We start from the raw sequence: 72089 nt of genomic DNA, 5'->3' as shown, positions 1-72089 counted from the left end.
ATCTCTATTTAAATACCTCTAAGACCTAACATTTTAAAAGGAGTGCTTCCTCTAGTTCCTGCTTGATATTTCCTGCTTTCTCTTGGAAGCAGCTTCTGAATCTGGAAACCTAAGAAGTTTCCTTTGACCTGGAGACTTGTGCCCTGGAATTGATCACCAACTCTCATTACCTACCTCTAATTATATTCTCCTATTGAATGGTAACTGTAACCATTGTTTTATGTATGTGCATCATATTTAAAGGAAAATGTATCTTTAGGTTTATTGTATCTAGTTGTTGCATGAAATCCCATTCAAATAACAAGGAAATTTTTTTTTTTTTAATCTTGAAATAGAACCTTTAAAAAAAAAGACATGTTTTTTGATCTTAAAACTAACATACTGTCTCTGTCCTTTCAGCGCTGGATGAGGGTGATATTGCCTTGTTGAAAACTTACGTAAGTTATTTGTATTACTGTAACATTCCTACATGTTAAGTGTAACTCAAAATTGTAATATGGTTACTGTCTTCAGTAAGTGTGGATGTGGATAATAAGGAAAGGAAATTAATTTTTCAGTTTTATGTTTGAAAATGATTTTTGAATATTTTTTCTTGAGTTTTTCTTGATTAAAAACTACATGTTTTTCAAGATGGATGAAAGTAAATTTATAGATGGTTCATGGCAAATCTTGAAAGTAATTTTATTGAATAAATTCTTAGTCTTTTACATCAGAGGTTATGCTATTTTAAAAATTTTGAAAAATGTCCTAAGTCAGATCTCAATGATTTTTATAGACTAAGCTTATCAGAATATGCATTCTCCCTCCACCCAAGAAGAACAGATTTCTTGTCCTATTTGCATTCTAGCAAACATTCCTTATCATTAATTACTTTATTTCTAAGTTAATAATGAAAGGGTTTCCAGATATCATCCTGGAAACTTTTGTGTTGGACAAACTCTTTTAAAAGGTGGTTGTTGGTGTCTGTTATCACCTCTCTTCCCGCTTGTATTTCCCCTGTCCGTGAGGCATCCTTTGTAACAAAGAATAAAAAAAGTGATGGAGTCTTTAATAAAGGGAATGATTATTAAATTCTTAATCCAAAGTAATGTAGGAAGAATGGCATGGTATTAATTGAAAGGAAGACAAGATATTTATAAGGAGGAATCATGCCCGGCTAATGGATAAGAATTTCTTGAAGGGGATTTTATGCCTGTGGATGTAACATAAATTTCCAAAAAAGTCTTTGCCTGAATTCTACATGAAAACATTGAAGGTGCAGTATTGTTGTGGAGATTGAAGAGACTTTATGAGATAGTAAACAAATTCTAGGGAATTAATACTTCTCTCTCTATAGAAAAGTAAAGAGTTGATCTAGGTATCAATTACAAGATTAGTTTTAACTTAGTGCTTTTGTAAATTAATTGAAATTCTTTAAAGTCCTACTCTGATGCTTGTTGTAAGATCACATTGGGTCTTTATAGGCTGTAGCAGGAGAATTTGTTTCTTGGCAGGGTTTACTAAGCTAGAAAGATTTTGTGTATAGACTTGGTAATAGCACATATGCATATTGTGTCTGAGAGCCAGTTTAGGTAAACTTGGTGAGGCTTATCATCAGGTTGATCACAGAATGATAGATCTTTTTGGTTACACCAGCTCTTGAAGATTGTTTTATAATTAAGATATATGTGATCTGGTTTGATGGGTAGAGTATCTTTTGCCACTGACAAAATTATAGATAAAGTATAGATGAACAGGAAAAGAGAATGCATGGTGAAATGCCAAGTGCAGGATTAAGGGTTTATAGGAAATCATGGAAGACTTCTATATATTGATAGACTAACAAGTTTCTAGACTTGTCATTCTGAAGGAACAAAAACAGAAGGGATATCATTTTAGACTATGGAATCATGAGGGAATGGGGAACTGGGAATGGAGGTAAAGTAAAACTTGGTGATGACCACTGAGTCCAGGATGACTAGAACAAGGGAACATTTTGAAGTTTGAAAGAGACAAAGTAATAATTGCTTCACATGTGTGGAATTCTTTCTTAAGTGGTGTGATACAAGCTAAAAATATAGGCTAAAGAAGGTTTAGACAAATAAAAGAAATAGTCTCATAGTGGGAGTATTAAAGAAAATAGCAATATTCTTGGTTTCCAGTGTTGACCTTACAGGTCATCTCAAACTTTTTGGTCTCAGGACCTCTTTAAACTCTTAAAAATTATTGAGAACTTCAAAGAAATTTTTTTGTTTATATGCATTTTAACTATCAGTGTTTATTGCATTAGAAACTAAAACTTAGACATTTTCATAATATTCATTAAAAAATAATAATAATAAACCCATTCCATAGTAACATAAATAACTTTTCCACTGAAGAACAACTTTTCGAAATACAAAAGTTGAGTGTAACTGCTTTACATAATTTTGCAAATTCCCCCCCTCCCCCTGAGGCTGGGGTTAAGTGACTTGCCCAGGGTCACACAGCTAGGAAGTGTTAAGTGTCTGAGATCAGATTTAAACTCTGGTCCTCCTGAATTCAAGGCTGGTGCTCTATCCACTGCGCTACCTAGCTTCCCGTTGGTAATTTTTTTAATGTCCACCTTTGTAGAAGACAATTAATTGGATTCTCATATTTACTTCTGCATTTAATTTTTTTATTATTATTATTTTTGGTTGAAGCATATAAGAAAAAATATGGTTTTTCACAAATAAGTAATTAGAAAAGAGAGTCAAGTAAGGTCTTAGTAGTAGTATAATAGTAGTTTACTTTGTAGATCTCTTTAAAGAGTCTATCAGTTTCAGACCATATTTTGAGATCCATTGGACTAGATGAGCCATGTATATGTAACACATGGCAATGGCAATATTTATGTTCTAACATGAAAACTAAAAATGTTGTTGATTGTTATGTTGGAACTAAACCTTACCCATAGTGATAACACTATTACCTGGGCTCATACTATTCATTATGTGAATTAACTTTACTTTTGGATTGGCTTGCCGTTTGACCATTAGGTCTTCGGTGGTAGAGGGGGTTTGGGAAAAAAGAGGATATGAAAATGTTTATAGATTTATGAATTGGATGCCAATTATCACCATCAAGAATTTATTGCCTTGCTTTATAAATTTTTTACACAAATTACTTCCTATTATATATAATTAGGGCTATATGTTTCTGCTTTGAATGGATTTTGAAATAAATTACACAGATGTTGATTTTTATATTAATAATACAAAGATGAGTGAAAGATCATTTTTTTCTATATGATGTATACCTGCCTAATTTGCATATGTTTATGTGTATCTTTGGTTTTTGATACTATCAGGCACAGTTTTTTGTTTATAACCTTGAGTAAGAGAGAATTTGAGTGCATTTGAAGTTGTAGGAAATAGTATGAAAATGATACAGATATTATATTGTCAGTCTTATAACCTTAGAGGTAATAACAAATAATATGGTCATAGACCTCCCGCATTCCCAGTTAGTTTTTTAGTTATAGTTTATAAGTTTTAGTTTGTATTAATTAGAATTGCTTTTCTCTTTCAGGGCCAGAGCACTTATTCTAGACAGATCAAACAAGTAGAAGATGACATCCAGCAACTTCTTAAGAAAATCAATGAGCTCACTGGTATGTTCCCTCCTTTCCCTTTCTTCTGAATAGTGTGTGAGTAAGCATTTGACCTCAGGATTTGTTTTCATTAAATGTGTATTTTCTGGATTCTGGTTTTTTTTTTTTTTTAACAAATTGAATCTCATTTTATTTAATTTACCATATTTTCCTATGTAACCATTTAGAGTGCTTATGTATTTATAATAGTTACTTTCCTTAAGATAGGTATTTTCCAGATCAAATCCCAGTTTAGTAGACTTTAGTGGATGAATCTTGGTAATATTATAATAGAATATTGTCTAAGTCATGGAAATAATTTTTGTTATACAGAGTTTATCTTATTATGATGCTATTTTATATTATTTGGAATATAATAAATATTAAAATTCCAAATTTAAAATATTGTTTTATACTTGTTTCAGAGCAGGTTAATATAATACTTTTCAATGACTTTAATGTTTCTTTTTTCTAGGTATTAAAGAGTCAGACACAGGTCTGGCTCCCCCAGCGCTTTGGGATTTGGCTGCAGATAAACAGACTCTTCAGAGTGAACAGCCACTACAGGTTGCAAGGTAGTAATTGTATCTGATTAATTTTGTCTAAAGATAAATCTGTTAGACTTCACAAAGTCTTGACACCTAACACATTAGTGCCTGTTAAAAAGTTTTTCATTTAAATTCCTGAAGTGAAGCTTTCTACAAAAATTCTTTGGAGTTGGCACTTAGGAACTGATAACATAAAGGAATTTCTTGGATATGATTTAGCAGTTTTGAGAAATTTTATATAGTGAAACTTAATAGTAAAATAGAATTAAAAAATTGTTTATACAGATACTGTTCTGATTTGTTGGTCAGGTGAATGTGAGTTTGTAGAGTAGCTTTTGTTTTATAAAGTTTGTTTTTATTTTTATTATTCTCTCTAGATGAAAGGAATTGTGGGAATATAGTATATCCTTTATTCATTATTACAAATATTCATAAATAATGATTTTTCCTGTTACAAAGGATAGCAGTGTGACATGAGGAGAGGCAGTGTCAGCTAAGGTAGAGAAGAATATAGACCAGAGAGGGTACGTCTGGATTTTATTTTTAGCTCTAATACTATCTATATAATAGTGGACATACCACTAAGCCTCTCTGATATTAACTTCATCTGTAAATTGAGGATATTAATAACTAATACCTACTTCCAGAGTTGTTATAAGGTCCAAGTGATAGATGTAAAGCACTTGAGATATTTCAGGCTGTTAAGAACTGCTGCCAATAGGATGAGCAACCTTGTGTTTCACATTGTCTATTATGAGATATCTTGAGAAAATGATTCCTTTAATCTTAATTTGCTTTATTTAACTCTACAGTTTAGTTTTCAGTACTATTACTTTGAGCAATAGTCATATCTTTAGGTCTCAATTTACTTTTGTATGGTATATTCGCAGTATAAAACTCACTTGTAGTATGGCATCCTTTTCTTGCTGTAATCATAAGTATTTCTGTGGTAGGTGTACAAAGATAATCAATGCCGATTCAGAGGACCCAAAATACATTATCAATGTGAAGCAGTTTGCCAAATTTGTGGTGGACCTCAGTGATCAGGTAGCACCTACTGACATTGAAGAAGGAATGAGAGTTGGGTAAGATGTCTGCTTACTATATTCTTCTTTCACTAAAGATACTATGATGCAGTGCACATTTTATTTTGATTGAATTTATTCAAGTCATTGTACACCCAAAATTATCTTTGAAATACTATAGTTGAGTCTTCCCCTTCTTTTGCTGCTTCTGTTTCTTTACCATAAAGTTTTTAAACTCCCTCAATCTTCTTAAGGTCCCTATCATTTCTATAAAAAGTATTCTCTCCAAGGTCACCTTGAGGGCAGGGACTGTGCTGTTTTTCATCTTTGCATACCCACAAACATAAGGTAAAATGGTTAATAAATATTTGGTCAACTGGAATCCTTTATTTGTTTCCCATTCCTTTATCTCCAAGCTGATTGGTTACATCTCACTGATTGTTCTAGATATCAGAAAGATATAAGAACAGAGTTTAAGGATAAAGAATTTGTAATTTCATTTTTCCAAGTCACTTAGCTAGTTTGATCTAGCTCATAAAAGAATTTTGGTGCTCTTATGATATAGTAGTTAGATGTGAATGATTTTGGGAAGGCCATTTAATTTTTTTTTTTTTTTTTTTTTTTTGTTTTGTTTTGTTTTGTTTTGTTTTTTAAGTCTCTGCCTTAATTTTCTTTTCTTTTTTTTTTTTTTTTTTCTGAGGCTAGGGTTAAGTGATTTGCCCAGGGTCACACAGCTAGGAAGTGGTAAGTGTCTGAGACCAGATTTGAACTTGGGTCCTCCTGAATTCAGTGCTGGTGCTCTATCCACTACGCCACCCAGCTGCCCCCTGCCTTAATTTTCTTAAAAGATTGTTATAAAAGTGACATTAAATAATAGATGACAAACTCATATTAAAAGTTTTTAAAGTGCTATGCAGAAGTAAAATGATATTAAAATATTAAGAAATAGCAGTTTGTATGGATTGTTCATTAGGTAAATATATATTTTAACATAAAATTTTAGTTATAATTAGTTATAACAAAAGCAGTGTGATGTTAAGGTCAGGGTTCTGACTACCACAATAGACAAATGGAGATTTGATTGACTTGCCTAAGGCAAAATCTATTGATTTATGCTTTTTTTTTCCTTCATCTGTATTTAGTCTACCAAACCATGTTATATCTCATTACAGGCATGTTGGATCTTTTTTCTGAGCCTTCTCTGTTTTAACTAGAAAATGTCTGAATAAGAGTTTTTCTTTTCCTCCCTCAGTGTGGACAGAAATAAGTATCAAATTCATATTCCCCTGCCTCCCAAGATTGATCCAACAGTTACTATGATGCAGGTAAGTTATTATGGGAGAGAAAAGAATTCCAGTTTCTTTGAAGTACAATTACATTCATTATGAAGATTTTTGAAATTTGTAACTGGCGGACTGTTCACACACATATATATATATATATATATATATATATATATATAATATTAAAACAAAACTTCTGTTAAATAGTCTTGCAGAGTAGTCTGAAAAAACTGGTGCCTTGCAAAGTATTGACTAGCTTACATATTTTCCTATTCCTAACAATATTGTAAAATTTAGGTTGTTTGGGAGTTCCAAGGCAGTGTTTCATTATTATTAAAGTCCTTACTTCCTTCAAGTCTTGCTTTTGGGTTATTGGTCTATATTTATTTGGGTCTATATTCAGTTCACAATTAAACAACTGAAATTTTAAAATAGATTGTGTATTTTTCTGTCTTAGGTGGAAGAAAAACCTGATGTCACATACAGTGATGTTGGTGGTTGCAAAGAACAAATTGAGAAACTAAGAGAAGTAGTTGAAACCCCACTGCTTCATGTAAGTGGAATTCTATTAAGCTTTAAATTACTTTGTATGAAGTAATGCTTGAACATATGCATTTTGGGGGCCTCTGTAATTAAGATTTCTTTTTTCATGGTGTAAATAATTTTTAGAAAATAAACATCCTTTTGAAATAGAGAAGAAAAGAAGATAAAATCCAGATGAAAGCAAGGAGAAGGTTTAAAGATTTTGAGAAGCGAGCATATGATGAAAAATTGAAGGAATTGTTTTTGTAAAGATGAGAAACTATGATCTTACCTACCTTTTAATATATTGAATCAGGGATTCATTTATTGTGGAGCAGTACCAGTAACTGGTCTAAAGGAAGCAGTAGTAAATGGGTTTAAATTATCTCAGAACATTAGATGTAGTAAAATAATAAGCTAGAAAATTGAATATTATTTGAAGCTGGGCTGTCTTAATGGTAATTACTTAAAAGAAAATGTACTGATTTTTCTGTTACAATTTTATCAAAATTAGCATGAAATGTAGACAAGTTTTAAAACTTCTTTTACCATGACCTTGTGAACAGTGAGAATAATTTTACTATGTTATATAGATTACATAATATGTGGCAATTCTTTGATTCTGAGGCCAGGAAGTAGATAAAATTTCTCATTTAGATCAAGTACCTAAAATTTAATTTTAAAAATAAGTATATACAAAATTCCCTTTTATACACTAGTATGAACTTTTTCTCTTTTGCAGCCAGAGAGATTTGTTAACCTTGGTATTGAACCCCCCAAAGGCGTGCTTCTTTTTGGTCCCCCAGGCACAGGCAAGACTCTTTGTGCTCGTGCTGTTGCTAACAGGACAGATGCTTGCTTCATCCGAGTTATTGGATCTGAACTTGTACAGAAATATGTTGGAGAGGTAAAGTGAATTAATAATAATGAACAAAGCAACAGCAGATAAGGCATGAGATTTTATAATGCAAAGTATTAAAAAAAGAAAAACTATTTATCTGAGTCATTCTTATAAGCCAAGTGATGAATGTTTGATGATTGTATTGTGGTAGTTAAACAGCTCAGAAACTACACTGCTTTCATTAACTGTACTTTCCAGTAATTTTGAAGCAATGCATGGTCTTTTGCATACAGTTGAAGGATGCTGGTGTTTAGAGCAAACATATCAAAAATGCAATACAAGAAAAAGGGGAAAGGGATTAAGGCTTGGCAATAATTTTATTTATATAAAATGTTAAAAATTCTAGCCTGAGCTCTTTGTTCTTTAACATTGTTTTTTTGAATAGGCTGTGTTGCACTGTTCCATTTGTGAATTCAGGAACATACTGTATATGGGAATTGAGAGTAATGCAAAGGGAAACAGCTTCTATTACTAATCACTAAAAACAACATAGGTAAAAGTACGTAACTGTGAACACCAGGCGGTAGTTAAGTTTGCTTATTGAAATTTTTATGTATAAATTATATTTTTCAAGGGGACTTTTGGCAAGTTTGGGTTTTTCTCTGTTTTTTTTAAAGGGACATTAATCTGACTGTCATACCTGGGGCTTAGCTGAGTTTTGATAAGATATTTTTTGTAGCATTGCAAAAATAAGCACTGTTTTTGTTGGGTTATGCATAAGGTTTTATTAAGCTGACTCTTAATTATGTGTCTCAACTCATTTTTTTCTTATTAGGGGGCTCGAATGGTCCGTGAGCTGTTTGAAATGGCCAGAACCAAAAAGGCTTGCCTTATTTTCTTTGATGAAATTGATGCTATTGGAGGTATGAGTAACATTTAATAAAACTATTTTGGGGTCAGAATTCGCAAGAATTACAAGGTCAAAATATAAAAATCTTTCTGGTATGGAAATTACTATATTTTTACTTGTTTATGAGCTCAGTTATAAGATCATACAGGTGAAAATAACATTTTAAGAGAATTATATAAGTAAAAATACAGTAAATTCTCTATTTTTAGGTAAGCTTCTTGAAATGGCTATAGAGAAGGATATTTTTCTTCTCAGTATCCAAGACTCTTAATACTAGGATTAGGATACCATGCACTGCCCCAATGTTGCTTAATGGTGAGAATAACTTTAACAGTAGGACCTCTGTGTAATAAGAATGTTGGGCACAGTTTTAGTAATGTCTAACTTACTAATTAATTTACATTTGACTTTTTTGTATGTAGTTATATTTCAAAGGACTTGATTTAATTCTAGTATGAATAGCTATATGCTTATGTGATTGGAATACTTTTTTTACTTTTACTTTTTAAAAGTTACACCATTATTTTCTATGGAATTTAGTTTATTACATAAATTAAGAGAGCTTTTGAGAACTTTATTATGATGAGAAAGGGCCACATCTGACTTAAGCTGAGATATGTCCAAAATTCTTAGTTGTTTTATAATAATGTTCTATTATATTAGAAAATTTAAAAGATGCTAAGATTATAGATTTAGATTTAGAAAGGACCTTGAAGACCATTTAGTTCAAAACCTTTCCCTTCCCCCAATTTGTACTAATTATAATAGTAAAGTGGAAGAGTTAGAAGTTTTTCCACTGTATCATGCTGGAGATGAGATGTTCATTAATTTAGGAAAGTAAAACAACATTGGTCCTTAGACTTTGGTATTAGGTAGTAGACTTTATTCAGGACTTCCATGTTATAATGGTATACAGATATATATTCAGATGTTTGACAATAAAAATAATTTGAAAATTAAAATTTTATTTATCAGGCTATTTCAAATGCACCTACTTATAGGAATTTTATATTAAAAAAAGCTTCACATTAAAATAAGATTTACTTTATAAGAGATGTAAGCTGATTATTCTTTAGTGGAAAGAAAGGAGGAAAAATTGACCTAATATTCCTTTAATAAGGTTTTGCTGTATTTGAATATTACGATAATATTCCATGGTGAGTTTGGTAAATTTCTGTACAATTTGTGGGATCCCAGCCCTGTCTTTGAGAAGAAGAAAAGGATAATGGAGCAAAAGTACAGGAATGTGTTACATTTATTTACAAGCTTTGCATTGTATTTACTGTAAAGGATACACTTTCGCAAAATTTTATGCCTTTTTCCAGTATAGTATATACAAAAAGTAAATAATCAGATTTTAAAGAAACCTTTTAAAAAATGCTTTGTAGATTACAACAATGCAGCCTAATAGTTTTTATCCTTTTTAAAAGGTGCTCGTTTTGATGATGGAGCTGGAGGTGACAATGAGGTACAACGAACCATGTTGGAACTTATCAATCAGCTGGATGGATTTGATCCCCGAGGTAATATTAAAGTACTGATGGCCACTAACAGACCTGATACTTTGGACCCAGCATTGATGAGGCCTGGGAGACTGGACAGAAAAATTGAATTTAGCTTACCTGATCTGGAGGTAAGAAATTTATTTTTACTTTAGAAATACTTGTAGCTACCCCACCCCATCCCCTAGTGTTTCTGTGATTTTTTAGCAATATTTATTTCTGTTTTTTTAGGGTCGGACACATATTTTCAAAATTCATGCTCGTTCAATGAGTGTTGAAAGAGATATAAGATTTGAGTTGTTAGCACGGTTGTGTCCCAATAGCACTGGTAAGTGAATAAGTCTTGGTCAGTGTTTGGGTATTCTGTCCATTTTGCATTTATTGAATATTGAATTAAATTGCCTTTTTTTTTTTTTTTAATGTTTGAAAGGTGCTGAAATTAGAAGCGTTTGCACTGAAGCAGGGATGTTTGCAATCAGAGCACGACGAAAAATTGCCACTGAGAAGGATTTCTTGGAAGCTGTGAATAAGGTTATTAAATCATACGCCAAATTCAGTGCTACTCCTCGTTACATGACATACAACTAATCATTGGAAATTTCCAAAGTAAATTGCTTTTTGATTGAAGTAACTTGTTCTTATAAAGAAAAATCTCAGTTATGTGGACCTGTTTAACCATCATAATTAGTATTTAATATACAAATAAACTTTTTCGAAACTTTGTTATTTTTTTTTTTTTCTCTTATTAGACCCTTTGTAGCAAACTAAAAGGGGAATTTTTTTTTTTTTTCATAGACAAATAGTTTTCTGTTTTTTGATACCATAGCCATTTAATGTCTTGGTGTCATCAGTTTATAATAAAAAAACCACTATGGTAGATTTGGTAGCATGTCAAGGTTTTCTCTCAATGCTCTGTGTGTAGTCTTTTTTTCTTTTAACATGAAGGGATTACTTGATATCAAATTTTTTTTTGGCATTTGACACTACTCAATGAAGGACGAATTACCATTTATATTGCTAGACCTGGAATGAATAGAGTGACAAGGAAGAGCAAGAAAAATGACATATAGCCTGGGATAAGATCCCTAACAGAATCACTTCACTTTGATCCATAGTACAAATCTACAAATAAGCTTGCAAGTGAGGTGGGTTAATGGAGTCTCAAAATGCCAGTCCCTGCAATCACACTGGCCAGAGAGATTGTTTCTTGCTCAGAGGTGGAGTCAGCCCTACTCTATTTAAACAGGTGTCTTCCCATATACACCCAAGCCATCCTACTATTCTGTTATTTGGATGGAGACTTTAGAGGTAGTTTTCAGTTCCCTCTTGTTAGAGATGATCACTAACAAGGAATTATTGTTCACTTCTGGTTGGACTTCATGGTCCTTGCAGTTCTTATAGTCTGTGATGCTAAGATATAATTGAAATTCATTTTAGAGAGCTTCCTGGCCCTTTAAATGGATCCTTGATATTTTAAAGCAATTTTTACAACTTGCCTGATGAATAAGAAAAAAGAGATGGGTACATTTTAATTTTCTTATTTAGGACTCCAGTTTGAATTTCAGATCTCTATCAATTTAAATGTGGTCAAATTTCATAGCCTTTTTGGACCTCATTTTTTTCTCTGTGAAATGGGGTAGAGGAATGGGGGTGGAGTTCAGAGTTATATTCTAAAAAGTTCTTTTTAACTCCCAATCTATAAGCTTATGAAGTATGGGGAGAAAAAAAACACCACCACCACAGATATCCAGTAGCCAAATCTATTTTAAATTTATAAGGAAAAACATGGGGGGAGAAAAAGGAAATTTATTTATACATAGTTTTGAAAACTAAAAAGATATCAAATATTGACAATTGAAACACAACCATAGTTTTCATTCTTGGTACTTCACATATAAAATGGATCAGACAAGTCCTGCTTTTCTCTTTCCTACTTCTAGTCCTACCCCCCCCCCCCCCAACCCTCATCCTATACCTTTCTTGAATTGTAAAATAAAGTAAGCCAACAGCAGGTTAAACCGAAAATAAAATCATAGATGACTTGAAATGTGTGGAATAAACAGAATACTTGACTTTGTAATGCTCTGATTTAAGTAAATTTAATTACAATTAAAACATGTTCTTAATATTCTTTTTACTTTTCACATATAGCTAGCTACCTGATATTATGTTCTAATAATAGATGCAAAAATCAGCTTTAAACTCCAGTCTTGGAGAGATATGTTATATAAGGAAGCTTTTGCTTGTAATGGAAAGAACAAAATTGAAACGGATTCTGAACAATTTTTGTCTAAAGTTACAAAGTAGAAATTCAACTTCTCAGATATCAAGGAAGCAACTGATTATTTTAAGAGCTTGGTTGTTTATACCAAGCAATAGTTAATTTAATAAGTAATATTTTATTTTTATTATGATACAGCTGGCCATTGCTAAGATTTAATTAAAGCTGAGTCTTTGGTCAGCTATGTTAATAACTAATTTTTAAAAACTTCCTGTGAGAATATTTGATCTATTTTATGGTACTATTTCTAAGAACATAATACTTTGAAAAGTGGGAACTTCCTGTAAATACTCAAGAATGGATTTTTAAAAATACCAGTATAGATGAATATCTCAAAACAGTACAGATTTATCCCACTGAAAAAGTGATGTATTAAGATCTATCTCTCAAAGTCCATAAAACTAGTGAATGTTACTTCAAAATAAAAAGTTAAATTTTGTTTCAAAAGGTGAGTTACTATTTAGTCCTTCAAATACTACATTTTCTTTAATACTTTAAAATGCAGTAGGGTTATAAAATATTGTTTTGTATATGTTTTCAAAAATTTCTTAAAAGTATAAGGTTCATTGAAAATTAGTGTTATTGCTTAGACAAATGTGGTTTTATGAGCACAGATGATGTCAAGTCATTTGGATAATCATTGTAGATGCTGTTTTAAGAAATGATTGAGGGGCAGCTAGGTGATGCAGTGAATAGAGCACCAGCTCTGAAGTTGGAGGACCTGAGTTCAAAGCTGGCCTCACACTTAACACTTCCCAGCTGTGTGACTCTGGGCAAGTAAGTCACTTAATCCCAATTGCCTCAGCAAAAAAAAAAAAAAAGATTGAGCAGGTAGATTACTTGGAATACTGCTGGCTTTTGAAGGTTTTCACAATTTTATATTTATGTGAGGTATTTAAAAACATTACAATTATATTTTTACTTGTTATATCTTCAAATAGCTTGTAGTACTTTTTTAAAAATCTATTATCAGGTCTTGCTTACATTAGCAAGATTCTAGACACACTGAGGTTAACTATTTCTCCTAAATATATTGTTGAAAGTATATAGATATTAAGAAGGCCTACAGTATTTTTGTATTGGTTATAGCAGACTTAGTCAAATATCATGTAGTCTTTTATGATTTCAGAATTGAAATTGCATTATCACTTTTAAAGAAGGGCAGACACACACATTCCCACCCCTTATTTGGGCAGCCATTTTATCCCATCCCCTCATGGGGGCACACAGAAGTAGATAGAAACCCCTTTCCCCAATCCCCACACAAAGGCACACAACCTACCCTCCCTTCCCTCCCCCTCCACACACAGACAAACCCTCCCACCCCCCATCCCTGGGGCCAAATTTAATTTATTGCATCCTTTAAGTCTTCCTACTCATTTTCAAACACATATACCTGGGAAGACTATTTCCCCCACCAAAAATGTCAGTTATCACATACAGAAACACACTTTTTTTCATTTCTATAGAGGCAGCTATATGAATAAGGAGGTACACATGATGTGGTACTTAAAAAGTCTGCAGGAATAAACAACATATTGGAGGACTTAGATTATTACAATATCCATCCTTGTGTGCTTGAGCTCTAAGAGGCAGCATGAATGATGTGGAGAGTATGAAACTTCCCTAAAAACATGTTTCACCACATACTAATTGTGGTAAACAAGTAAATTTAATAGTTGACATTTATATGTCACTTGAAGGTTTGCAGAGTGCTTTATATATATTACCTCATTTTACCCTTACAACAACCTAGTAAAGGAAGTATTCCAGGTCTTATATCCATTTCTTTTCAGTTGAGGAAATTGAGGTTCAAGAGCTCTTAAATGACTTTCCCAGAGCTGCAGTTTGAGCCTGTATGGATTGTTTCCAGGTTGAGCACATTTCCATGATACCAGTGCTTCAACAAACTTCTTGGGTTCAGTTTCCTCATCCACAAAATGGGGAAAATACACTACCTACCTCACCAAGTTAGAAAGAAAGCACTTTGTAAACTGTAAAGCACAATGTAAATGTGAATTGCTAATTACTGATGGTAACTTTCCTACCAGCTATCTGCAAGATTGTAGAGATTGTAGGAATTCCCCAACTCTTTTGCTGAAAGTCAAACATGCATTCATACACTGACATCATACCCATACTTCTGTATAGATCAGCAATGGTAACCTCAACTTGTTAGGACTTGGGCTGGCTGAATTGGATGACTGCTTTTTTAGTTCTATCTTTACCACAAGGATTCTGCAGATGGTAACAAAAGATTGCAGTGGCAGGGGAGAGGCCCCAAATCAATTAATAAATTGCTTAGAACAGAAATTGGGTTATATTAACCTAAAAATCATCCATGACTTTCTAAATCTGAAGGCAGAATGATATGAAGTATGAAAAGCCTTAGAAGTAGCAATTTGGGGGTCTTGGGGGTAACCAAAGCAATAAAGAAAATAAAGGCCTCTGTATAGTAATATCCCCGAATCCCACTTGCTATAAAAATAGACAAATTTAATATATCCATGGTCCTGCATAAACATTTTACCCAAAAGGGACCTTGATTTTTGGAAATAACATTTGAAGAAAAAAAATTGATATCACTAAAATATATTCCCCTCATACAGGACTTTCTTCAACAGTTTTTACATAATATCAGAATTTTGTTAAAAACAAATAATATGATACAGAAATAAAAAATACAGAAAATGTTAAAATATAAGGGAATCAAATAGATAACCAGTCAACAAATAGCACCTACAATGTGCAAGGTACTGCTTTAAGACCTTTATTGGTACTAAAGCATATGTGGTCCAAACTATATAATGTCTCTGTTTAAAACTTACTAAGTAGTTCTGTTTAAATTGCTGATACTGAAAAAGATTAATACCTTTTGGAAAACAGTTTCTAGAGTAAAGTGAAATGTCTAATAATTGCATGCTCTTTCAGAAGGCAGTCTGTATCAGAAAGCAGATGTATCTGATCTTGTGTGTATGATGATTACTAAGGGAAGGACAAAACAAACAGTGTTTGGGAAATTTGATTAGAGCAGGAAGAAGTAACAATAGTAAAGTGACTGAGAAATGTTTTGATTTGAAATAAGGGGAGAAGATTAAGATTTCACACAGACCAGCAATATCACATTGCTAGGTACTGATCTAGAGAAATAGGGAAGTTAGGAACCAAAAGCAGACATCTGGCATTTCCTGTAAGTTGGGTGGAGAAAGGAAAACACCAGGGAATTAGAAAAGGAAAACTAACTTTTTCCAGGAAAATGTGCTTTCTTTGTTCTAAGAACTGTTGTTACCTTATGCCAACAAGAAAGCAAGTCTCATCATAGTAATAAGAAATAACACGGCAGGGTGGCCTGAAGTAGTACTAACACGGCAGAAAGGAATTTCTTCTTTGAGAATAAAGATTGAGGATGAATTTGAAAGAAGTGTTTAAAACCTGAGATCAAAACCAGGGTTAAGTTAAGCCATGACTGATAACCTATATTGCTGAAAAAGGTATCAAACTGTACTTACCTACTTTACCCTTTAATGTTTATACTTTATTGCATAATGAAGTGTGTTACTTTTGTTTAAAAAAATAATTAAGTAAAAAGGTATGCTTTCCTCTGCCATTCAGTCAAGTCTCTTAGAAAGCTATTTGGTCAGATCAAAAAATCAACCAACATACTTCCACTCACCTGGAAGGGGTTCATCCTCATTAAAAAGAACCTTGTATATACTAACTGTACACAGTAGTAGATGTAAATTTCATGCAAAGCTGCTGAAGAGATTGAATAATTTTTTGAGAAATAATTGAATAGAAAAAAATACAAGTAAGTGACACATCTTGAGATGCTTCATTCACCCTCCAAATCAAGCAGTTCTCAACTAATATAATTTACCTACAAAAGTGAAAATCCTTAATGAGTGGTATTTCAAAATGTCTACCTAGTTTCAGAAGAGATTTTATGATGGTAAGTGTTAAACATCTCCTCTATGTCTCCGGGTCAACGATCGGCTCTGAGTCTTCCTCTGGAGGTTCAGCTAAGGCTTCTTGCTGTGCCAGTGCTTCTCGAACTTTAGCGCCTAAAACTGCATCATGAATGCTATGGAATAATAGCTCTTTTACGCAAGGATTCTCAAAAAATCTGTTTCGAGTGAGGTCATTCACAACTTGGGCTGTAAGAAAAGAAAGGCAAATTAATTCATCTCTTAGGTTTCATTTTCAAATTTATGTCTAAGAAAACCAATGTAAATATATAAGCACATATATTGTATGATGAAAACCAAAATAATTAATGGTCAAAAGATTCCAAATCTATCTATAAAATAGGAAAATGAAATTTTTACTGTAACAGACACATGAAACCATTTTTTCTGTATGGCCATTTTGAAATAATTCCTAAAATTTTACCAGCAGAACAAAGATGAATTAATCTATATTTTTCCCAGTCCAGTTTTCAGAACGTATCTACACATGAGTAAAAAGCTGAGTTTTAACTTTTCAATGGTTAATTTTCAAACCTGGTATTAAAGGTTTCTTTTTGGTAAATGACTTATATTAAAACTTCAAAAGGCTAGGAAATTTTTTCAAAACACATTTTTCAAAGGAACAAACAAAATGCTTAAATTTCTTCCCAGATTTTTGTCTACTTACCACTGCATGCAGCTAAATATACATAAATACCAACATCTCCATATTCTTTTAGGATCTGTAATAATATTAAAATAAATTTAGTTTCTACTTATATGGTTCTTTGACAGTTAATCAACAGGTAATAAACATCATACTATCAGGCATTGATACAAAGAAAATGAAACTTTGAAGTCTTTGCCTTCAAGGGACTTTGACATTTGATTAAGGAGGACAACAGGTACACATATGAGTTCTTTGCCTATGTATATACACAAATCATGTGCCAAGTAAATTCAAGGTAATTTTTTGGGGGAAGTCTCTAGCAGTTGAGGGAGAGAAGTTAGGAAAAGTCCTCATGCAGTAAATGATACCTTGAAGGAAACAGGATTCTGAAAGGTAAGGAAAGTATTTTATTACATTACTGGCAGGGAAGATAACTGGTACAAAGGGACAGTGATGGGAATGTATTGTGTGAAGGATAGCAAGAAGGCCAGTCTGACTGGACTGTGCTGTATTTGAAGGGGAATAATGTATAATAAGGCTAGAAAAATAGATTAGAGGAGCCATGTTGTGAAGAATTTGAATGGCAGACAAATATTTGATTCTAAAGGTAATAGGGAGTTAATCGAATTTACAGCAATGGCATAGTCAAACCTGGATGTTAGGATGATTGCTTTGGTAATTGTATGAAGGAAATTTTGGACTGGGAAAGACTTGAGGCAGGGAAATCAGTTGGGAGGATATTAAAATTGTCCAGGCAAATGGTGATGAGGGTCTGCAGCAGGATGGTGAAAAGAAAAAAAATTGGATATGAGAGGTGTGGAAGTAGAATTAATAAAACTTGGCAACCATTTGGCTAAATGATGTGAGGGAGGTAGAAGAATCAAGGTAAGACTTGAAGGGATGGTTGAAAGCATGGTATAATCAACAAAAGCAAAGAAATTTGGCAGAAGTGTGGGCTTTGGGGCAAAGCTAATAAAGTTTTGTTTTGGGCATGGTGAATTTGAGACACTTATGGATTATCTAATTGAAAGTGTATAAATAAGCAGCTGGTACTTGAGATTGGAGTTCAAAAGATACCTGGATATGAGAATCAACTGCTAGAGAAAATAATTAGAATCACGGGTGTCAATGAAATCACAAGGGAAAATGTGTAGAGGAAAAAAAGGAAGGGGGCCCAGGAAGAGGCCCTGGACTAAACATAGTTTGAGGACACAATATGATGATAATATAAAGAAGGAGGCTGCAGAATGACCAGAAAAGTAAGCAAACCAGTTGAGTAAGGTGAACAAAAGAGGGAGAAAACAGTATAGAATATTAACAAAAAAGGAACAAACATTGGAAAATGTAATGATTTATCTGGTGATAAAAACAAACATTGCCGTCTTATTGAGAAGGGGGAGAGGGGAAGGGAGGAGAGATACTTACCCCTGATACAGATTTTACTCCAACTGAATCAATAAAGTTGACTTGTGAGAAATCCAAAATCATAGTGTGAACATTAGGCCCTGGGGGCAAAAATCTTTCCAGTTCTGGTGGAAATGTTTTTTGCACCAGTGAATCAATTGTCACTGGTTTGGCATTTTCCTCAATCTGTTCTTCTTGTTTTGCATCTTCTTCCCCACCTGTTTCTGCATCCTCATCCTAGAATTTGAACAGATCAGTATTCTATAACGAGTTTTATTTTGTGAATGTACATGATAACTTAGGTTTTTCATTCTGGGTATGATTTATAATAGAAAATGTTTATATGCTACCTATGTCCCCCATGCAAATGTCAGCTCTCTGTAATGCTGAAAGTCTTATACAATATATTTGAATTCTTATTACTAGCTTTCTTTTGTTGGAACAATACTCTCTAACCTTGTTATATTATCTAATATAATTTTTAAATACTTTGTATATGTGAAATATTGTGCTAGTCATTGAGGGCAAATAATGTCCCTGCTTTCATAGATTTTAGAGTATTGTGACAGATGCATAAATACCTGTAATATAAAAATCATACCCAAGTGCATCAGAGAAGAGCAAACCCCATAATGAGTGAGGTCCTATATGAAGGAAAGTTCTTAGATATTTCCTTGAAAGGTGACCCCTGACACATGTTAATGGATAAGAATTTAAAGAACAGGCTGGTATAAAAAGTTTCTTCTCAACTATTCTTACATGCTTTTTGTTAAATTAAAAAAATTTTCCCAAATACTTCTTGTTATTCCTCATTTAACTACTTTTATCAAATATCTTCACTATAAGATAGCATCAGTTCTTTCTCGTTCCTTGTTTAGAAGTTGTATGTTGTGTCACGTAGTAAAAGAAACATTTCAAGATTGAAAAGGCAGAAAATAATATATTGACTACTCACAACTTTTACAACTGAAGACTGGGGTTTGCCTTTGGTTCCTAATTCCTTGGCATGCTTCTTCAGGACTTTTCTCCTTGCTGCCATTATAAGTGCTGGGTTAACTCCCGTCTTTAAGGAAATGTAACATTAAATGTATATGCAAATCAGCTTTCTGGCCACCAAAGGCCCACCCCATTCACCATTTTGACATTCCTCAAAAGGAAGTTCATATAAATTGTTGTTGTTGTTCAGCCATTTCACTCATGTCTAACTCTTTAGGACCCTATTTGGGGTTTCTTTAGCAAAGATATTGGAGTGGTTTGCTATTTCCTTTTCCACTTCATTTTGTAAATGAGGAAACTGAGGCAAATGAGATTGTGACTTGTCCACAGTCACATAGCTAGTAAATATTTGAGGCTGGATTTGAAATCACATATTCCTGACTCCAGGTCTATGCAACTTGCCTTTGGAGAGTGGAGATTATGTTGATAATGAAAAAGATACTAATTGCCCTTTAGATGCATTCAGAAAGCTATAATAGCATGTTGTTGACTACTGTCTATGTAGCATTACTGTATAACAAATGACCACCATTGCTTTTATAAGAGGTGAAGGCACGATATAGTTGGGGAAGTAGTTGGGGTGAGTAAAATGAGACAACTAAGTAGTTCAGTGGATAGACAGATTGCTGGACCTGGAGTCAGAAAGATCTGAGTGCTCACCTCGGACACTTGGGAAGTCATTTAACCTGTCTGCCTTAATCCGCTGAGAAGGAAATGGCCAATTGACTACAAGTATCTTTGTTAAAAACAAAAACAAAAAAAAACCTAACAAAATGAAACAAAACTTACAAAAACCCATGGACAGCATATGGTTCACAGGGTTATGAAGAGTTAGACCCAAGTGAACAACAACAAAGGTTCTACATATTGTACATATGGAAACTCTTCAGATATGTGAATCTGTAGTTTTTGCTTTCATTCTGACAATATTTTGTGAGTTTAGCTATGTCCTGATTCCCAATCTGAACCCTGGCCACACCATTCCTTTGAAATCAATTGGTTCAAGGTATAAAACCAGAAATTAATAAGATTCTTTTTCTGATATAATCATAGGAATTGAAATAGCTTTGGAGAAGAAAAAGCTTTGAATAAAAAATCTGGTTGGTATCTGAAATATTTTCTATTGGGTACAAATTCTTTTTTGTGTGTAAGTCTTTATTATTTATACAGGATTTCTCTTTATGAGGAGAATCTCTAGAATGTATCCTCTCTAAATAGTTGCTATTCTGCATACTTGGCAATATTACATAAAGTTTTAATATAAGTAGGAGAAAATTTTTTTAAGAATGAGAATTTCTAAAGAGATTGTTTTACTCACCTTTCTGCTTAGTGCGTTACTGTACAAGTCACTATTGGCATAATAAATCGGAGCATTTATTTGGAATATTTTTATCCCAGGATGCTCTTTCACCTGAGGAATAAAATATTATTATGCTTAAAGATATTCATTTCAGAATTAATAATGACAGTTTCTATCTTTCCCATCTCTACCCAGAAGAGTTAACTGTCTTGGTATCATGTAAATCATTATTTTGTTAAGTTCAATCTCTAGCCCTGCTCAATTCATATTAAGGAGAAATTAATACTGAGAAAAACAAAAAACTTAGAGATGGTTGAAAATAGTTGATTTCCCCCATATCTTTCTCATTTTATTCTGTCTTAAAAATATAATAGAGGAATTGAATGTAGTAGAAAGAAAGAAAAACAGAAAAGGAGGAAGTTGTGAGATGATTGTAAAAACTGATTTTAAGCAAAGGGAAAGGAAAATCAGATGAAATGAGAAAACTGGTTTGATTCAAATTAGGTATGAAGGAGAAATAGGGGAGAAGAGGGTTTGAATAGATTATATCAATGTCATTGCTATATTAGCATATACATATATATATATATATATACATACATACTCATATATATATGTAATATACATGCAATAATTTTTCTCACATAGTTCCAATAATAGTAGCACTTCCCTAAAGAAATATAGATTTTTCTAATCTAAATGATCAAAGCTTTTTAAGATCACAGGACCCTACTGATTTGCTTTTCATGTCTCAAAATCCCAAGCCTTGGTGTAATATCTGCATAAAAGTGATAGGGCAGACACACAAAACTATTTGATATAATAATATTAGTTTTATGGAGCCCTTGCAGATGTCTCATTGTACCCAAGGACACAATTTAGAAACCAGGAATATAACTAATAATTCTTGAGCCTTTTCTGTATTATAGGGATATGATGAACAATTGTAAAGATCAATGCTATTTTCTAATATCTGATATTTTTTTCCTGAGGTTTTCTTCAAAGAAATTCCAAGAACTTTACTTTATGTTAAAACATTGTTCTAAACAACCTATTGCAAGAACCCTATTGCAAGGGACTTTTCAAGGAAATTTGAAGCCATCATTATTAATTATTAAAATGGAAAAGAATAGCTTCATAGCCTGAGTGTTATCACAAATTATTACAGAGCTACAAAATAATAGCAATACTCTGAAATCAAAAGAACAAAGTAATACAAATATATATGTTTCCTACCCATTCTCAGGATGTTGTGAAATTCATCAAGATTATATTTGTTGTCATTTTAAAGGAACAGAAATTGAGGTATAGACAAGTTAGGAATGGAAAGGGAAGTTCAAGTTTATTATTTAGATCTATAGACCAAATCTTGTCCCAAGTGTTAGTAATGAGGAGTGGAGCCAAGATAGCAGAGAGTACAGGTTTTTATTTGAAGTCTTCCTGGCTTCCCTTAGATCAACACCAGATCAAACCTCTGAATGGGTTTTGGAGTGACAGAACCCACAAATATTTAGAGTGTAACAAATTTATAGCAGAAAATATTTTGGAAGAACTTCAGGACAGGTTTGTCTCAACTGGGTGGGGGTGGGAGGATATACGACCCAGGTTAGGTTTGCAGGGACCCAGGGTGGGGAGGCTTCCACCAGGGAAATCTACTAGAAGATTTGGCTCTTAGTCAAAATGCAGCAGCACTGGCTACTCTGTGTTGGTTCAGAAGACAATGGATCAGGAGATTAGCTATGAGACATCCAATGCAAGTACAGAAGGCAAATAGTGAGGTCCTGAACCTCAGCATAATAAGATTTGTACAGTAGGGGAAGGAAGTTGGCAGCATGAAGCCACTGTTGTCTGTAGAGGAAGCTTGGGACAATATCCCCTTTGCCCTAAGACTAGACCTAAATCTTTAAAAATGAGCAAAAACCAAAGTCATCAAACTGTGCATACCCTTTGACCCAGCAATGTAACTACTGGGCTTATATCCCAAAGAGATCTTGAAGGAGGTAACGGGACCCACATGTGTAAAAATGTTTGTGGCTGCTCTTTTTGTAATGGCAAGGAACTGGAAATTGAATGGATGCTCATCAGTTGAGGAATGGCTAAATAAGCTATGGTATATGAATGTTATGGAATATTATTGTTCTGTAAGAAATGACCAACAGGATGATTTCAGAAAGGCTTGGAGAGACTTACATGAACTGATGCTGAGTAAAATGAACAGAACCAGGAGATCATTATACACTGCAACAGCAAGACTATACAATCAATTCTGATGAACATGGCTTTCTTCAACAATGAGATAAGTCAAACCAATTCCACTTGTTCAGTGATGAAGAGAGCCATCTACACCCAGAGAGAGAGTTGTGGGAACTGAGTATGGACCACAACATAGCATTTTCACTCTGTTATTGTTTGCTTGCATTTTTGTTTTCTCATTTTTTTTCTTCTTTCTAGATCCTATTTTTCTTGTGGAGCAGGATAACTGTATAAATATGTATACATGTATTGGGTTTAACATATATTTTAACATATTTAACATGTAGTGGATTACCTGCCATCTAGGGGAGGGAGTGGGGAGAAAGAGGGGAAAATTTGGAACACAAGATTTTGCAATTGTCAATATTGAAAAAATTACTCATATATTGTTTTGTAAATAAAAAGCTATAATAATAGGAAAAGAACAAATAAAAATATGAGCAAAAAAGATTTGTAACCACAGATAGCTATTATGGAGATAGGGAAGAACGGATCTCAAAATCTGAAGACATTAAAGGCCAAATCTCTCAATGAAGCCCCATAGAGTGATATAAGTTGGTCTCTATTTCAAAAGGCTTTCTTGGAAGAATTCAAAAAGGATCTTAAAAGAGAATTAAAAGAAAATGGAGAAAGGAAATGAGAGCATTACAGGAGAGTTTGGAAAAGGAAACAAATTATCTGAAGAAAACTTCTAAAAAATAGATTTGGTGAAATGGAAAAAGAAAACAGTTCCTTGAAAAACAGAATTGGCAAAATGGAAACTGGGAATTTCCCCCTCTCTGCCCTAAATAGAATTAGCAACATGGAAAAAAAATCCAATGAATAAAACTTTAACTCATTTAAAAGTTCAATTGGACAAATGCAAAAGGAGAGGTCATAAAGAAAGTAACTGAAAAAAAAAATAATTCACTAAAAATTAGAATTGAACAAATGGAAGTGAATGATTCAATGAAACACCAAGAATCAAACAAAACCAAAAAACTGAAAAAAAATAGAAGACAAAATGTTAGTCATGTTCAGCCAATAAAACCACTGGATGAGAGTTTTTAAAGTCAAATCTTATAACATTTTTCACTGAACAAATGATATTTGAAAACAAAATCAAAATGACATTTGAAAAAATTAAAAATACCCATTTCCTTTTACAGAAGTACATCAAATAACTTAACTGTCAAGGAATTTTAGGACACAATCAATAGGATGTTTCCAGATGTCTATCAATGTAGGTATCCTTTGGATGAATCCTTTCATAATTTCCTTAATTCATTATCAGCAAATATGGTAATAAATTAACATTTGGTACCTAGATATACATAGCACTATGCCAGGTACCTGAATCACTTCCATTTGAATTGTCTTAGGAAAATTCTGAAGATCATCTGGCAGGATAAGGTACTAGACTCATGTCCTTTCTCGTTCAAAATTGGCAAGCATTCAAACTATTGCAGAATGTGCAACTGTAGTACGCTGACCACATTATTCAAATGCCAAATGTATACTAGCCTAAAAGAACTCACAGAAGCTAAGTGCTCACATGATGGTCACAAAAAGCTATTAAAGAAAACTCATAAGGTCTCAAGAAGCTTGGAATTTAAGAACTTAAGAACTTTAAGAACATAATAGGAGAGGCACTGGCACAGAACTGTTCAGCATGGTGTGCCCTCATCAGAGAAGGTGCTATGCTTTGTAAGCAAAGCAGAATTGAAGTAGTTTAAAAGAAAGTTGAGATGTGCAAATTGAAAGAATATGCCCCAAATATTCCCATGGACTATTTGTGCCCAACCTGTGGTTGAACCTTCTGATCTCATGTTAGTTTGATCAGCCACAGTCAGTACCAGCCACATGGTAACTTGAATCTAAATTAGTGATATCATTTTGGTCCAAATTGAGATCTAAAGAAGACAACCAACCAACATACTGGTAAAAGTTGGCCAGAAAACAATGGGGGGGGGATATAAAATAATAATGAGAAAAATAAAGTGATAGCAATAACAATAGCTAATATTTGTATAGTGCTACTATGTGCTAGGCACTGTGCTAAGAACTTAGAAAAGGTAAGTTTGGCAGTGATATTTATTTTGGACATATAAAAATATGTAAGAAAATGTGGAAGTGGCCTGTATCAAGAGGTGATCTCTTAAAAATAAAGTCTAAAAGTATGAAATAGGTATTGAAAATACATGGAAGGTGAAAAAAATCTTAAATATAACTTTTGCAAAAAGAATTCAACACATTACAAATGTTATATATTACAATTAAGTATAGTTTATCCCTAGAACACAAGGCACCTGGTATACATAAAGAATTATTTAATTCAGCATGATCAAAAAATTATATAATAGATACTAAGAAAATGGATACAATTAAAATATTTTCAAAATGAAACCACAGAGAGCTTTTTTTCTTAACATTGATAAAATATACACACATAAATATTAATAAAAACAATCAACCATATGTAATGGAGAAACAAGAGCAAGGTAAGGATTTTTCATCATCATTCCTATTTAATGTACTAAGGATAGCTTATCATGACCAAATAATTTGTTTAGTTAGCCATATTAGGGTGATGAGTCTTTTTATACTTAAGCTAGCTAGGTTGGTCCACAGATAGCAAATATAGTCTTTTTCTGGCATAATACTCAAAGGTTGGTAGAACCTGCCAATATTTGAATTTAGCTTACATAACTCAAGGTTATTTCAGTTCAGCAAATCGAGAAGAACTTTTATGTGGGCTAGGTATAAGATTATATTAGATAGCTAATATTAGAAATGCTAGCCATAGCTATAAATGGAAAATTAAAAGGTATAAAATTAGAGATAAATACATATGTGTAAATATTGTACATATACACGTGTGCATAAACATACATATGTATGTGCATGTGTGAGTGTGTCTGTGTATGATACTGTAATTAATTACATAATTGTGTAATTACACAAAGAGTTGATTACAACTTTTTGTGGTCCCATTTGGGATGTTCTTGGCAAAAAGATAATGGAGTGGTTTGCCATTTCTTTCTCCAGCTCATCTTACAGTTAAAACTGAAGCAAATAGGATTAAGTGACTTGTCCAGAGTTGTATAGCTAGTAAGTGAGACTGGGTTTGAATTCAGGTTTTTCCACTTTTAAACCTAGTGTTCTAATCACTTTGCTACCTAGCTGCTGTTATTTACTGATAACATATTTACAGACTTAGAAAATCTAAGGAAATTAATCTCAAATTTACTAGAATTAAATGAGTTCAGCAAAACTGCAAGATATATATATTTACAAAACCCAGTTACATTCCTGTATGTTATTAGATTGCTGTATAAATTGTGGGCAGCATTGGAGAAAGACAAACCGTTTACACTACAAAATCACACACAGGAATGTACCTAGATAATTAAAGTAATGAAAATGTCAAAGAAACTGTAAGGTTTCACTACATATCTACATAATTAATAGAAATAAGTAACAATAATAACATTTGGTTTTGGCAGTGCTATGGGTAGGGACTATAAGATTTGGTGGGCTAGATATGAATTGTGATTTTTATAGCTTAGCAGCTTACAAGTGATGTGTGTGTGTGTGTGTGTGTGTGTGTGTGTGTGTGTGTGTATGTGAGATTGAACCTCAGTCTTCTTGTCTGTAATATGGGGAAAATCATTGTAGAGTTTATTTGCTTTATAAATTTGCTGTAGGAAAAGTGCTCTGTAAATCTTAAATTTAAAATGTTAGTTTTCATTCCAATCCTGATCTGATGCCTTACCGTGGTGTGGAAGTTATATCTTGGGTTCCTTAAAGTTTAGCAGAATAAAAGTTCTGACAGGTCTTTTTAGGCAGGAAAGGCTTCATAATACATAGTGTTTCTATCCTTTGTAGGACCACTTTCACTAAGTTAATAGGGTCTCATCACCATAAGGTTGGCAACCAAGTAAAGAATTGTATTTTGGCCCAGTCAATTCAAAAGGACCATCCATGAAGACTCAGAGGAGTTGTGATCTACACCAGTGGAAGAAGTACTTAAGAAAAGGGATAAAAGAAATTCTTACCTCTTCATATGCATCTATATCAATATATACGTCTGTGTTGGGAAGCTGACCAAGAACTGTGTAGGTTGGACTGGAAAAAAGAGAAAGCATATTATAGTATCATCATAGTAAAGAAAAGGACACAGTTTATATATATATATATGGATTACAATGTCAGCAAATCCAGCAATATCAGATAATTATAGTTTTTTCCCCCACCCTTTTTTGGGTCTATAGCTGGGATTTCACTGGTTTAGGGAATATTTAATGTAATGAAAAATCCCTTTACCAATGCAGATTTTTAGTAACTTTAGTAACTCATAGACTTAGAATTTAAGTGACTTGCTAAGAGTCACATAAGTGTGTGTCAGATGGAGAACCCGAATCCAGGCCATCCAGACTCAAAACTTCTCTCTTCAATGCCAAGCTTTATCTCATCTTTTCTTATAATATCCAAAACACAGTGCATTTCTAGCTCACTAACACATAGGTTCTTACAATTTTCCCAAGAATGGGAAGCAAACCCTTTAAAGACAGGAGAAATATGAAGCAGAGAAAAATGTAAAATCAAATGGAGATCAGATTTGTCTGGGACATAACTTCAGTTCTCTCACTTCCTTGGTCTATAATCTATGTCTTAGGCCAGGTTTTTACACCTGGGATCTGTAAATGTCTTTAAAAAATTGATGAGAGTATTTTAAGCTAATTATTTTCCTTTGTAATCCCAGGTATTTTATTTTATGCCTTTAGAACCATTATTCAGGGATCTATAGACTTCAGTGTAGTATTGGGTCTATGATATTAAAAAAAAAAATTAAGGATCCTGTTATGCCTTCTTATTCTAGGGCTTAGATGGAAGAGAAGGAATTCTTTTAGTAGAGAGGAAGTTAGTCTCTCTCTTGTAAGTTTCACTCTCCTTCTAATTCATCTTATTCATTGACACTGAATTAATTGAATTAACCTTGAAAAGCACACTTGTGATTCTTCTTTGCTAAAAAACAAAACCAAAAAACTACCTCCAGTGGCTATCTCACACCTGTCAAGTAATCCAGCAATAGCATTCTGTTTGGTTTTAATGCCTTGCATCTTTCCCTATTTCACTTCACCCTCAGGTGACAAATTCATTTCCTTCAATCATAGTTTTGACCAAATAATCTCCAAAGTCCATTCAGTAAACTCCAGGGACTCCCTATCACCTCCAGAATCAAATATAAAATCTGTGGTACTGAAAATCCTTCATAACCAAGTCCCTGCCTTCCTTTCTCTATTCTCCCTCTCTATACTCTGCAATCCAATACTCGTATTTTCAACTTCTGTTGACACACACATACAACCACACACACATATAAAGTATAATGAAAAAGTACAGAATGATATAAGTTAAGGGGTGATCTCAAAAAAATACCATAAGAAAATATGAAGTGAAAGATAACATTTTCAGAAGTGAAAGGATGAAGAACCTATGATATGACATTTTAAAAAGTCTCATTTTAGATAGATACATGTTGAAAGTGAAGTATATGTACTTTACATGTAAAGAGGCACTTCTAGGCCTTCACAGAGGGGTTTAAAGACAGAATATTCAAATATTCCTAAGGAAAGGATGGTGAAGGTTCTACTACAGTAGGGAAGAAGGAAGAGGGATTACTTTCAGTTGAATGAATTAATACATTATGGATAATATGTGGATTAATCCATGAATCATTATGAAGATAGATATAACTGTAAATGATTGAACTTCAGAGAGCAAGACTATTGCCAAGAAGTACAGATTAAAAGAGAAGGGAGAAAGTTTGTGGGCATGGGAAACAAAAATTTAGAAATACTTGGTATGATCATTTCTTTTACTGTGTGAGTATCAGGAATTAGAAACATCAAAGCAAATGGTAAGAATTAGTATTCTAAGGTAACACTGAACCAGAAATTCTAGGGCTACATCTAGCTTGCTAATGATGACAACTATATTTTGTTCTTAATGAGGGTCTTTTGATACAAAAGAACAGAAGGAAACTGAAAATGGTATGAGAGTTTCCAGAAGAATGAGGCCATCCATCTTTTAAAAATTCATTTTTTGTTTTGTTTTTGGCACTCTAAACTCTACCTTCATTACTTCTAATCTCTGTGGATGACTTCCAAATCTGATCTCAAGAAATGCCAATTTCCTGAATGCAACTGTCTGCTGAATTGTCAGAAATTTGAATTTAACATGTTCAAATAAATCTTATCATCTTCCCCCTAATTATGTTTTTCCTCCTGTCATTCCCTATCATTCTTCACATAACCTAGGGTGTTTTTTTTGTTTTGTTTTTTTTTTGCCACAGAATCATCTTTGACTTCTTTCACTAGTCTGATAAATTCTGTCCTACCATGTCTCTAATTCATCTTGTTGCTGACATTCCCATCACTGTTGCCCCAGTTAAGGTCCTCATTATCTGTTTCTACTGCAAAAGTCTACTTAGTGAAAAAGTAAGATTTTTTCCACCAAATGCCAGGACACATGCTCTAACAAAGGTCATCCCTTTACCAAGGCTCATTAAACGTATGCTTTCTTTTCTTGAAATTACTAATGTCCACTGAGGTGTAGCAGATAGGACACGGGATTGGTGTTAGGGAGACCTGAATTCAAATACAGCCTCAGAGATTTACCACTATCACTTAATCACTACCTCAGTTTCCTCAACTGAAAATGGGGATAACAATAGCACCTACATCCCAGGGATGTTGTGAGATCAAATGAGATATTTATAAATCACTCAGCACAGTAGTATGCACTTAATAAATTTTTACTTCCTCTCTCTCCATCCCTCTTTTTCTACCTTTCTTCTTTTATCTTTTCCTTCCTTCCTTTCTTCCTTTATCCATTCTACCTTAGCTATAGCTGGTAGAATAGTCTTTGTGAAGCTTGATTCTGATCATGTCTCCTTTTGTCAATCACCATAAATAAAACCTAAACTTTATCCTCCTGGTTTTAAAAGCTTTAGATATTCTTATTTTAATTTATATTTTAAATTTCATCTTTAACTCCCCTCCAGGTACCTATGTTTTAGCTAAACTAAACTTCTCATCACATAACTCAAGATTTACCAATTGCAAACCTTTGTTCACAATCTTCATACTGGAATATCCTCCTCTAATTTCTGTCTATCTGTATTTCACTCATTCTATAGGACTTAGTAATCTCTTTCATAAATCTTCCTCATTTCCTTACAATTATTTGTGTTATATGAGCTCCCATAGGACTATGTCCTATTTTTTATGCCCATAATCTACTTATCCATGAACTTTTAAAAACTATGTCTAATAGATAATAAATTCCTATTAGATTATAACCTGCTTGAAGGCAGAGATTGTATCTTACCTAATTTGTATTCCCTGAAGAACTTAGTATAAAAGGCATAGAGCATAGCATATTAGGCACTCAGCTACTTGTTGAACTGATCAGAATTCCAACATATCTTTTCCTTCTCTCCTCACTTCATATATTTATATATGTATGTCTATGTGTGTGTGTATGTGTGTGTATACTCCCACCCACCCCACTTTTGCTTTTTGTTCAAACTGAATAAAAATAATTCAAGGGGTCTAATTTCACTCCATATTTTGACTACATTATAGGATCAAATTTTTAACTTTGAATATAGTAATTCAAGATCCACACATAGACTCACTATCCAACTCACCTTTGTGTTCTGTAAATAACAGTCATCAGAGCAATTATTACTGCAGTAATTAGACCATAGTCTAATCCAAGGAACAGGGAGGAAACAAAAGTGGTAAGCCAAATAGTCTAAACCAAAACAAGAAAGCCTTGTATTAAAATAGTTAGAAATCTTAGTAATTATAAAAAGTAACTAAACAGAAGGATGATCAGATAATTTAACATCTCTCTATATAGCAGATTTGTAATTCTTTCAGTTAATTTTCTCATTCTATAATAATATTATTCTCTAATTACCTTACTATATACGCAATCATTTAAAACTTTTCCCACAAATGTTAAGTTTGAAAATATGATATGACATTTTAAAAAATCTCATTTTAGATAGATACATATTGAAAGTGAAGTATATGTACTTTACATGTAAAGAGGCACTTCTAGGCCTTCACATAGGGGTTTAAAGACAGAATTTTCAAATAGTATGCAGGTAGATTCAATAGGATTATGAAATATTTTTCTTTTTAGTCAAGCAATAACATTTCTTGAATATTCACACACCTTCCCCACATATTAGAATCATTTTTCCTATATCTTATTCTTCTGGAGGTGATTACATGAAAAAAAAAAAGGTTGGTGTTCTAAGGAATTATGCATAATTCTTAAAACTCATCAATACATTTAGATTATATATTCATTTAAGAGTTTGAGGTGGAGGTTTTAATGGAACAATTTCAAGAGAAACACAAGGAAAAAAAATCCAGATGATGTGGTTCTGTGTGAGATGTCAATGAAAGCATTTGGAAGATTTCAAAGGCAAACCAGAGCATAACTGTATTAAAAATCAGCTTATGAAACAAATTCAACTGCTGTTCTTCCAATTTCTGTAGAATTTAGGAGACAAGGTAGAACAGTGAAAGAAATGAGGGATCTAGGGTCTGTGGATCTGAGTTAGGATCCTCTCTCTTATGTTTACTAGCTGTGTGATATTGGCCAAGTCACTTTCTCTTTTGGGGTTTCAACTACTAAATGAGAGTTCCCTTAACTTTAAAATGAGAAAATTAGATTAAAGGCCTGTGAGGTCTCTTCCAGGTCCAGATCTGGTATCTTAAGCTAATATAAAAATATTGGAAATGTTAAGTACAAGTCATGCTTGCAATCAGATGAAGCATAAACCATTTTAAAAGGCAAAAGAAGGTTGTATATGATTTGGGATATGACTGTTTAGGTTCTGGGTAAGTATAAAATAATCATTTTTCTTTAAAAAAATTTCAAGTTGGTGAGAAAGTAGGAGAAAGTAAGTAATAAGCAAGAATTACTTGGAGCAAATATGAGAATCTTCTGTTTATTTAGAATTCAATGCAGATAATTGTAGCAAATATGTTTTGAATACATCATCTGATCTTTAAGTCACCACTTTTAAAGATTTGAAAGTATTGGCGTTTTCTAGTCAATAATTATTATTCTGAGACTATTGGATCAGTTGCTACTTCTGAACTATACCTTGAAGAGTTGGAGGACTGTTCAGGTATATGCCCAACACTTTCATATAACTAGTTGTTTTTAGTTGGACTAAAATGTTCTTAATATGCCAATGTCATAGGGTAGGTTTTCTTTTTTTTCTTTTATCCTTGATTTATTTTTCTCTACTTCTACCTGTATCAAATCATTTGAATTCATGTCCTGTATTTAATTTACCAAGTGTTGTATTCTTTTTTACAAGATAGATTTTCTAAGATGAATTTGTCTATATTCACTTACCAGTTCTATTTTGCTGGTCCTCCAGAAAAAGGGGAGATCTGAGAACTGCATAAACATTCCTTTCAAGTTCACAATCACAATGGCTGATAACACTGCCTGAAACACAGCACAACCATTTCCCCATTTTCTGATGTTCAGGGTGCACAGCTTTGACATCATCACTTTTCCCTCATGCTGCTCCTCCCCTTTCCATTTCTGTCTTTTTTTCCCCACAAAGTGATGAGAAGAGTTTCAGTTAGCTAGTCTAGACTTGGAAGGCTGGGCCTGCATTCCAACAGCAAACTTCCGGCACATGCACAAAACTCCAAGCCAAATTCAAGATACATACCTGGGGCAATGATTCGAAGAGAAAGCCAATGGCCAATATAACCAACAGAATCAATAAAGAGGCTAAGCAACCTGCAAGCTGAATAAGACAAAATGCACTGAAGGGGTTTCTAGAAAAGCGGGATAATAGGTGGGGTCTCATTTGTCTGATACCTTGAAAATTACTGATAAAGATATGAAACAGGTATGGATTCAGAAACCACCCAAACCACGACCTATCCCCATTGCCCCCTCCCCCTGTCTATAATTTTCAGTTGCTCTTATGGGTCCTGGTTAGATACAGAGATGCTCAAATACCCTGACCATTTCAAATACCCTTGCCCGAAGTGGGTGACGGGAAGTTGAAAGCCCATCCTCATGAGATGTCCGGTGCAGGCCTGGAGACACATGAGAGGTTGGGATAGTTTGGATGGGTGTGAGAGCTGCTGACATCCCTCCCATACTTAGTCATTGCCTGCAGGGTTAAGTTTTCATCACAGCACATGACAGTTTCCCACGTCTGAAGTTTTGGGTGCACAGGCGCTAGAATCAGAGTATTGTACAAACATCTAATTTAGTTGAGGGCAGTAGCTCCTCTTTACAGATCTAGCTTTCTGCAGTTCAGTTCAATTAATTACACCTTCCTCTGCAGAACTATATGATTCATTCTAAACTCCCTAAATCCCTTCTCCCCAAAAGTTGATTAGAGATGTAGGACTCCATGGAGCACCCATTGGCTCTGCATACACAGTAGCTTTTCTGGGGCTCAGGAGAGAATTGAGAGGTTAAAATGTATAATTACCACCCCAATCACGTCTCCTTAAAGTCTATCTGCATACACACCTGAGTTTTTCCTCCAGTACTCTCTTGAACAAGACTTCGTGACAAGGAACATGAAATGGAGAAAGTTTGGAAAAGTGATCCAATAGTATTACATATTCCCAGTGCGATGAGCTCCTTTTGTATATGAAAACAGGATAAAGAAAACTTAAGCAGTTCTTCAAAAAGATAAATATAGCCTATTCAGTAAGCTTCTACTTTTATCTCAGACATAGGTAGCCATTCTGCCCCCTCTCAACTCTTAAGTTCAAACAGGGTCATTTCACAAATGATGTTAATTCCTGCAGAGCAGTCCCCAGCAGAATGGACACAATTCTCCATTTTAGCAAATGTATACGAAATTGCTACATTAACTTAAATTCCAAAAAATGCTATATGCCATATTGTATTTGACTTATACTTTAACATATTTAACATGTATTGGTCAACCTGCCATCTGGGGGAGGGGTGAGGGGAAGGAGGGGAAAAATTGGAACAAAAGGTTTTGCAATTGTAATGCTGAAAAATTACTCATGCATATATCTTGCAAATAAAAAGCTATAATAAAAATACTATGTACCAGAATGACTTTATTCCAAAGCAATGGCCTTTGAGTTGTCAAAATAGCTGCTTTTTAAATACATATTTATAATCCATATTTTAATAATTGTAAGTTGTACAGATCTGAATTTTCTCATTAAGAACATAGTATGTTGAAATATCCATATTAATACTAGCTATCATTAATTGCATTTTCCCTTTCACATAAGTGGCGAATAAATACCTTAACAGTAGGTCTCATAGCAAAAAGTTGAAAATAAAGATAACTGGAGAATTATCTGATGAATGAATAGCTAAAAGCTAAACATCATTGAGGCCAATATGAATAAAGTATGAACTCCCTGGTAGAGGTTGAAATGATTTTGGGAAATGCTCATTCATTCTATGATAGCTAGTGACCCCTCAAATAAATTATGCCATTATATGGATGCATTTTTCAGGTTTTCAAGATAAAGAAGAGCCATTATATGCAATGGATTTTGCCTCAGTGTTTCTATTTTCCTAATGCTGTCTCTATCTGGTGTCTACCTAAGTCTGTACTTCAGAGTCTAATTGCATGAAATGAGATTATAAGAAACAACTAATTCACATTAGTGATTAATATAGAAGTATAATATAAATTTGAGAATTGCCTAAATATGTGCTGATGATTGTTAAACATTAATTATGGGATGGAAACAAGAAAAACTTCTTTTCTATCAAAATATTTTGCTTTGTATTTGAAAACAACAAAATATCTCATTGCATTTTTGTGAACTATTCCATAGAAATGCTAAAATTATACCTGATTCCCATCAACTTGGTAGCCGTGTTTAACTGCAAAGATTTTGGCCATTGAGATGGTCACTGAAAATCCAACAATTGCAATGGCAATAGCATCAACGTAAACAAGATGGAAGAGGCTTGAATCTGGGGTAGCAGGAGCTAATAACCTAAAAGGGGGAATATATTTTAACATGGATGTGATAACATGGCAGGAAATTCTCTGAAAAAGAGAAGCAGCACCATTATAAGGATTTTAATTTATTTTGAGATTTTAAAAATTACTCCAGCACGGTCATTTTATTGTTAAAGAAAAATTATATAACTTGTTGGAAGTCTCTTCCTTTAGTGTAGAATTTAGCTGAGACGCTAAAAATTTAAGGGATTAATTGGTTAGAGATAAAAGAATTTCTGGCTCATTTTTTTTATTAACTTTATGTTCTCATGATGAACACTGGCTAGCTGTAAATTCTAGAATAGACTTCCTATTGTTTGTGAATTAATTTGCAAACTGACTTGATATAAATTTTTCTCTTCCGCCTGTCTTTGAAATGTAAACCTCTTTTCTCTCCATTTGCCAGCTATAAAATTTACAAATCTACCTTTGAAATGTAAATGTTTACCTTTCCTTTTGATGCTGTAAAACACCAATTATATTCTTGTTGTTGTAACTAAGGAATATATAAGAAACTCTGAAAACACAGTTCAGTTATTAAACTATGATTCGTAGCAGTATCTATCAACAAATCCATTAATAATTTCCATATCACATAAATGAAATCTTGGACTTGAGATACACCATTAATCTAGTTTTGTAAAAAGAAGGATATTCCTTATCAAGTGTGAAAGGAAGTACTTTCTAAGCAAAATCCAGTTATATTAGAAATGTTAATTTAGTGGTTTGTGTCATTCCAGAGTAGAAAACATACCACTCTCCTGAGTTGTAGTAGAAAATGAAAGCTATCCCAATTCGATATTTGATATATGTAAGCAGAAAGAAAACAACTGCTGACCAGGGTCCTAAAAAGGACATCAACCTCTCTCCAACTCTATGACTCCCAAGAAGTTGGACTATAATACTATAGTTTGATTGGGAACAAAGGAAAGACAGGTGAGCTCTCTTTGTGGCAGAGCACTAAGACTTTGTTGGAAGGAGTTAAGGATCTGTTGTTCCTATTTGGCTTTCCCTGAGTGTCTGTATTTATGTTTTTGCTTGTTTGTTTCTTTTTTTGGTGATGTATGTCTCTGGAGAAATCTTTTGTGTCAAGTTGTGTTACAAGCTGGACAAGATTTGGGAAACTCAGAACACTAATGAATAGAGTGATATGACTGCCATTAAGTCAGTGACCACAGAATCCTTGCCAACATTTTATGAGTCCTTTCAAGTTTGTCTGTGTCAAGGATATTAAGACCATTGTAATCATATATTTGGAGACTCTGACCATGAGTAAGAATGAATTTGGACAACAAAAACATCATTTCTGAATCCCATATACCTTAGGGTAACCTTGTATGGCATCAAACAGCTGAGGATGAATGAAATTGCCAGATGCTAAGGGACCACTGGGATTTAAGGGCAAAGAAAATGTACTGCTGTGTATTTCAGAGACTTTTTTTTTTAGAAGAAGAAAAAGATTCAAGAGAATAATGGGTTTTGTGCATTAACTGAGGAGGAAATAAATAACAAATGTGTAGAAAAGTGGTAGATAAAAGACAATAGATGATTTTAGAGAATTATATGAAGCTAAAAACCACAAAATAATCAAAACAAGTTCTAGAATTTATTCTAAACTAAAAGTGTGCTACATTCAAATCATGCCATTAAAAATAGAAGAAAGAGATGATCTTTAACTGTGTTGTAAAAGTATATTAATATGCAATAGAATAGGTTAACAATACTTTCACTGATCATCACAGCTCAAAATAAAAATGTGTTTTCCCTACCCCAGTGGGAGTGATCCAACAACATCCACTTTGTATGATTCTTCTAAATTAAATCCTGCTGAAATGCCAGTTCCTATTATTACCTAAAAATGGAACAAATTTAGGTTTACATTCAAAATTTAAAATATAGAGTTGCAGAAACAACCCTCCAAAACTTATCTAATCCATTCTATTCTCACTTATAATAATTATGCTTTACTCTTTTCATACATAATAGCAGCCTTTTTTAACTTAAAGAGAAACATTAATTAATTAAATAAAAAAATGCTCGAACAATTAATTAATTAATTAAAAGTGCCTGTCTGGGCCATGCAATGTGCTAGCAGCTGAAGTTACAAAGACAAAAATAGTCCCTACTATTGAGGTGTTTACATTCTGTCATGGGAAATTACACAAATAAACTTCACAGAATATACACAATATATACACAAAGGTGAGAGGGGTACTGTCCTTGAGTCAGTTCTTTTTCAGAAACAAGGTATCCTATGAAGTGAATGAAGTGAAACTCTAACCAGGAAACTATATACAGTCCTGAAAATCAGTAAACTGTAGTACAGGAGGGCTTATTCTTATCAGAATGTGGTAAGAGCGAGCTCTTTAATTCTACAGTTTCCTGTCCATAAACTCTTGAATTCATTTTATTTAATACTAGTTACTAGGAAAAAGGACTGATGGGGAAAAGGAATACAATTAGAACTCTTCAAATTAGCAGACTATACCATCTTCTCTTTACCTCCAGCTACAGGGGCAGGGCTGAAAATGGAATTCTGTGGGCCCTTAAAACATTCTTTGCACAGGCCATCATTTTACTTAAGTTTTATTCTAATGCCAACTCATGTCTATATTTTCCATTACAGAACATGATTTTAATATAGAATTACTGAATGTTGAGCATCATATCTGGTGAAGGGCAAGGCAGGAGATAAAAGAAAAAGAGCTAGGAGTTGACATTTCCCACATCAAGATAATGCAGACATTGATATTTGTGAGACAAATACATTGAGCATGATCATTTCTTTAACTAACTTTTTGACGTGCATGAAAAGATGCAGAATGAAGTAAGTAGAACCAAGAAAACAATATATGTAATGATTATAAGAATGTAAATCAAAATAACAATGAAAGGTAGCTGAACTATAATTAGTTTCAACAACTAATCTAAATTCCAGAACAAAGATCATGAAACATTATTTTCTTCCTGTATTAGTGGGATAAAATATTACATGTGCTATAGTCACTGTAGTCGATATTCTTTAAGCATTTTTCTATATTACATGGGAGTATTCAACATGGTGAAGGGATATATCTGAAAATGACTTTTTAATATTAAAACAAAATACAGCAAAAACAAACCCAAATATTTTTTTTCTAAATTATTAATTGAATGGGAAAAATTCCAACAACTTTCTATCAAATTTCTCAGATAAAAGCTATATCCCAACAAATGATTAGTCAAAGGATATGAACAGTTATTAAAATACTGCAAACTATTAAGAACCATATTGAAGAATGTTCTAAATTGTGAATACAAAACATTGATTAAAAATATATCCAGAAAATTGGGCAAAAATTGGGCAAAGGATGACAAAAAAATGAGAATAGCCAGCATAGGAGATGTTATGAGTACATTAAAACAGTGGTGGAAGAGCTGTGAATTAGTATGACCGTCTGGAAAATAATATGGAATTATAAAAATAAAGTAGCTAAAATGTCTATATCCGCTGCCTGTCATATACTTCAAGGAGGTCATTGTTAAAAATAAGGGTTCCACATGCACCAAAACATTTATAATGGTGTTTTTTATAGTAGCAAATTAGTGGAGATAAAGCAGATGTCCATTGATAGGAAAATGACTAAATGAATCCTAGTATAGGATTGTAAACATGGAAAGATTATATGACGTGATGCAAAATGAAATAATCACAACCTGAGAAACAATATACATAATGATCACAATACAAAGGGAAAGAACGATTACACAATGAAACAAATAAAATGCTGCAAAACTGCAAAGAACAAGCTTAGCCCCAAAGAAAAGATAGGAGAGAACACTTCTTTCTACTCTTTTGAAGAGGTGTTGGTGGATGTACAGGTATGAAATATTGGATGTTACCATTTTTTGGATATAGGTTTTGCTGAGTTTTGTTTTTCTCTTCACCTTCTGTAAGGGGCTAGAACTAGCAGATGTATTTAAGACAAGATAACCTGGCACTTAAGCTAATTACCAACTTGATAATATTCTATTAACATATGCTTGGAGCATGACCCTACTCAACTCAGTGCAGGCTTAATCTCTGGGTGTGGACAGAGAAGGGGGAGAGAGATCTGAGGTGGAGTAGGACAAGAAGGGTCATTCTTTTGTGAGAAAGGAGGTGTGTAGATTCCTATATCTAATCCCCTGAGGGCGACCCCAAAAGACCTAGAATAAAGACTTTTGCTTATCCTGACTCTAAGATATCCAGGGTACTAATATCTGATTCTAAGATATCCAGGGAACTAAGGCAGTCTCAACACCTTCTTTAAAGAGTTCTTTTTTTTTTATAAAGGATGGCTAAGGGACCAGGAGAGATAGAAAGGGAAATTTAGGCAATGTAAAAGCAAAAGACATTAACAAAAATTTACTCTGAAAAAGAAAAAAAAACCCAAAAGTTGACTTACTGCGACAATCTCTAAAGGAATAGGTGCAGGCAATTTATTTTTAAATCTTTCATTAAACTCTTTGCCCCCCAATAGCAAAGCAAAACACATCAATCCAACGACGAGGGAACATATGTTGAGTTTTTTGACATTTGCTATCACAGCAAGAGTACTCTGTAAGACAATGAATGTTTATCATCAAGAAAAAGTCCACATAAGGGTAATGATTTAATAATCACAAATTCTGCTTCTGAAATAATTCATAAATATAAACCAACACATGTTGATATTAATTAATTCTCAGCAAGAAAATCATGCTAAAATTATCACATAGAATCATTAAACCTTATCGTCTGGATTAGATGACCTTGAATTCTCTTAGTCCAACTTCCTAGTTTTGGAGTCCCTTTGAAAATACCCATAGATAAGGTATCATGGAGTCAGTTCAAACAAGTTTTTGAGAACCAAATGTTAAAATTTCAGTGTGAGCATTTATATTTCAGAAAACAGCAAATGCTGTATACAAATTAGGTTTGATCAGTTCTGTTAATTATCTAGACTTAATAAAGTGATGAAAAAATATTAATAATGTAGATTGCACTTTAAAATGTGTTATACATACTTTTTTCCCTCCAGAGATCCAGTTATTAAATATTTACCAGTACTTATCTGATTGATAGCCTCTGCTTGAATATTTTCAGTGACAGGAAGTTCCATATCTCAGGATGATCAATTCCATAAGTAGACAGTTGTAATTGTTAGAAATTTTTTATGGGATGAAAAATCTGTGCTTCATGGCACACATTCTACCTACTAATTAACACCCACTAAATCCTAGAATCATCACATTGCATTGTTATGAAGGTTCTTTAAAATATCTAGTTTATTTTACAAAGTTGCTTAATCCATTGCTCAAAGAACACAACACTTAAAATGATGTAGTGTCCTCAGAGAAAATAAGTTGTCCACAGGAGTGAATCTCTAGTGTTAAAAAACAGAGGATAAACATAGAATTGAAAGGCTTCTCTATGGATAAAATAAATGTAATTGGAATGAAAATGGAAACAATTTGGGGAAAATTTTTCACAAAAAAATTTCTTTTATAATGACTTAGTTATATAAATAGATAATGAAGAATTTATTCAATTCATAATAATAAAAGACATTCTCTGATAAATGGAAAAAGGATTCTCAAATAATTCAAACTATCAAAAACCATATAAAATGCATTGAGTCAATAAATTATTGGCTTGTAAAAGGACAGCGAGTTGAAATCAGAATAAAAAAGTCACCAAATTATAAACATCCTTTCACCAAAAGAACCTACTATTAGACATGTACCCCAAGGAGGTTATAGACAGAAGGAAAGGATTTATATGTAGAAAAATATTTATAAAGTCCCCTAAAGACAAAATAAGTGCCTTTCAAGGGAGGAATTGATGAAAAGAAAGTGATCTATGAATGCAACAGAAGTTTGTTGGACTTTCTGAAATGTGGAATATGACAAATTCAGAGAAATATGGAAAAGTCTTGAATGAACCTTGATGCAGAATAAGGTGAGCAGAAAAAATAATTTGCATGATAATTATAAATGTGAAGGGAAACAAGTTTGAAAGGTTTCAGAATTCTGAGTATGACACTGATCTCAAAAGACTGATGGTGAAGCATATCTTCTACCTTTTAGTAGAGAGATGATACATATATGCAATCCCACACATGGCCATTAGCTTGATTTGTTTTGTTCCACTATATGTATTTATTATAAAGGAAGGCTAGGTAAAAGGCAGGAAATGATATAGAAGAGAAATAACATCAATAAATAGTTTAAAAAGTTACAGAGAGGGAAGGGCGAGTATGTATAGAAGGGACAAAAAGTATATCAATTTGTTACTACCTGAGAAGTATACATACATATATATGTATGTATATATAAAAACATATGTAAGTCCATATATGTGACTGTATACACATGTGTATAAAAAACCTCTTCTATATAAAGTGTGCATATATATGTGTGTGTGTGTGTGTGTGTGTGTGTGTGTGTCTCCTTATATCCAAATTGTTGCCAGGATGTCTATTTCATCTTTTGAATATTTTAAAATATATATCCCTTTCTCTTCTCTGACATTGTTTTTGGTCCTGACCCTTATCACCTTGTGCCTGGATTACTGCAATAGTCTGCTAGTATGTCTGCCTGTCTCAAGTTTCTCCTCACTTCAATCCATCCTCCATCCAGCCACCAAAGTGATTTTTCTAAAGCAAAGTGACATGTCCCACCTCTACTCAATAAATTCCAGCAACTCCAGGATTAAATACAAAATTTTATTTTTGACATTCAAAGCCCTTTATGAACTCTGCCCCCTTCTACCTGTTCATTCTTTTTATATCTCATCCCCATCTTGTAGTCTGATTCAGTGACAATGATTTCCTTGATGCTAGTCAAGCAAGATACTCCATCTCTAGGCTTTGGGCATTTTCTTTGGTTGTTCCCTATGCCTGGAGCAATGTCTTTTCTCAATTCTACTTAATGATTTCCCTGGCTTCTTTTAAGTCCCAACTAAAATTCTTTTACAAGAAGGCTTTCCACAACTTTCTCAATTCTAGTGTCTTCTCTCTTTTAATTATTTCCTATGTTCTTGTATATAGCTTGTTTGTTATTTCACCCATTCAATCATGAGCTCCTTGAGATCAGAACTGTCTTTTTATTTCTTTTAGTATCCTCAGCCCTATATTATATACAATATATATTCTGTATATCCACATTATACAATAGAAGTTTGGTTTTGGGTTTTTGCATTTTGAGATGTTTGTGATTGTTGATGACCGAATTAAGAAAAATATAAAAAAATGATTAATAGAAGTACAGAGCCTGGGAAAGAAGTCATAGCCATATCTGGCAGCTGAGAAAGAAGTTTATGGAGTTCTAATAACTAAATCGCAAGATTTAGAGAGCTGAGAATAAAGTTTGTATATCAAAAAAATGAGAGAAAAAAGTACAAAGTCCCTAAGATCATAAAAACAGGAAAAATAGAAAAAAAATTGGGACTGAAAATAATTAAGAGTGGGAAAAGGTAACTTCTTATATTCTAGAGTTTATTTGTTTTAACAGAATATTCTAAAAGCATAATCAGCTTTACTAATAAATTTAAAAAAATATTTGTCATTTTATTCACATATAAAATAGATATGAAACTGGGATTTCTAGTTCACAATGGATAAATGATTCAACAATATGAACAATTTTCAAAAGGAAAAACAAAAGATTATTAATAATCACTTGAAAAAGAATGTTTATGATGCTGAATAAAGTGAGCAGAACCAGGAAAACATTGTACAGAGTAATAGCAACATTATATAATGATTAACTATGATAAATTTAGCTCTTCTCAGCAATACAATGATCCAAGACAATTTGATACATAATTTGATAGAAAATGCTATCTGCATTGAGAGAGAACTGTGGAGACTGAATATGGATTGAAGCATATTATTTTCACTTTTTGTTATTGTTTGTTTGTTTACTTTTTTCTCATAGTTTTTCCCTTTTGTTCTGATTTTCCTTTTACAACTAATGTAAAAATACATTTAAAGTGAGTATATGTGTAAAACTAATATCACATTGCTTGCTGTCTTGGGGAAGGGGGAAGGGAAGGAGGAGAGAAAGATAAAGAAGAATTATAGAGATAAAGATAGATAAAGGAGAAAGGGAGAAAAAATTTGTAACACAAAATGTTAAAAAATAAATTTTGAAAATTGAAAAAAGGGAAAAAATTGGGGGGGGGGAAATAAGAATGTTCACCATCACTAATAATTAGAGACACAAATCAGAACAATTTTGACATACCACCTCACACCCATAAAACTGGCAGAAATAATTCAAGGTAACAAAGACAATGTTAGTGAAGTTTTGGAAAAACAAGCACTTCATTCATTGTTGCAAGCTAGTATATTTTTTCGAGAGCAAACTATTAATCGATAAGAAAAGTTACCAAAAATTATACTCTTTGAGTTAACAATTCCATTGTTAGGAATATACTTTAAAACTATTATCTAAAACAACAAAAAAAACTCTACGTTCAAATATTTTTATAGCAGCATTACATAAAGTTATTACAAATTGGATAAGGTAATGGTAAATGAAACCATGGTACATATTATGAAATATAAAGAAATCTGGAAAGAATTTTAGTTACTCAATCAATAAATGTTTATCAATAAATGTGCCAAGTTCCTCTATGTAAAGTAAGGTCAAAGATAGTCACTGGTCTCAAGGAGATCACAATTTTATAAAGAAAACAATATCCAAACAATTATATACAAATAAGTTATTTAAATAATAAATAGAAAATAGAAAATAATGTTAAAGATTTGATTTTAACCAGAACTTGAAGGAAGGCAGAAAAGTCATTAGGTAGGAATGACCAGGGATGGTATTCCAAGTACAGATTGAAAAAATGTAAAAAAAAAAAAAATCTTGTTTGAAGGATAGCAAGGAAGCCATTGTCATTCTATCAAAGGGCATGTAGGGGAGGAATATAAGGTCTAAGATGATAGAAAAGATGATAGTGGTGGTGGTGGTGATGTGTTATGAAGAGTTTTGAATAGCAAATAGAAGACTATAATGATCCTCAAGATAATCAGTGTGACATGGTCAGACCTGTGTTTTTGAAATATCACTTTAGTTAAGGAATGGAGGATGGACTGCTGAGAAAAGAGATTTGTATAGGAGGACTAACCAGCTGGCTACTGCAGTAGTCCAGGTATAAGGACTGGAAATAATGTAAAGCTTAAACAAAACAAAAGTAAAAAAAAAAAAGCAGAGTAAGGGAATGCACCAATTACAACTGTGTAAGAGAAGAAATAAGAATGAATGAGTAAAGAATCCTTATGGGAACTTAAAGTAAATGAATGAAAAACTTGTATGATATTTTATATATTGAATTAATTTAAATTTAAACTGCTACTATAAAATATAATTGGTTGCAATAATATTGTGTTAAAAGTTTTAAATAAAAATATAAAATAAATAAAATAACCTGCTATTTTAATGAAATATATTTTTAATCTAAAAAGGTATGGTGAAGTCATGGTTATAAGTCTGAGTCCTTAAGCAGAGAGTTATTGAATATCAACCCTTTTGATGTTTAGTCATATCCAGTCTCTATAACCCTAGGGTTTTTTTTTTTTTTTTTCAGCAGAGGTACTGGGGTGGTTTGCCATTTTCTTCTCCACCTCATTTTACAGATGAGAAAACTGTGGCTATGTGAAACAGGGTTAAGTGACTTTCCAAGGTTCCCACACCTAATAAGAGTCTGAGGCCAGATATGAACTCAGGAGGATAAGTCCTCCTGACTCTAGTCCCAGGCACTCTATCCATTGTGTCTCATAGCTGTTCAATATCAGCCTTATATGCCTTATTATCCAGGTATCCTCCAGCTACCTATTGCTAGTGATAGAAAATTGTTAATGTAATCATTAATATAATGACAGAAAATTGTTAATACCAAATGTTACTTGCCATTCCCGGTATTATTCTAGTAGTATCAGGATATAGGTAATAGCTTTACATTCCTACTCTTAAGATATTTACTCTCGATTAGGTTGAGCTTGCCCATGCCCAGAAATTTTTATTTTGTAAGGGAACTTAGCATAATTCAGATCTCAGCTTCTAATGTTCTTGCCCCCTTCTGATGGGATTTGAAGGGCAAAACAGTCTTAATGAAGTGGTTTTCCTTGCCTGCATTGTCAAGAGCCATTGGGGACTCATGACCAAGTCTTGCTATTGTGACAATTAAAAAGTTTCGAGAGACATAGTCTCTGAGTAATTTAATCATTTTATTAATAAGACCAGTGGGTTATTAATAAATAAGTCATCTAGGCATCTTTTTTAGAACAAAAATGCCTAATAGTGGTGGGATTACAGTAGTAGTGCTTGAGGGATGGAAATCAACTTGGATTGGTTAACACAATGAGAGGTATGAGCTATTATTAAAATGAAAATCTTGGGGTATACTAAAATCTTGGCCAAAAAGAAATCAATTTCCACATCATCTGTCTTGATAATAGGGAAAATCAACTTTTCCACAGACCTGTAGGAGGGAACACAATAAGCAAATATAAATATACTCATTAGCCCAAAGTTAGAATTTCTTTTATTATCTGATTAGATTTTGGCCTGCGTAAATCTCTAAAAGATTTACCACATTGCTTGGTTTCTAGATGAGGAAGTAAAAAAGGGGAAAACTCCTTGGTCCTAAAACAATAATTAGTTATTAAATTTAAGAGAGAAATATTCATTTCTCCTTCTACATTTTACTAATTCCTCCATTTCTCTGATAAAGGTATGAGAAGCTTTTGCATAGATCTTGGTGCTGGGATATCTAAAGTGCTCATACTTATGATACATCCCCCTAATGTGGCAGATTTGCTATCCTTTTATCTCAATTAAAGATGCTTTATTCCTCAACTCATGGCCTTGATGTATTTCAGGATTTGACAAAGCATCCCCAACTTTCAGAAGCATTTTTCTAAGAGGTGAATAAATGCTGTTAGGAACAGTTATCTGTGCCACTAAAGTTATAAAATGAGAGTTTCTAGAATAAAAAAATATATCTGCCACCTTTTTTTCAAATAAAAGTCTAAGGCTCTGACTACTATGGCAAAATATTTGAATACAAATTGAATATTAATCAGCACATGATTCCAACATCTAGAAGTCAGAACAACCATAAATATTTAACATCAGATAGCTGAATCAACTCGATGACTCAGTCTCTTGCTTTTTATTTTGAGATTCTAGAATGCAGATCCAGTCTAAAATATATCTAGCTTCAGCTAAGATACTCTATATATCCTGGTTAAATTATTCATTGTATAAATTAAATTCTTTTAATTGCATTTTTAGGTCTTAGAAATGTTGCATTTTTAGGTCTTAGAAATCTCTAAGGCTACTAAATAAACAAGCTCCTTTGAGCATTAAAGATTATAAATTAATAATACACATATACTTATAAATGAAAATTTTCTTTTAAATTAAGTCTTAGGGGACAAGATTCTCCCAGTTTCTGGGGAGATAAGCACAGCAAAACAAATTCATAAGATGACATTCATCTAATTGATATTCCATTCAGAAAAAATGGAAAAAATAGGGGGGATATGGACAGCAATGAATCTAAGATGCTCCTATTGATGCTAGAAGCTGTCATGATGATTATTTTCTTAAAAGAACATAGTCTTTATAATAGGACTGCTTATTCCTTAGTATTTATAAGCATGCTTCAATTGCCTTAAATTTTTCCTGAACACCATTACATTTAAAATCCATCTGTACTTTCTTAATAAAATCCAATGTTCCTATCTCATAGTTGGTTAGGCAGTGCTGGAAAACTACAATAATTTCTTCAGATATTTAGAGTTCAATAAATTATTGCCTTGTGTAAAGTTATCCTAGAAACCTGAAAAACTCATGGCAGTTTCCAAAGTTAGAAAAGTGCAGATTAAGATCAAAGAAAAATTGACTCAGCATTGTTTCATCATATCAACATGTTAAAAGATTTGATTGAATAATTTGAATAATATACACAAGATATGGGGGCAATATTTGGCAAGCATATCAAACTATGTCTAATATCCTCATAGCTATTTACCCTCATGTACAATTATTTTATGATGCACCCAGTTGAAATGTGGGATTTTTTTTTTTTTTTTTTTTTAACAAACAATGCAATCTACATTAACTTAATTCTTTGGTGCTACTTAAGATTTGAAAATGAATTCACCATCATTTGGTTGTTCTTGCTTATTCATTTATTTCCAGAGTGCTCCTACAACCTAGCAGTTGGCTGTAGGTAACAGTATCTTAAGAGCTGAAAGGGACCTTAGAAGGATCTAATGCAGTGGCAGGAAAATTCAATGGAAAGTAATCCCTGAGGGCTTCACAAAGCCTTAGAAAAGCACAAATGAACTTTCCTTCATTATATTGCATTTTTATTGATTTTTGCAAAAATATTTCCTAATTATATATTAATTTGGTTAGGCCACACTAAGGATTTTTTGTAGATTAGCAAATTTGTTATTTTTGATCTAAACCAACCTATCAAACAATTCAAGTTAGATTATAGAAGATTCACTTGTTTCTGATTTGCCATTACTTGTGATTAATGCATATATTTACATACTTGGGTGTAACTGTTTTTGAAATATGTACATATATATACATGTATGTATTTTTATTATATGTATCTATATTATATACAAATTATCCATTTTTATGCCTGTGTAAATTCTTTGAGGATAAAATTCATGTTTTTATTTCTGCCCACAATGCTTCATATATACTGCACAGAGCAGCACATATTTAAAGAAATCTTGTCAACCAAGTCTCAAATAAATGTCTAGTAGTAACAATTTCAATAAAAACCTTAGAACACTTTTAATGAATCTCTCTCATTTACTAAAAGAAGATGCTTGAGCAGCTGAACATTTTAACTTATAGTTCATAAAAAGAAAATACTTTGTATCAACAACTCTTATAACTTTGCCTGTGTATCTGCACAGATAGGCTAAAGATGTACCATCAAGTTAAACACAACCCCAACTATGTACATATTACTATGCAATTTTAAAGATTATTTTTCTTTAATATGCTTTTCCTGGAAAAGTTTTAGTAGAATTTTTTTCTGATTGTAAAAACTCTTATAAATTAAAAAAAGAGGAAATATGAGAGCTGAGAAAAACTGAAGCAGTTTACTTACATAGACAACTGAAAAGGGTCCACTGTGTCTTTTTGTCTTTACTCCAAATAGGTATTTTAACATGGAAGTGAAGACATGTACTGCTGCTGCTGTTGTAAAACCACGGACCAAAGGCTCGGTTAAGTATATAGCCACAAATCCAAACCTCAGGACACCTAAGCAAAACTAAGTTTTAATGGCAAAGAGAAGCAGATCATTTAACAGGTCAGATATTTTAAAATAATAATAATAGCTCACATTCTTATACATACATATACATAACCAGAGATATAGTTAAAATTGAGAGATTTCATGGTTACAAAGCATTTTGCAGACATCTCTTTTTATCCTCATAACAACTCTGTAAGGTAGAGTGAGTGGTAAATACTCATTTCACAGACAAGAAAATTAAGGCTTAGAGAGATTATGCGCTTTGTTCCAGTCACAGAGAGTCAAAATTCAAACTCAGGTTTTCTGATTGGAAGTCTAGAGCTCATACATTGAGCTCAGTTACTCAATCAGTATCCTACTTCCTTTTCTAGAGAGTGTGACAAAATTCTACCTGCTGCAGAGAAGAAACTGGTTGTGAAATTTGTGCTAAGATGATTCTGTGTGTGATTGTATGTATGAATGCATAATATACTCCATTTTAATATTATCTTGGACAAGTTATTTATGTGCACCCTTTGCCTTAGATTGTAAAGTGCTTGGAGGCAAGATTGGTATTTTATTTTGTGCATTCCTAGCATCTATCTCTGTGACTTGGACATTTCTTTGGACCTGAGATTTCACTCCTGATGAGAACTGTTCTATTAATGCATAAAAATAACTGTTTTAAAACTTACTCTAAAAGAATTGCCTAAAGGTACTAAGAAATTAAGTGACTCACTCAGGACCATAGCCAATATATAGCGGTTCTGAATAGAAAATATTTAATGAATAAATTAATATGTTATGTGTTGACAGACTTTGCCTTTATCTAGTACAATTAGCACTCAACAAGTTGACATTTTAAATTTTCATCAACGAGAATGTTACCTGAATGATTCCTGAAAGCAAAGTTACTGACATAGCAACTTTTACTCTCATAGCATCTCTTTCTTCTGTACTATTAGTTGAATTAGCACCTCCTCCACCAACATACATGTCATCAGGAACTAATCGGACAGCCACTCCACCAATCATCAGACTAATCACAGCAAAGGGCCCTACAATAATGACATAACCAGATGTTAATATAAATTTGCTTTCTTTGAATACAAGGAAGTGGTTTTCAAATCTACTTCTAATATTGTTTTATTGCTGTCATGAGACATCTTTTTATATCATACAGCAGCTACTGTGATCTTAACCACTATGTGTATATTGAAAAAATGCTTTGTTTTAATGTAAGTTTATGTGTGTGTGTGTGTGTGTGTGTGTGTGTGTGTGTGAGAGAGAGAGAGAGAGAGAGAGAGACAGAGAGAGACAGAGAGAGACAGAGAGAGACAGAGAGAGACAGAGAGACAGAGAGACAGAGACAGACATGGATGGAGAGAGAGAAAGGGAGGAAAGAGGTGGCATAGTACTATACATTATTCTGAAAACCTTGCCTATTGAGGTTTATATCTTAACTTTAAACCAGTTATAGAAGAAATATGAATATGAATACATATATATATATATATACAAAAATAAAAGCCCACATATCCTATATATATGTATATAATATATATATATATGTATATAATGTATACATATATATAAACAACACACATAGTAGGTACTTAATAAATGCTTACTGACTGACTCATATAGCACCTATAACATAGAAATATGGGATGACAGAATCCTAAAGTTGACAGGGACCTTTTACTGAACATGGACTCTTGTCTAACCTCTTCTGATGGATCAAACTAGCAATGACTTTACACTTCATAGGAATTAAGAGCTATAATTTATCACCGTGGTTTTAATTTTTAAATTTATATGTACAAAACTTTGTAATATGAATTAAACTTTTATCTTTACATATTTCAACAAATTGCCCTCCTGCATGATGAAACTGATTCTGAAATTTTCAAAGACAGTGAGAATATTTGGTTGAATTTTTGAGACTGTATGAAAGTTTCCATAAAAAGTACTGTGCTAGACTTGCTAAGTATTCAATATTTGAGATGTACAAATAAAAACTGACAATAATCTACCTGTTGATGTGGCATACTATAGTACTCATAAAATAGAAAATAAAATTTCTTAAAGATCAAATATTAACTTTTACCTATGGATATGTGCCTGGAAGTACCAAAAAAACAATACAGTATAACAGGATAAAATGAAGAATACAGGCCAAATACTGGAGGTACAGCTGCCAACATTGCAAAAGCTAAACCTAGACAATAAAAAAAAGAAAAAGAAACAGTAATAAATACAATGAATGTACTCACATTTAAAGGTTATTTATTTCCAATGCAATGATTGTAGTTATAATCAGAAAATCCAAATCTTAAAAATCTAAATAGTTGGGACATGGGTCTTCCTCTAGTGCTCTGGCACATCTGGTGCTCTTCTCAAGACTTAGCAATTAACATCTGTCATTGCTTTTGTAACTCTGAGATGCAGTTTATCTTATGAAGGAAGGCTAGACGTGTTTTCCCTATTTCTCCATTTATCATAGGCTTCAACTTCCTTTCAATAACTTTTGTTCTGATGCTTGAAGTTGAAAGGAATTCTCAATGGCAGAGAAAAAATTAAGTAAGAATTGAGCAATTATACTTTCTCTTTGTTATATTTTAGCATTGTATTATCTGTATCATCTTTGGCTCTTCTCTTTTTTCCTAATATAACTTCTAAAACTATCTTTTTTCTTGTTTTCACCATGTCTCACTAGCTTCTGATTATTCTGGATTCTAACACTGCTGACAATATATTTCTAGGAGTAGGGGAAGCTAGGTGCTGCAGTGGATAGAACACCAGCCCTGAAGTCAGGAAGACCTGTGTTCAAATCTGATCTCAGTCACTTAACACTTCCTAGCTGTGTGTAGCAAGTCACTTAACCCCAATTGCCTCAGGAAAAAAAAAAAGAAAAAAAAAGAAAAGAAAAGAAAAATCCAAGTGAAACCACATTAATATCTTTAGATAGTTGTCTTTTATTGTTTGGAATTATCTTTCTTTGTATTTAGTATTTTATTCTTGAAAGATGAAATTCTACTAATTTTTTTTTTAGCTTTTTGAAATTTCTCAAGGCTTCTGATGCAGATATATATGTGAAAGGGGGTAGAGCAGCCCAATTCTTTTACATTTTTCCAGAAATTATCTAAACATATTGAACAATAAACAAAAATTTCAAAGGAAACTTCAATAAGTTTATTCATCAAGTCCAAGACTGAACACAACCAGAAGTCATGGACACTAAAGAAGAATCTTGCCAAAAAAGCCATGAGTAGATAAGTTGAAAGCTTTCACTCTCCTAAAGTGCCACAAGTAGAAAAGACCCTGCAAGGAGCAGCAGATCATTGTAGTGTCATGACAAAGGATCATAGAAGCAAAATACCTGGGCCTTTTGGGAAAGCTCTAGGGGCAGATTATAGAAATGCAATGACTACAGAAACCTCAGGGGTGGAAAAGCAGAAGTCCATAGTAGCATGTTGACTAAGAACAGTTAACTACAAAGCTTATGGGAACAATGTCCAAACCTTAAATCTGGATAGAGAAGAAATGGAAGTTACAGCAGCAATCTGGAAAGTTTTGTTTTTGTTTTTCCCCCCAGTATACCCTTTATTTAATTAATAGATACTGTTAACCACTAATAGATACAGTTACCACTAGAGGGCACACGGTACAAAACACAATTCACAAAACAAGTATGCCTTTTCTACAAAATAATATCAACACATCAACAAAATAGTACATGGATTTAAGTCTTATACTGGTGGTTGCAGATGTATAGTGGATTTAACTACTCCACCATATTATAGGTTAAGAGTTGGCCAAAAGAGAAACTCAGAAGAAAATAACTTCATAATTAAAGTTGAGTCTCAAAGAAAATAATGGCTCATTGTCAAGAACTGGAAAGGCAGTGTTTGTAGATCTGCATTTATGCACATGTATACTTACAAATAAACATGAGTGCATATATGCCAGTACATATTGATACACAGAACATATATGTGTGTATATATACAGATCTATCTATCTATTAACAAGATATAAGATGAAGCAATTAGCAACACAGTCCTACCAATTTCCTTAGCCAGTGAGATAGCCCCTACTTTTTCAGAAAGCAAACCACTGAAGACTATTGAGGACTCAGACAATAAAGTTCTCACCACCAAAGTTGTTAGAATTGTCAAATTTTGACCATCAGAAAAAATGGATATGATTTTATCAATGGAAACTAAACAAAGATGATATATTACCCTGGCCATACTACCTAACCCTAAGGACTATTGGATCTCTCCATCTGACTTGTAGTTGAACCATCCTAGTATGTCAATTGTGAGTTTGCTGAAAAGGAAGGCTACCTTCCTTTTTTATTTGTATCTCCAACACTGAGTTTAGTATTTTGTGCATATTAAGTGCTTGGTAAATATCCATTCATTCCTAATTCTGAAGTTGCCTACCTAGTCATTATGCCATGTTCCATCTTTGTTATTCTTTTTTCATAAAGTGATTTTCAAAAATATTTTTAGGGATAATTTAAAAAAGTCATGAGAGTGGTATAAAATATGGTTTATGCACAAGTACAAATTCTGATGGAACACAAAAAAAGAAGAAAGTCATATATTTTAAAGAAGGCAGCTATATGTAATAGTAGAATAAACATAGATTGTGCTTTACATACCTTGAGGAAGATGTAACACTCCAGTACTTATACCTGAGACAAAGTCCCCAAATACATATTCCCTTGGTTTATAAGCTGGCAGCCATTTACATATGGGTAAGAACATGTAGATAATATTCCTTATTTTCTTTGGAGTACAACTAGAAAAGATAAAGGAAGAAAGAGGATAAATTAGTAATATATAACATTTCCAGCCCTGTAATTATTCTATTGGATTAAAGTAGATCACTAAATTTGTGCTCTAGATGACATTTCCATTCTGAACAAGTTAGAAAACTGAAAGATTTGTCTTTTAGGACCATTTTCTTTATGATGGATGCTGAATTCCTGCTATGATCAATGATGTAGGTTACTCTGAAAAAAAAGTAGGGGTTTCATTTAGAAGTCATTAAAAAAAAATCACAAGAACAATATAGTAAACTGAACTCAAGACTTGAGAGGCTAAGATGAAAACAGACATACATATTTTCCCACTCAGAAGGAAAAGGTAGAAAAGGTTATCAAAGACATAAGATAAGCATACAAGACTAAGTGAAGTTGGCTAAGATGAAACGGGAGCAAACCTAACCTATTGTCTTAAGTAGAATGCTCCCTAGGTCACTTTGTGAAGTAGGTAGGAAATTATTCTGTTTAAATCAAGATTGCAATTGGTCCTAAAAGGAATCAAAGAAAAGAATGTACAAAGACCACTATACATCTGCAACCACCAGTATAAGACTTAAATCCATGTACTATTTTGTTGATGTGTTGATATTATTTTGTAGAAAAGGCATACTTGTTTTGTGAATTGTGTTTTGTACCGTGTGCCCTCTAGTGGTAACTGTATCTATTAGTGGTTAACAGTATCTATTAATTAAATAAAGGGTATACTGGGGGGAAAAACAAAAACAAAAACCATTAACCCAGAATCATAGATCTCTGAGTTATAAAAGACCTCAAGAGATCATCTGATATAGCACTTCTCTTCAGACAGGGAAATATTTTTTATCTCCATATTACAAATGAGATAACTAAGAAGCAAAGAGGTAAAGTGACATCTATAATCATACATTTTATAAGTCTAACCTTTTTGCCATTTCTACCTTACTTGCTGTGTATATTTCTAATGTTTATTTTAAACTATTTCTCATTCATATTTTTAATACCTTCTATTTGACTCTATAATTACTGTGAAGCTAAAGGATCAGAAACCCCTAAAAAACTGAATGCTTTTAACTTATTACTTTCCCCCTTTTTCTGTTTCATTATAATTCATGTTCATTGTACAAATAATATTTTATATTTTTTCATGGTATTTTTTATCTCCTCAAAAACTTTTTAAAATGCTACTTTCAAAATCCAAGTCTCCCACCTCTTAATACGGTGTTGTTTTTAATATAACCTGCTGTCTATCAACTTCACTTAATTTGTGAATTTGATTGAGCAGAAACAAGAAAAATATAAATCATACCTGTTCCTATTTCTCTTCTTTTTTTGGATTATGCCTGTGTACTTCATGAAAGTTTAAAAAAATACTAATTAGGATTAAGACTAATGTTTATTAAAGAAACAAAATCTATATCATTTTTTCCATATATCTTTTCCCATTTTTTAAAGAAATTAAAAAGTATTAGAATACAAAACTTCCTTTAGAATTCATTACTTATTGCTATTAATGAAGTAATCCCATGGATAAGAAAAACAATTAAAATTTTATTTTTTGCCACTCACAGGAACAAGTCTCCAGTACTAATTTTTTGAGGTAATTAGGGATTTGATGCAGCCTGGAGATGCAGAACCATTAAAACAGCTAGAAAATGGAATCAGAACTAACTTTTCTGAGTGTTTTACTTCTCAACCACAGTCAGGCTTCTTAGTATGAAGACTAGTTAATAATTGTCCCACTGGAACCAATTTGGGGCTTGAGAAACTGGAATTTTGGTTTAATAAGGTGTCAGCAAAAGAATGGAACTTATTATTTTGGCAACGAACCATTTCTCTTTCCTTATTTATTTTCCTCATTGTTAGAGTTTATTTTTTTAAAATAATGTGCCAACATGTACTATTTGAGGCAAGTCTTGGAGTTAATAGAAACACTCCAGGGAATATGAATGTTTCCTACCTGACTCATTCCTATTTTCCAATGGTAAATGTAAGTCTGTAATTGAAAATGTAAACATTGATTATCACTAAAACAAGGAGGCAATACAGTCACATTTTGTGATATCTTGTAAATAGTTTTTTCAGAACAAAATTTGCTAAAGAGCATGGTAATATCTCTAGGCTTGTTACTCTGCCTAGGTAAATTGCTTCCCAAAATGAGTCATCCTTTTATCCTGTTTTTTAAAAATAAAATCTAAGGATGCTACCAAAGAGTGAAGAAGTTAGGGAAAGTATGGAAAAACAGGATTAGGAGGAGAATTCTTAGGGAGAAGAGAGAGTAGAGGTGGATAGTTGCTTTGATGGTTGAGAAGTACAGAGTCAGTTGTTCACAAACTTACACAATGGCAAGATGTAGTAGACACGTGATAAGCAATGATATTTAAGATGATTATTCAAATTCTGTCTCTGACATATAATATCTATGGGACTTAGTCTTTCAGTGCTCTTGAGACCTTGCTAAGAGTCTTATTTACATAAAATATGTTGACCTATATTAGTCACATAGGTAGAGAAAGTTTCTTCATTTGGAAATTCCCTATACTAATGAAATCACAGGCCTAGTTCCTATTACTAGTTACTTAGGAAGTCAGTAAACATTTATTAAGAGCCTGGTATATACTAGGCACTGTGGTAAGTGCCAGGCATATACAAAGATATAAAAAAGTCTTTCCCTCAAGGTGCTAACAATTTAATAGAAGGATAAGAAAATGAATATATGTAAGGGCCCTTTAAATGGGCGGACACAGTGCATCGGGATTGAGGCCCAGAAATAATTTCTGTGGATATTAGGACTGCCCTTGGGCGGGATCCTGGCCATATTGAGATAGCTTCGTAATGGGTGACTCTCTCGCTGATTGGCTGTGTGTGTGACCTCACAGGCCCTATATAAGCCCACTGCAGGCAGCAACCGCCCTCTTTGACCTCCTGCTGTTCACCCTGGCTCCTAGCCTGGGTGGCCAAGCCAAGATGGGTAGCCGAAAGAGGTAAGGGTTTTGGTAGTGAACACGTGGGTCTTCTGACCAGGTGTTCACTCGGGAACCAACAAGTCAGGGCATCAGTTAGGGCATTATGTGAGTAGGTATAATAAAGGCTTTTAAGATTACACGTGGTTGTTCTTGAGTGCGCTACCGGTTACTAAGCTATAGATTCAAGAGATTGTGGCCAGAGACCTTAGAAGGCCTCAGAGGAGGCGAGCCGGGTAGAGCTCACACTGCAAAGGACAGTGGTCAAAGGTACTCTGGTGGGTCTAGGACAGACTAGTAATTGTAACTGCCAGGAGAGCACGATACAAATGGCGCTCAACGTGGACGCATCAGGAATTATCAGGTTTTAAAAATATTTAATATTCAGAATTAAGATTCTGAAAGATCCGGTAGAAACGCCACTTAGGAGGGAAGACAGAGAAGCAATATGGACCCAGGTAAATCTGGGATCAGACTCAAGGACACATCTGAACATAATGCTTATTATATAAAGAGGTTAAAGAGCCAGATGGAAGATCTTTTAACAAAGATCACCACTGAAGAACAGCAGGAAGCTTGTAATCAAGCTCCACAAAGGCTATCCCCACACCCAGTAAATAGAGCTAGGAGAGGGAGCAACCTAGAGCTAATGCGATTGTATGACAGTAGAGAGTATAAAATGCCACAGCAAGAGTTGCTGGAATTGCAGGTTAAACTACAGATGGAGATAGAGAAAGAAGAAAAAGCTAGGTTATTACAGACAGAACAGGAAGAGTTCAAACCAGTGGCTGAAACTAAGGAAGGAAATAAAGGAACCACATGGACTAAAGTTGTAGAAATTCTTCTTAGCATTTTGTTGGTTTACCTCCTGCATTGTTGTTTTAAGGAATTTATCCATTACTCTTCCATTGAGAAGAAGTTTAGTTCTTTTTATGTGCAAAGCTCAGGTTTGATTTGGAATCAGCCTTTGGGGGATTTTTCAATTCTTCTTCCCTCTGCCTCACCTTCTTGGGCCAAGGGAGAAGGGGGAGGAGGAAAAGGAAGGGCGATAATACTATCAGCACTGCCCATTAATCCATTCAAAACTCCTGTGTCTTCATTTCAAAGGACAGGAGTAGGCTTTATGCCCCAAGGCAAAAAGGAATTGTGGGGTATTGACTATAATCAGAAAAGTTTTAAAAATACAGTTCAGTTAATTTCTAAGAAACCTTACAGGGACAAGACCTTGCAGTTAGAGAGAGTGGAGTTTTATACTTTTAAAACTGCTAGGATCGTCTTTGGAGAGTTGGAACTCCTCTTTTCTTACCTCGTGGATTTTCCACTTCCACAGGTGAGCTTGATTTCCCAACCCCCCACGGGTACTTATAAAACAGTGTCTATGTCTAGAATGGGTTGGAAAATTGCTGTTTTAATCACTAGAATAAATAGACAGTGTGTGATCTTTGACCCAGGAGGAAAAGTAATATCAGATTTATTGATTCACACTCCTGGAGCACAATTCGGTATCAGAAACTCAAACTTTTGATTTTTAGGCAAAAGAATTCAGGGATATAGCCGAGTGTTAGTAAAGTCATTACTGCACAGACTATCCCCAAGATCTTCTCTTCTAAACAAGAGAAGGGAATTTTGGGATATGTGATTGCTTAGAATTTTTAAATTTTGATTTTACATTTTTAAACATTTTTGATTTTACATCTTCAAAGTATTTTGATTTTACATTTTAAAGTTATTTTGGTTTTATATTTTTAATCTATTTCGGTTTTACACTTTTAAATTATTTTGGTTTTACATTTTTAAATTCTTTGCATTTTACCTTAGCAATGCACTTCGGGCATACACAGAAAGTGCAGCTAAGTGACAGACTGACTTTTGTCTGACTTGTTAATCTTTTTGACAACAACTTTGTTTCCACTGTGATGTGGAAAGGCCTGGATGGCATTTGGAAAGGCCCAAGTTGGGCCCCGGGGACATTCCTTCCTAGGTGCAGATCCAGCAGCAGAGTTCATCCCCACCAGAGACATTTGTAACCTGGGGATCCAAGAGAAGGACCAGACAACAGTCCAGAGAGACCAGCCAGATGTCCGCAGCCCTTCAGACGCTGATGGCAGCGATGCCCCTCCTGACCGTGACCAGAGACACCAGACACAGTTCCAGTGTTGCAGCTGAAATGGACTGTTTTGGGTGATACGCAATATAAAGACTGTAAATGGACAATGGGCCTGCTTGCTTCTCCTGTGGCCACTTGCCATATGGTGGCCTGGGAAGAGGCTTTGCCCTATGCTTTCTGTTGAAGGACTATGCTTTTAAATTAGTGGGTGAAAAACCAACACACCCACCTGCCGTTGTTATTGAGACAATGTTACTGGACATGACTTTGCTTATGTGCACCTGTGAAACTAGAATTGTTCTAGAATTGTGAAAAGTGCAATAGAGAATTGTGATAAGCTAGAATTGCTCTAGGATTGTGAAAAGTGCAATAGAGAATTGTGATGAGCTAGAATTGTTCTAGGATTGTGAAAAGTGCAATAGAGAATTGTGATAAGCTAGAATTGTTCTAGAATTGTGAAAAGTGCAATTGAGAATTGTGATAAACTAGAATTGCTCTAGGATTGTGAAAAGTGCAATAGAGAATTGTGATAAGCTAGAATTGTTCTAGAATTGTGAAAAGTGCAATTGAGAATTGTGATAAGCTAGAATTGTTCTAGGAGTGTGAAAAGTGCAACAGAAAATTGTAAGAAACTAGAATTGGTCTAGAACTGTGATAAATGTAACTAGAATTGTGACAACCTACCTACTAATATTTGTTAACTAGAATTGTGATGTTTTACCTTGTTGACTTCCCACCTCAGTGTTGACATCCTACCTCATTGGCATCCAATCTCTTTGGCCTATTATCTTTGTATGACTTTGATGAATGGGTTGAACATTTGGGCCACTGTTGAGCCTGGTTCTCATTGTCATACTTCTGTTTACTGATCTGCTGCTTTGTACCTCCTTGGGCATAACACTGTCATCTCATGGATCAAGTGAACTATAGCTGGTGCTAAAAGTTTAGCTTGGTGAGATGTGCGGTTCCCGCAAAACAAGAGAAAGGGAATTGTAAGGGCCCTTTAAATGGGCGGACACAGTGCATCGGGATTGAGGCCCAGAAATAATTTCTGTGGATATTAGGACTGCCCTTGGGCGGGATCCTGGCCATATTGAGATAGCTTCGTAATGGGTGACTCTCTCGCTGATTGGCTGTGTGTGTGACCTCACAGGCCCTATATAAGCCCACTGCAGGCAGCAACCGCCCTCTTTGACCTCCTGCTGTTCACCCTGGCTCCTAGCCTGGGTGGCCAAGCCAAGATGGGTAGCCGAAAGAGGTAAGGGTTTTGGTAGTGAACACGTGGGTCTTCTGACCAGGTGTTCACTCGGGAACCAACAAGTCAGGGCATCAGTTAGGGCATTATGTGAGTAGGTATAATAAAGGCTTTTAAGATTACACGTGGTTGTTCTTGAGTGCGCTACCGGTTACTAAGCTATAGATTCAAGAGATTGTGGCCAGAGACCTTAGAAGGCCTCAGAGGAGGCGAGCCGGGTAGAGCTCACACTGCAAAGGACAGTGGTCAAAGGTACTCTGGTGGGTCTAGGACAGACTAGTAATTGTAACTGCCAGGAGAGCACGATACAAATATATAAAGGATAAATAGGAAAAAAAATTGAGAAAAAAAAGCATTCAAATTAAGAAGGTTTAGAAGAGGTTTCTCATAGAAAATTGGGACAGCTAGGGAAGCTGGTAGACAGAGATGAGAAAATATCCAGAGCTAAGAAATTGAGTATCTAATTAGTGGTACAACAAGGAGGCTAGTGTTACTAGATTGGAGAATCCATGGTGGGAAGAAAGGTATAAAAAGACTGGAAAGGCAGGAGGGAATTAAATTATGAAGGACCTCAAATACTACATCTTTATTTAAGAGGACATCTGCTAAATGGAGTCATTTAATTTTTCTCAACTTGTTGGATTTGATCACCTCTGAAGCCCTTCCAAGATTTCAGTCTATGTTTGTATCTTTCTATATGCCTTTATTTACATGCCCATATATCCAGCACTAAAAGAATGGTACAAATGGCTTTCTAAATCATGAGTGTCCCTCATTCATTTTTATTTCAACAAATAGAACTTCTCTAGACCATATGTCCTGTCTCTCACAAAGGTTTATTACAGACTATACAAAATCCTTGACCCTTTTCCTCTATAACCAACGTAAAAAGATATTACCTTAAAGCCCGTTTTATCTTATCTCCAATAGGGTCAGAAACCTTGTCCTTCTTGTGTAGCTTCCCATGTAAGGCTGGATAGCTATAGATGGGCCGTTCCACGCTATATGTTTGGGTTGCTATAAGGATTTCATTTTCTTGTGTGTGATCCATAGTATCCTGGAAGTTATTCATTGTTAGGAGTTGACAAGCTTAGCTTGAGTATCACTGTGAAGGAAAAAAAGGTAATTTCGATGACTGGGTGTGAACATAAGTAGAAAAGTTAAGAAGAACCCCAAGACAGACAGCGCTCTCAAATATAAATAGTACCTAGCAACATAAGAAAGATATTTCTGTTTCATTTTCTTAAAGCATTCAAGAGGAGGTAATTATACTTCTCTTGTCAGCCTGTTTCAGTGTTTAACAGATTTTTTTGTTTTGGTCAGTAACTTTATTTTATACTTCTCCCAATTATCTGCTTCTTTGATGATATGAAAAACAGATTGTTAACATCTTCTTTATTACTATTCTTTATATTCTGAAAACTTTGTCCATTAGCTCTTTTTTTTTTTTTTTTTTAAACTAAATGATTCCAATTTGTTACTATGGTTTCTAATAATAATTAAATAATTTAGGGCTTTTTCACAGTCATAAAAATTGTGGTGGATATAACAAATATTTTAAAAACATTTCATGTAATATGAATTTTCTCTGCACAAGGATTTTTTAAATTTCATTTGTTATGCTTATTTAAATTATTCTACACAAATTTTTTGTTTTTTTCCAAATTTTCTTTTATTATGGGCTTGACAAACAACAAATATGAATTTTTCCACATGTAAAGAACTGAATACTGTATGCAAAACAATCTCTTACCAATAAATGATATCTTTAAAAGTATGTGTTAAATTTGACATGGTAACATCAATAGTGTACTACTTGAATCCCTTTCTAAACTTTTTTCTGCACTCTTGTGTAATTTTTAAAATGTTCATTTCTTTTCTTTTTTTACATCTTTTTCATTACTCTCCTCTGATTTTCCCTCAAAATAATAAAATTTCTTTCCTGTAACGAATAAGTATAATTAAGCCAAACAAATTTATACATTAGTTATCTATGAAAATGTTTCATTGTATATATTTAAAATCTTCTCTATATCAAGAGTTGAGAACCATTTTCTTTCCTTCTTTCCTCCCTTCTTCTGGATTGCTCATTGCATTGATAAGAGATCTGAAGTCTTTCAAAGTTATTTTCTTTTACAGTGTTATAGTCATTGTGTACTTTGGTTCTCCTCTTTTTAATCACTTCACTCCACATCAATTTACACAAGTTTTTTCAGGTTTCTATTTCTTTGTCATTTTCATGACAATATGGCATTCCATTATATATATATATATATATATATATATATATATATATATTCCCTAACCAATGGACACTTGCTTGATACCACTTGTTTGATACCACAAAGTGCTGCTATCACTATTTTTGTACATATGGGGCTTTTCTCTCTTTGAACTCTTTGGGGGTATATTACTACTACTAGTATCACTGAATAAAAGGATATGTATGGTTTAGTAACTTTTTTTCAGCATAGGTCTAAATTGCTTTTTACAATAATCAGGCCAAGCCACAGCTTGACCAAAAGTGCATCAGTGTGTCTTTCCACAGTTGCTCCAACAATACAATTTTCTTTTATGGTCCCCTTTGTCGATCTGATAGTATGAGATAGGACCTCAGAATTGTTTTAAGTTTCATTTCCATTATTAATATTTTTCAAATGATTGTTAATAATTTATATTTCTTCTTTTGAGAATCCACTGTTCATATCCTTTGGCCATTTGTTAATTAAAGAATGACTTTGTTTTCATATATTTGTGTCAATTTCCTCAATTTATTTTTAGTGTTTTATTATAAATTCTATTTTTTATTTTCTTGTTTGGACAATTTTCACTTTCTAATTTCTTCATGGCCTTAAAGAAAAATGGATATTTGAGTAAGAGTTAGTGAATAATATTAAAAATAACTAATACTTGTATAATACCTACTATGTGCCAGAAATTGTGCAAAATATTTCACAATTATTATTTCATTTTATATTTACAACAATCCTGGGGAGCAGGTACTATCATTATCCCCACTTTACAGTTGGTGAAGCCGAGGCAAGTTAACCCTGATATAATTAGTGTCTAAGGCCAGATTTGAATTCAGGCCTTCCTGGGTCCAAGCCTGCTGTTCTATCTATTGATGTGTATATATATATATATATATATATATATATATATATATATATACACATTACATAATGTATATATATCATTATATATGTATGCATATACATATATGTATAATATAATTCACTCTTGACTAATATTACTAAAATCTTAAGATCTTCCTGTTCCAATACCCCTTGCTATATTTGTCTTGAACCAATATGTATTTTAAATTTCTTTTTCCTTTATATTTTTTTACCTAATATATGATACAAGTTATAATTGTGATGCTGAAGGTTCATTTATCTAATTTGTTATTACTTTGAATAGCTCTTCTTTCTTCTAAGACAATTACATCTGACTTAAACCAACTTGGGCATTGGGAAAATTTTGTTCATTATTCAAATATTTTAATTAGTCATATGGATTAAAAATTACATCCAAACTTAGTGCCAATTTCTTTTCAGTAATAACTGAGGCAAACATATTCAGATCACAGTCCATTTAGTATAGTGTTTCTGCAACAATTTAAATGGTTCCTAGATGAATCTCCTCAACTTTTCTATCTCAATTTCCTTGACTTTTCTGAATAGGAATGATTTTATAATAATGTTTAATGTTAAAAAGCATACAAGTAATATAAAGTCTCCAATACCAGAAGTCCAAAGAAAACCCTTAGAATGAGGTCATGGCACCAATGAATATGTGATGCTTATTTAATTAAGTCAAACAATTTGACACACATTTATTGAGCACCTGTTTTGTGTAAGGCACTGTGCTGGTACCAAAGATACAAAGATGAAAAATGACATAGCCCTGTTCTCAAAAAGTTTATGGCTTACTAACAGGGATACAAGAAATACACACACACACACACACAAAGTAGAATGGAAAAGGAGAAAGCCAGTAAGTTAAAAAGAATTTAAAAAAAAAAGAATTTTAACAACTTTTTTTTAAACAATTGTTTTTTGGTTTTTAATTAAAAATTATTTCTTTTCCCCTACCCCCTTCTCTATCCATTGAGAAGGTAAGCATTGCCTTTATGCCCATTATACCCATTATAAATATGAAGTTATGCAAAATATTCATATTCACTATTCAACAAGCATTTAGAGAATGGGGGAAAAAAGAAAAGAGAGTATCAGATTGTACTAGGAAAACTTTTGGAAAGAGGACACTTAGCTGGAAGAGACTGTCTTTGAGCTGAACTTTGAAGGAGGAGAAAGATATCAAACAGCATGAATCAGTGTTAAATGAATGGTATGTGTAAAAATATGGAATAAAAAGTAAAGAATAAAAATTTGGTTGGAGTATTTGAGGAAAATGAGAATGATAATTTAGATGATGGGGGAACAGTTAAAAATAGGCTTTGAAGCTCAAAATTTATTTATTTCAGTTTAATATGAGGCATTAGGATACTACTATAAATTTTTGAGCAAGATATTCTGAGTTCTTGTCCTGCAGGAACTCAATGAACAATCAATGTGGAAAGTTTGAAAGAAGGAGAGGATAAGGAACTAGTAGCTAGATAGGTGAGATTGATTTCTTCGGGATATAAAATTTATATCAATTTTTATGTCCAGCAGCTTTTGATTAAGGAAAACAGAGCAGGTGGCATAACATGTGGGAGCAAAATCAATCAATAAGCATTTATTAAGTGCCTATTGTGTACCAGGCACTACAGTATACACTTTGGATACAGATACAAGAACAAATCAATATATGTTTTCAAGAAAGATTAATAGAAAGACAACAACATATATACACAGATACAGAATAAAAACAGAAAGAGAATTAATGCATTTAAATATAAAGTAGTTCTGGAGGGAGAAAACTAGAAGTTGGGGAGTACAAGAAGAGCTTCTGCTGAGAAGTTGGTATCTGAGCTCAAACAGAATAATAACAACTACAATAATAATAATGACATTTATGTAGCCCTTTAAAATTTGCAAAATGCTTGATCTTTATCTTATTTGAGCTTCAATCTGATTCTGAGACAGGACTAAGAGTATAATTTCCTCATTTTGCAGATGAGAAAATTTGGGCTAAGTGACTTGCTTGTGGTCACTTAGTTAATAAATGCCAGAGGCAGAAGTTGAACCCAGACCTCTACTGACTCCAAGTGCAGCATACTTTCCACTTTGCCATGTTAAGAACCAAATTCAGTCTTGAGTCAACACAGAGGCTCTATCTAAGCTTAAATTAGGTAAAAACTCAGATGAACTCAGATTGCATACTTTTTCTCCTCCTTCCCCCAGGTAGGCTTAAAGAAAGGTTTAAAATCTGTACCATCAATAGATAAAGAAGAGAAATGAAGAAAGAAGGGATAGGGAATTAGTGTCTTTTGTAGTACTAGGGTTCTGTATATAAATATATCAGTTGAAAGATTTTTTTCTTTTTCCTTCTGAGATCTGTCAATTGGGATAAGTAATTGGTATTGAGGAAGAGAACAGACAGAAAAAAGAGAGATAAATGAAATGTTCTTGCTGAGTAATTTTCATGCTCAACAACAGTGATTTAATAATTAAACACTAAAGACTATCAGTACCCTGTTATCAACTAGGCTGGGTGGCAAAGTAGTGAAGAAACTTGAGATATTGAATAACAAGACTTATCTAACTCACCACAAGCTTTCAGAAGCTGACTGCAATTTATCACCATGATGGTTAATTTTTTTTTTTTTTAATTTAGTGGAGATTGTGACTTTTGTGAAACAGCCAAATTTCTCCTCTAATCCTGATACAAAATCAAGACACATCTAATGTCAATACCAAATATTTTCATCACTAAATGTTTCGGAGAAGTTAAAAGTTCCTAGGAGTTTTAACTTCCTTTTTTTCATTGAGGCAGCTAGGACCGGCACAGAGGACAGAGCACTGGGACCAAATTAAGGAAAATCTGAGTTCAAATGTCTCTATTTACCTTAGTTTCACTATCTGTAAAATAGGAATAATTAATAATACTGATCTCCCAGGGTTGTTGTGAGGATCAAATGGGATACCAATTGTAAAGTGCTTATCACAATGCTTAAAACTTGTAAGCATTATGTAAATGTTGCTGCTACTGCTGCTGCTGCTGGTGTTGCTGTTAACTACTCTTATAAGAAAAGACCCTAGAAAGTTTCTCACTATAGAGGAGACATGAATCATAGAATTTTAGAGATGGAAGACGACATAAAGCTCATCTAGTTCAACTAGTATTTTAGCAATTAAAAAATTGAGGTTCAGAAATTCTTACTTGTGCACATCTATTTGGTGGCTCAATCAGTAAAGAAGTTTTTGTCTGACAAGGAAGACAAGAAAAATATATTCTGTGGATAGAGTCCTGAGCCTGGAGTCAGAAAGACTCACCTTCCTGAGTTCAAATCTTGCCTCAGACAGTTAATACCTATGTGATATAACCATGGGCAAGTTACTTAATCCTGCTTCCATCTGTTTCCTCAGCTGTAAAATGAACTAGAAAAAGAAATGGTAAAACCACTCTAGTATTTTTGCCAAAAAGACCCCAAATGAGAGAGTTGGACTCAAATGAAATGACTGAATAATAAATTATATATTTTAATGTATATTTATGTGATTGTGTGTGAAGAGATGATGTGATTAAACTTAAAATTCTATCAAAGAAAACGATATTAATACTGGAGAACTAAATGAAAATAAGCAATTGGTCTTTGAGTGTAGAAGGAGAAATAATAATTACTGTAATTTTTATGAACCACTTATTTTCTCTTAATTTTCATGAAGCACAAGGATTCTCTATCGTTAAAAGTGGATGATTAACTTTTCAGTTTTGTCATCATGTTTACTTAGAACTATATAAGCAACACTACTATCTAGTGAAAATATTACAAAGTGATATAGGTAAAGCAACATAAAAAGAACCTTTTAAAACTCTTTCAAGACAGATTCAATCTTTTGAGGGCAGCCTCAGGGAGAGATCTTGGGATCCAGCACACTATTATATTCCATACTTAGGATCCATTACTGCTAGCAGGCCTAGGATAAAAAGTGGATGATACTACCTTGAGTAATCACAGGTGTATGAGAGGGGAATTAAGTCATCTATTAGATATTCATTTTAACTAATTTTAACTAATCATCTTTGCTAAGCAGCTTAACTACTTCTACCTGACAAAGGAATACAAGTGTTGCCAGCACCCTTGGACAAGCCTCAACTGCCCTCCCTAGTTATGACACTTCTAGAAGATCGTGGATATTGGCTTATTGAAAGGGATTGCTTGTTTGGATTTTTTTTTTTTTTTTTTTTTTTTTTTAGGAGAAGGAACATAGTTGTCTAGGAAAAGTTTCATAGGAGATGCAAGATTTGAATTGATTTGGGATGGACAAGCTTTTCACCATTGGAAGAAAGATTAAGGCAGAGGAAGGAATAATCAGGGAAGGAGACTAACCTGACAAAAGAAGAAGGCACATATTGAAGAATAACAAGAAATATGATTATGGAAGACCTTGAAAATCAAGCAGAGGAATTGATATTTGATAATTGTCTCCTTATATTCTAAAACCTCACCTACCAGATTCTTAAGGATAAAAACAAGTGGGGCACTGAAGAATTATTCAAGTTTATTAAATGCATTTGATCTCTTCATGTACTATTCTATTATAACGTTGTCTTTAAAAGCTGTATCCTTTATTTTCTATCCAGGAATATTTCAGAGGTGCTCAGTATTCAATTTCCATGACTATATAGGTTTAGAGTAAATATTCCAACAATTCAGATTTGTGTTCCACTAGAGTTGTTTATCATTTAATAAAATGAAATATCCTTAGATTCAGTCTGTGCAGAGAAAGGCAGCAGAGCTTAGTGAATAGAATGCTGGGTTTAGAGTCGGGAAGAAAAGTTTGAACAGTGCCTCAGATATGAGCTCTACTCTGAACAAATCACTTAATCTCTCAGTCTCGATTTTCTCATCTGTAAAACAGGCATAATAATAGTATCTGCTGCACAGAATTGGTGTGAGGATCAAATGAAATAATGCTTATCAAGTACTGTGTAATTTTAATAGTGTGGTTAATATGATTATTATTCACTTGCTACTGACAGCTATGATTGGCTTAAAGAGGGAAAGGCATTAAGGCAGAGACTAAGTCTGCCATTTCATTGGTTTAGAATATTCCCATATGAAAAAGCAGGTCAACACCTTCTCTGCAACACATAGTCTTAAGACAGTTGCACATAAGTTTTAGCTGTTTCTCCTTGTTGAAATTGTAGTTTGTGAAGATTAATTTAGATTCCAGTAATGTCACTGATAATTTGCTACATAGTCAGCATGATATACGGAAAGTTGGCTCTGTGTGATCTTGGTCAATTCACTTAATCTTTAAGTGCTTTGGGCAATTCAAACTATAAATTGCAGAGAAGGTTCTGACTTGCACAGATAGTTCTCTAAGCCAGTGAAATGGTATGGAAAAGCAACTAGATTCCTGGGTATGGAGTCAGGAAGACTTAAGTTTAAATCCTACTTTGAGCAAGTTATTTAAATTCTCTGAACCTCAATTTCTTCATTTGTAAATTGGGGATAATAATAGCATTTACTTAACAGTTGTGAAGATCAAAGGAGTTTTTTGTAAAACTAAAGCATTCTGGAAATGTTAGCCATTATTATTATTATTATTAAACAAGTCCAGTCTGAATCCTTATTCTTCATAATAACTTGCATAATATATGCTGGTATCTTTTTAGGGTACAAGAAAAAGGAGTTTTAATTGAATTTAGAAGTTGCTTTTCCTCTCCAAAAGTTAAAGAGTAAAGTACAAACATGAATTATTATGTATGTGCTATGTGTCAAGGGAAATCTCTGGCCAATGATGAACTAAAGTGTCACTAAAGTACAAAGAGTTAGCAGAAGGTAACTTCTTCCAGGTAGCAGGTCTATAATTTAATATAGGCCTGGACAACCAATTTACTCCTGGTGGCAAATTCTCCCGAGTCAGTCTTAGAGAGAGCAATTATTCACCGCATTTAAGCTTTAACTTTTCAAGGGCTGGTACCACCTTTTGAAGATTCTCTAATCTTAGAGAAATCCAACAGTTAAAACTCAGGCTGGAAGTGAAGAAGAAAGTCATTTCTTTTGTCCTCTACCTCCCCTCGCTTCTACCCTCAACTTTTTTTTGTTCGTATCTTCTAACCAGTGTTAATATGTATACACACATATATTTTGCATGGATGATTTGAGAAACAGAGGAAAGTAGGAAAGAGATGAACTACGAACAAACCAATATGTGAAATATTTAAATGTAAGTGACAACTTTTCAAAGTATGAACACCTACGACAGATACAAAGTGATGGATAGAGTATGCAGATCCAAGCAGCAGATTAAATAGACAATGTCCTCTTTTTTCCTACCCTGTTTCTGGTAATCCAATAGTATACAACTGTTGATAAGGTGTGAGGATCATTTTTTATCTCATATTGAATGAGAAAGCTCACATTTCAGCAGTGACCAAGTAGTCATCTTCACCTCACTTGATTATTCCCCCACCTCCACAACTCATAAACTATATGGAGAAAATATCAAAAAGCCAGTTAAATACTGGGATGTGTAAGAGAGAGAGGTTATAGCATAATCAATAATCTTCTAGTTGTCTGGAACAGGCAGAGTTATACTTAACCAAATCAGTCAGTCAACATTTATTAGATACTAAGTACTCTGCTAGGTATTGTTGAATAAATCAAAAGATTGGATGTTGAGCTTTTCTAGAGAACCAGAGGAGGGATAGAAAGAATTTTCCATGACCTCTTTGAATCCTATTAAGGGAAAGAGCAATATTATGAATATTTAGGTATGAGTACATATCCTAAACCTACAAGGACAAGGCTGTATAGTATTGGATTCTTTAAGACTTCTGAGTTAAAAGTAGCCAAATGATCAGATTTTATACATAATTTTCAATAGATATAATATCTCAAAAGTGTCTGATGGCCAGATGGAATTGTCCACTATATGACTTAGGTTTTTGTGGAGACTAACCTGTTTTTAATATTGGTAATGGTTTTTATGTTAAGTAATTGGTTTAGAGGAGTTACAATGGATATGAGGAAGTTAGAAATGTATTGATTTTTATTATTTTTACAGTCAATAAATTTCAAGAAACCAGAAGAATTTGGATAATAGAGTAAAAAACCTTAAATACCTAAGATGAAAAGTTATATTGCCCATGCATGTGTCACTGGAATGTGTTCATTGTATTTGATCTGAGTTACTTCTTAGAAAATCTGATTTAATTTAATCTATATCTATATATATCTATTTAATCTATATCTATATACATATAGTATATGATATATCACATGATTATATAAGCATACATATAATTATATATAATTCATATGAGATTCTGAGCATCAAGAATTGTAACATTTCCAGGGGTTTATGATACAAGTGGGACACTGCACAAAAAGAAAGCCATTGACCTGGTCTCTGCTCTCTAGAAGATTATATCAATGACATTCTAGGACAGAATTTTTTTTTTCTATGTTATCGGCTAGGGTTGTTGGTTCCTGTAACTGGTCAGCCTGCCAGCTGCCTCATAAGAACAAAGGCCATTAAAAGTTCACTCTCCTGAAGGACCAATTAAATCATGCCTTGATCCAAATGAAGGAAAGTGAGAGGATGCTGAGTTGGTTATGTTATTTTTTCTGATCTTCTTCTTCTTTTCTTTTCTTTTTTTCCCCCAAGAGTACAGTGTTTAGTCCAGGTTTTTTATTTTTTATTTTTTAAATTTTTTTTTAACATTTTAGTTTCTACTTTAATCCAACCAAGATTCAATACAATGATAATATAACCTAAAGCAAATATTAGTTATTTACTACTCACCCAAATCAGAAGATAAAACACTGAAAGTAGCAATTCAGGCTTTCCAGTGGTGGACTCCAGTGTGACTCAGTGTTTCTTTGATTATAGGGTCTGAAGTGGCTTCTTCAATTTAGATAGCTAGGAAATAGGCTCTGCCCTTTGCCCTCTGCCCTCTGTGAAAGATGGACAAAAACCCTTTACATTATAACTTTGTTTTGTTACAGAAGTCATTGACAGAATCTGAAAACATGCATCTATCAATCCCACCTATTCATCACCATATCATAGCAATGATCTGGACTTTTAGACAGGGCCCTAAGTTTCAATTCTGTCTCAAACACTTACTAGATATGTGACCCCAGGGAAATCCCTTAACTATCTTCAACCTCATTTTCCTCTTCTGTGAAGGGAGAATAAAAAATATATCTTGCAGTTACCTCATGGAATTGTTGTTGGAACCTAACAAGATAAGGAATAAAAAGTACTTTAAACTATTAAAACACAGTGGCCTATACACAGTAATTGCCTAATAAATGCTTCCTGACTATACAAACTTCAGTGATTATTAGAAGACATATGGAGAACAATAAAATGTCACTCTCACCCATATATAAGTGCAAACTTTCTAAACTTATACTAAAGTTTAGTTCATAGAATAGGGAAATCTCTTCAAGATACCAGTTAAATCAAACTATTTTTTTTTTAAGAAAAGGGTATGTAGCTTAATTCTACAGATTTTCAATAAGTTTATTAGTTTGTAGAATATTTGCTAGTCTTTTACACATTCATCTGTGTTAATATTTCAAAAGATTTTATGACAATGAGAAACTGAAGCTGGAAAGAATACATACCAGAAGAACTTCAGATCATAGTTTCAGTATTTAAAAAAATCCAATGCCTCTTGACTTGAATAAAACTATAGAATCATAGATTTAGATTTGGGAAGGACTTTGATGTAATCTGCTCTCTTTCATTTTACAAATGAGAAAACTGAGGTCTAACAAAGGTAAGTAAGTAAGTGACTTGATTAAGATCTACAGTAGCAAAGCATGAATTTGAATTTAGGTTCTCTGCCTCTAAATCTAGTGATAGTTTCTTTATAGCACACTACAAAAAAAAAAAAAAAAAAAAAAAAAAGAAAGAGAAATATTGTTCTGCTGATGAATTTATAAACCAGTCTAGCCATTCTGGAAAACAGTTTAGAACCATTCTCCCAAAGCTGTTAAACTATGAATATCCTTCGATCCAGTAAAACGACTACTAAGTCTTATATCCCAAAGAGATGAAAGAAAGAGAAAAAAGACCAACATGTACAAGAATATTTATAGCATGCTTTTCTATGGTTGCCAAATATTGAGATCTAAGGGGTGCTCATCAATTGGGCAACTGCTAAACAAGTTATGGTATATATATGAATATGATAGAATACTACTGTGTTTCAGTGATGATTTCAGTGAAACCTAGGAAGATATATGAATTGAAAGTAAAGTGTGAAGCTCTTGAGAATATGTTATAAGATGACAACAATATTGTAAAATTAAACAATTTTTAAAGGACTTAAGAATTGTTAACTCAATGATAAACTATAACACATACACACAGATATACTGGACTTAACCGATCTGGGAATTTA

General features: G+C 33.3%; 2 protein-coding genes across 3 annotated transcripts in view; one reads left to right on the top strand and one right to left on the bottom strand.

The window, feature by feature from the left end:
• Nucleotides 1–10946, top strand: part of PSMC2 (proteasome 26S subunit, ATPase 2) — a 12343-nt gene extending 1397 nt beyond the window's left edge. The window contains exons 2-12 of one of the 2 annotated variants that reach the window (XM_074268431.1): nt 400–437; nt 3532–3613; nt 4068–4167; nt 5094–5225; nt 6418–6490; nt 6906–7001; nt 7713–7877; nt 8647–8734; nt 10152–10354; nt 10455–10551; nt 10654–10946. In XM_074268431.1, coding sequence (XP_074124532.1) covers nt 400–437; nt 3532–3613; nt 4068–4167; nt 5094–5225; nt 6418–6490; nt 6906–7001; nt 7713–7877; nt 8647–8734; nt 10152–10354; nt 10455–10551; nt 10654–10811 — 1232 coding nt within the window. In that variant the 3' untranslated portion in view covers nt 10812–10946. Of the gene's footprint in view, nt 1–399; nt 438–3498; nt 3614–4067; nt 4168–5093; nt 5226–6417; nt 6491–6905; nt 7002–7712; nt 7878–8646; nt 8735–10151; nt 10355–10454; nt 10552–10653 lie in introns of both variants that reach the window. The other variant, XM_074268430.1, reaches the window with a different exon arrangement.
• A 5420-nt stretch (nt 10947–16366) lies between these two features.
• On the bottom strand, nt 16367–70622 carry SLC26A5 (solute carrier family 26 member 5). Its single transcript, XM_074268429.1, has 19 exons — nt 70478–70622; nt 60452–60657; nt 53087–53226; nt 50525–50635; nt 49303–49472; nt 48286–48450; nt 39554–39706; nt 36896–36978; nt 34974–35121; nt 33653–33766; nt 32832–32909; nt 32504–32599; nt 30768–30874; nt 27109–27178; nt 20837–20929; nt 19478–19585; nt 18544–18753; nt 17137–17191; nt 16367–16658 (listed from the first exon to the last, which is right to left on the bottom strand). The coding sequence occupies exons 2-19, from the start codon at nt 60622–60624 to the stop codon at nt 16474–16476; spliced, it is 2259 nt and encodes a 752-aa protein (XP_074124530.1). The 5' UTR covers nt 60625–60657; nt 70478–70622; the 3' UTR covers nt 16367–16473.
• Nucleotides 70623–72089: the final 1467 nt, after the last annotated feature.

Source organism: Sminthopsis crassicaudata, chromosome 5, assembly GCF_048593235.1.
Source record: "Sminthopsis crassicaudata isolate SCR6 chromosome 5, ASM4859323v1, whole genome shotgun sequence".
Lineage (NCBI taxonomy): Eukaryota > Metazoa > Chordata > Mammalia > Dasyuromorphia > Dasyuridae > Sminthopsis > Sminthopsis crassicaudata.
Note: the sequence above shows the minus strand (reverse complement) of the source record. Positions and strands in the feature narration are given on the sequence as shown.

Excerpts from the sequence above, each read along its gene's own strand:
- SLC26A5 (XM_074268429.1), bottom strand. The coding sequence starts at position 60,624 with ATGAATAACTTCCAGGATACTATGGATCACACACAAGAAAATGAAATC. Across the intron at positions 50,636-53,086 it reads AGTGTTACATCTTCCTCAAG|GTTTAGCTTTTGCAATGTTG; the intron begins GTATGTAAAGCA and ends TTTATTGTCTAG. Across the intron at positions 17,192-18,543 it reads GAGTAAAATCTGTATCAGGG|ATCCTAAAAGAATATGGAGA; the intron begins GTAAGTATCTCT and ends ATATTATTACAG.